General features: G+C 50.0%; 6 protein-coding genes across 6 annotated transcripts; 5 read left to right on the forward strand and 1 right to left on the reverse strand.

Moving 5' to 3' along the window:
* The first annotated feature begins 4,733 nt into the window (after positions 1–4,733).
* On the forward strand, positions 4,734–15,261 carry LOC122363827 (brain-specific homeobox protein homolog). The gene is made up of 5 exons (XM_043333554.1): positions 4,734–4,820; positions 11,926–12,142; positions 13,590–13,771; positions 14,326–14,431; positions 14,658–15,261. The coding sequence occupies exons 1-5, from the start codon at positions 4,734–4,736 to the stop codon at positions 14,795–14,797; spliced, it is 732 nt and encodes a 243-aa protein (XP_043189489.1). The 3' UTR covers positions 14,798–15,261.
* Positions 15,262–21,451: 6,190 nt separating this feature from the next.
* LOC122363828 (translation initiation factor IF-2-like) lies at positions 21,452–22,572 on the forward strand. Its single transcript, XM_043333555.1, has 2 exons — positions 21,452–21,697; positions 21,936–22,572. Exons 1-2 carry the CDS (start codon positions 21,468–21,470, stop codon positions 22,570–22,572), a joined length of 867 nt encoding a protein of 288 aa, XP_043189490.1. The 5' UTR covers positions 21,452–21,467.
* Positions 22,573–22,659: 87 nt separating this feature from the next.
* On the reverse strand, positions 22,660–39,795 carry LOC122363836. Its single transcript, XM_043333562.1, has 2 exons — positions 38,801–39,795; positions 22,660–27,551 (listed from the first exon to the last, which is right to left on the reverse strand). The coding sequence occupies exon 2, from the start codon at positions 27,540–27,542 to the stop codon at positions 25,494–25,496; it is 2,049 nt and encodes a 682-aa protein (XP_043189497.1). The 5' UTR covers positions 27,543–27,551; positions 38,801–39,795; the 3' UTR covers positions 22,660–25,493.
* On the forward strand, positions 37,142–38,263 carry LOC122363829 (translation initiation factor IF-2-like). The gene is made up of 2 exons (XM_043333556.1): positions 37,142–37,387; positions 37,627–38,263. Exons 1-2 carry the CDS (start codon positions 37,158–37,160, stop codon positions 38,261–38,263), a joined length of 867 nt encoding a protein of 288 aa, XP_043189491.1. The 5' UTR covers positions 37,142–37,157.
* Positions 39,796–53,090: 13,295 nt separating the features above from the next.
* LOC122363830 (uncharacterized PE-PGRS family protein PE_PGRS54-like) lies at positions 53,091–59,428 on the forward strand. Its single transcript, XM_043333557.1, has 5 exons — positions 53,091–53,342; positions 53,655–53,981; positions 54,456–54,743; positions 55,062–55,307; positions 58,467–59,428. Exons 1-5 carry the CDS (start codon positions 53,294–53,296, stop codon positions 58,997–58,999), a joined length of 1,443 nt encoding a protein of 480 aa, XP_043189492.1. The 5' UTR covers positions 53,091–53,293; the 3' UTR covers positions 59,000–59,428.
* Positions 59,429–65,941: 6,513 nt separating this feature from the next.
* LOC122363835 lies at positions 65,942–68,955 on the forward strand. The gene is made up of 5 exons (XM_043333561.1): positions 65,942–66,037; positions 66,750–67,019; positions 67,357–67,632; positions 67,948–68,178; positions 68,395–68,955. The coding sequence occupies exons 1-5, from the start codon at positions 65,977–65,979 to the stop codon at positions 68,673–68,675; spliced, it is 1,119 nt and encodes a 372-aa protein (XP_043189496.1). The 5' UTR covers positions 65,942–65,976; the 3' UTR covers positions 68,676–68,955.
* Positions 68,956–69,597: the final 642 nt, after the last annotated feature.

Genomic DNA, 69,597 nt, shown 5'->3' on the forward strand with positions numbered 1-69,597 from the left:
AAACGGTTTTGATGGTTCGACTGGGGCTGGCGAGGGGAAACCCGGCACCGGCACAGGCACGCATGGCTGGAAAGTCTGCTGCCAAAAGAACCTCGTCTGGGAGTGGAACGCCCGTCATTCGTGTCTGTGTCGTAGGCTTACAGGCCCAGACATCCCAACTGATCATATGTCTCCACCATCAGGAGATGACGGATCTGACACTGCAGCTCGACGTCCAGGAAGCAGCTGCCCCCCGGATGGGGGAGAACGTCGCCGGAACCGGAAACGCAAGCGACCGGATGCCGGTCGGCCCCGTGTCCGTTTCCGACACCCACCTGCTGCAAAGCGACGACCTCGCTTGCAGAGCACCGCTCGTCCCCAAGGAGGATGGCGACGGCATCTCCAACCGGGCCAGGGGAGACGTGACTTTGAGTCCGCTCCACGGCAACATCGGCAACGACCTGACGCTCCGTTGGCTGAACGCCAGAGGCCGGGACATCTCCCAGTGCGAGACATTTCCAGAGTGGCTCAGTGTTAGCGGCGTGAGGTTACCCGCGGCGTGCCTCCTAAGCAGGCAACGGTGAACATTGTGAGGCAAAGTGTCAAGTGGCAATTGTGTTTGATTTGTGCCTTTGCGCCTGGAACCTTGCGGTGTCCAGTTGATGCGGGCACGGCCGCCACCTGTATTGCGAGTCGCCCATACGAGTTGTTTTGTCAAGTGCTGTTGATTTTGTTTCGTTTGTTAAAATTTGTTAATTTTAAGGTGGGGAGAATGTGGCGCTGTATCATTCTCACGGGTCCCTCTCTCCCCTCCTCTGCGCTGCCCGCCGCCCACCGCCCGCTGTGCGCCGCCCACCGCGGTGATTCGGGGCGGCTGGGGCGCGGGCGAGCAGCTCCGGGGCGCCGGTGAATGCCGGCCGGGCGGCCGCCTCGGGCGCTCAGCGGAGCCGAGGTCGGGTCACCGGTCGGAGCGGTGGTCAGTCGGTCGCTGCCCCTCACCAACGAAGGCTGGACGCTCTGTCTCCTTTAGGTGTGGGCTGGCACTGACTCAGCGGCGGAATTACCCCAGATCCTTCCCTCCTCTAAGTATGAGCGTTGGCTAGCTGGCCCGCCTTACTCTCCTATAATCCTTTGCCCTCCCCAAAAGTCCCTCAGACTCGGGTTGTGTTCTTAAGGGGAATAAGAGGGCTCGCATTTGCATTTTAAGTCACTGGTTTGATTTGTGGTATATGATCCCCAATACAGCGGAGGAGAGAGGACATTTTTCATTTGCTGGAGTTGAAGCAAGCAATGTGGGTTGGACGCAAGTCCCCCATGTGAAGAATCACTTTTAATTTCGGCGGTTCAAATACAGTCCACTACTAGTTTAGCCAGAAAACGCAACAATACGTTCTGTACTTACATATATATAGTACCTACCAGCAAAGCCCCATGGTGCCCTTTTTTGAATCCGAAAGCCTGGGCAAGTTCTCCTCAGCGGGCCATTCCACTCGGGCCCGGACAGGCCAAGACGTCCCTGTGACTGGGCCCAGAAAAGGATTTTTTATCCGCTTGCCATAACTTCTCCAAGGTCAATCAGCTCAAAAGCGGGAGCTTCGGGCCCGATAAGTGTTTGGGGCTCCAAATCGATAAGGTCTGGGGCCCGGCAGGGCCATAAGAGCCCTTCCTCAAGCCCGAAGGCTCGAGCATATCCTTCTGAACGGATCCTTCTGCTTTTGGGGCCCTTTCGGGCTCCAAATTGCCCTGGCTCTGCCCAAACGTGGGGCCGAAGGGCCCAGTTACATACCCGTTTGTGACCCGGCAGGGCCCCAGCTGCCCATCACTGAACCCGAAGGCTCGAATAAATCCTTCTGAACCAGCTCTTCCACTTTTTGGCCTGCCGGTCCCAAACTGTCCCTGGCTAGGCCCAAAGGGGGCCAGGGATACAATGCAATACAATACAATACAATACAATAGGGATGGGCGACCGCCCCCGTCTCCCCTTTGGATACGTCCCTGCTATGATGTAAGTTATAGGAGGCTAAGTATCGATGACAAATATGCATGCAGCGCTGGATAAAGGATAGTCTAATCACAGTCGATGTCTTTATCACAACAAAGGTGCAGCTGGCCCGCGAGCTCTCCCGAAACGGAGCTACTGCACATCTCCGCCCAAATAAGGAGTGGGCTGTCATCATCCGCCCGTAACTGTCGATCCATATCGGAAGAGCTCGCCGAGTTTAGACCGGACCTGGACATATCGATCCTTATCCCACCAAATTGCCTCAGCCTCGTTAACCGTCAATTAAGAGGATAATAACCAGTAATGCCTCGGTACCGTCAATAACAATCGATTAGCTCGCCCGATGTAATACAGCTAACACGATCCGATGCTCATAATTCATCAGTCAGTGGCTAGAGTATACTCTAGCCACTACGGCCGTATACGGCGGGAGAATCTGATATCCCGAGTAGTGAGTGACCACCTCTCATAGAAAATATGGGTACCGACTTATTGACCGCCGATCGGGATACCATTAAAAGTACGCTAGTGGGTTGATAAAGGTTAGATTTAGGGCCTTGGCTAAAGGCACACGATGCACCAAAAATGAGCATTAACAGCTGGGGCATTCCACGTCAAATCGAACAAAAATCGGCTGTTTTGCACCTTACCATCAGCGATTTCATTATAAATTCGTGAGCGAGTTCCTGTGTGGCCCCGGACATTACATTGATGTTTTTTGCACATTCTGACCACAGGTCTTCTAAATAAAGGGCATCAAATTTTTACAAAATGTTGCATCTTTATATTTTTGAACGACCATAACTTTGGTTGTACTTGTTTGATTTGAATGAAATAACCCTTACTGTTTAGGTAATTTCTTCAGCATTTGTTTATAATTGCACCTACTTAAATGTATGACCTTGAAATTTGCTTAACTCTGTTCTTAAGCACAAATATCGAAATAGCAAAAAACACGTCACCTTCGATTTGGCTCATTTTCATATATTTTATTGCCTACCATATTCTTAACAACCTGTGAAAAAATTAGAGTGGGCCATTCATAAGTTTTGAAGAAAATGGCACATATGCAAACGTATGTTAGCACGCGCAGTGGAGGAGGAAGAGCGAATTTCGCCCACCCCTCCTGTTTTTCGCCAATATCTCATAAGATTAATGCGAAATTAATTATGGCTACCTGTCAAGAATTGAATTGGACATCTCATCGTGCAAGCAATAAGAAAATCGGTTCACAACTGTTCTAGTAATAGCGGTGTAAAGTGAACATCCTGTCGCCGCAGCGACGCGGCGACTCGGCAGCCGGCGCCGACCGCTACGCGCCGCCTGAATTGTAGACTGTGCCGGGACGGAACGGAACGGTTCCGTCTTTACATCGCGCTCCCTACCGCTGATTTCGTTCGATTCGCGTCCAATTTTGTGAGAAGACTAAGAAATGTACAGGCAATCTTATGGTGAAAGAATTTTGAAAATCGGTTGGTAAACAATTGAAATATGAACGTGTAAACAGAAAATTGTGATTGCTGCATTTCCCGCATCGGCCGAGCCCGCCTTGCAGCCGGCGACATGTTACTCTTAGCAGGCCTTTAACTGCCATATTTATTATTGGATTAACTAGAAATTCCCCATACATACTATAAAATGTATGTTCTTTCGTATAGTGAAGATCAAAAGACGTGAAGATATCGTTGCGTGATAATGTTTTCGTTGAATTTACTTCATGATGCATTTCCACACGGCTCAAAATTCACCGCAAAATACCGTTTGCCTGAGACACTTTTACTATGGAACGTGAATGCTTGACTACGATGACTATGCATTTCCATTCTCGCAGAGTTTAGGATATCACTAATCAGCAATCATTCATTTCAGAAAGTGTACACAAGCAAGCATGTCTTGACTCTGTCTTTCAAGGTCACGCGCGGTTGCGTGATGTTGATGCATGAAAACGGCGTTTGCCGCGAAAGTTATGAATGGCCCACTCCAATTTTTTCACAGATGGTTAGGAACATTGTGACGGACATAATATGTAAAAATTAGCCAAATCGAAGGTGACGTGTTTTTTGCTATTTAATTTTTTCTGTTTTAATTCAAGGTCAAAAGCATTTCAAGGTCACTTCAATTTAATTTTATAATTAAAAAACAAAGCCTTATCAATTGCCTATAAGACCCTGTTAATATCATTTTGATACCAGAAAAGGAACCAGAGTTATAGCCATTTAAAAAATTGATGTGTGGCATTTTTCGCTATATTCGATGACCTATATCTCAGCGATACGTTATCAAATTTCGAAAATATTATACGTAACTCAGTTTTGAACCATGCCCAGTCTGCCTACAAATTTTCAGAAAAATCGAAGGGGATGACGGATTTCGGTGTTTGATTTGACGTGGAATGCCCCAGCTGCTTAAAACGTATTATAATTAAGAGGGGTATAAATGTATCGTATCTGTTCTTTTCCTGCCCTACAGCATTCGTCAACGACTGAGCAAAACTGAGAAATTCTTGCGGCATGTTTACAGCTTTTAGTTATAGTTTGTCGATGGGAAACGAAACTTGGTTTACAAGAACCAAACCAATGCCAAATTATACAGCGTTTAGTGCGTATAATAGCGCGGCTTTAACAAAACTTTTTTACATTTAACGGTTATAGAAGTGAGTCATCTTTCCATTACAACTTGCCACTTGGTGAACTTATTTTAAATGTCTTACAACTATATTCATTTCTACTTTGCAGAATATAATACTCCTGTCATGAGCTCTTCCAGAGACGACTTCAAGTACAGCTTCCAGAAGCCGAAGTCATTTCTTATCGAGGACATCTTAGGCAAGGGAGATTCGGTAAGCTTTGCAGGATGTAGATTGTAGGTATGTACTATTAGCTCCATTTCGATGCTAATTTTTAGTAGCTTTGCTGTTTGAACTATTGTACCTCTTGATACATGGCCTTGCTTGATATAAGCATAAAGATAATAACAGTATAACAAGTTCCTTCAAACATTAGGAGCGCATCAGATGAGCCGGTTGGAGTGAATCGTTTCTTCTGTTGCTTTTAGATATAAGTCCAAAGTCTGATATAATATACTGTAGGTAGGCTTTATTCATTCAGCCATCATTTGCTGCCCGATCATTGCTTTGATTAGCTCCCCTATGAACTTTGTCGCAGTAGAGTTTGGGTGACAGACGACGGTCTTCTCTCCTCCACACTGAAAACTTTTTTACCATTTCCGGGGGGGTAAACCCGCCATAGCATGGTAGCTTGACACACAGACGTTTTTTACCACCTTCCAGATGGTAAATTTTACTCTTTCATGGAGAGTTAACTCGTCAGGGAGGGGTAACGTGACACCCAGACGTTTTTACCATCTTCTGTATGGTAAACTCTTTTGATTTACTCTTGTCTAGAGGGTAACATTTTCGGAAGTTACGCTCTGTGGAAGGGTATCTCTTTAATGTGACCCTCCTCTAAAGAGTAGCATGCCATCTACTCTGTGATTTACCCTCTTACAGAGAGTATACCCTTCTGGCTTACCCTCAGTCAAATGGTAATGCTTACTCTTCCCCAAAGAGTTTACCCTCCAGAGGATGGTAGCTTGACACACAGACGTTTTTTACCACCTTCCAGATGGTAAATTTTACTCTCTCATGGAGAGTAAACTCGTCAGGGAGGGGTAACGTGACACACAGACGTTTTTTACCATCTTCTGTATGGTAAACTCTTTTGATTTACTCTCGTCTAGAGGGTAACATTTTTCAAAGTTACACGCTGTGGAAGGGTAACTCTTTAACCCTATTCCTGGCGGGGGGGGGGCCTCAGGAGCCCCCCCCCCTGAGGTTTTTTGGTTATTTCTCCCAAACGCGTTGAGCTAGGAAGCTCAAATTTTCTGACTTTTCCTAAAAGGCTTCTACGCAACATGTCTGAAAATTTTGAGTTGATCTGACCTCAGGTCAGGTCACCAGAGGCGGTTTGGTGACCCTACCTCAGAAAAGTTTGCAATCACGCCACAGCTAGAGTTTTTGACCGATCAATTTCTTCTCTTCAGGGTTTAGTTAGGGTACCAGTATGTGCAATTTGTATATCTCGGAATTTTGATATCGGTGACCTAAGGTCAGGTCAATTTCGCGACCTCCCCATTATAAGTCAATGGGGGAAAAATCAACTCCCTGTTTTTACCACTAAAACGGGTCGGAATGGCCCCATATACCATACATGACTTCATATACGATCAACCTTCACTACCTTGAGGTCTGTTTTGCTGTTGGGCAGCTGTGAGGTCATGTGACGTCATCAAAGGTCACCAAAGGTTTTTGGCCAATAACTCCGTACAGGAACAAGATACAGACGCGTGGATGGTCTCATTGTGTTCAGCTCGTCAAGACGCATCGAATGATATACATGATGACCTCGAGGTCACGTGACCTGAGGTCAACCTTTGACCTTAACCTTTCGAGGTCAACATATATATCATTCGATGCGGATTGACGAGAGGATCACGATGATGCCCTTAGTTTGTTCCTATCTTGACTTTTTCGACCCCTGTGACGTCATCTTTGACCTGACCTGAAAATGACCTTAGTAAAAATTGTAGATCTTGGCCGTGCGTATCCGATGCCGTTTACCGCTTGTCGCTATCTTGCTTCGTTCTCGAGATCTCAGGGGGGGGCCGAATCGGCCCCCCCGCCAGTTTCTTGTCCCGGCGGAGCCCGCCAGGAATAGGGTTAACGTGACCCTCCTCTAAAGAGTAGCATGCCATCTACTCTGTGCTTTACCCTCTTACATAGAGTATATTCTTCTGGCTTACCCTTAGTCACATGGTAGTGTTTACTCTTTCCTTTAGTGTAAATCCCCCCGAGGATGGTAACGGACCCACAGACGCTTTCTTCAGAAGCTTCGCGAAGCTTCTGTTAACCGGAGTTCATCAACTAAAAACATGATTCCAGAGCAACAATATATTTGGCATGCCGTACAAACAATACCAGCCATGAACATTGTGAGACTCTCCACTTAATCATACGGAGTTATAACTCCGTATGAATAAGTGGAGAGTCTCATTCGATGGGCATACGGAGTTATAACTCCGTATGAATAAGTGGAGAGTCTCACAATGTTCATGGCTGGTGAACCCCTCGTATTGTTTGTACGGAATGCCAAATATATAGTGTTGCTCTTGAAGCATGTTGATTAACTCCGGTTATCAGAAGCTTCGCGAAGCTTCTGAAGAAAGCGTCTGTGGGCCCGTTACCATCCTCTGGGGGGTTTACACTAAAGGAAAGAGTAAAATCACCATGTGACTAAGGGTAAGCCAGAAGGATATACTCTATGTAAGAGGGTAAATCACAGAGTAGATGGCATGCTACTCTTTAGAGCAGGGTCACGTTAAATAGTTACCCTTCCACAGCGTGTTACTTCGAAAATGTTACCTTCTAGACGAGAGTAAATCAAAAGAGTTTACCATACAGAAGATGGTAAAAAACGACTGTGTGTCACGTTACCCCTCCCTGACGAGTTAACTCTCCATGAGAGAGTAAAATTTACCATCTGGAAGGTGCTAAAAAACGTCTGTGTGTCAAGCTACCATCCTCTGGGGGGTAAATTCTTTGGGGAAGAGTAAGCATTACCATTTGACTGAGGGTAAGCCAAAAGGGTATACTCTCTGCAAGAGGGTAAATCACAGAGTAGATGGCATGCTACTCTTTAGAGGAGGGTCAGTTAAAGAGTGACCCTTCCACGGCGTGTAACTTCGAAAATGTTACCCTCTAGACGAAAGTAAATCAAAAGAGTTTACCATACAGAAGATGGTAAAAAACGTCTGTGTGTCACGTTACCCCTCACTGACGAGTTTACTCTTCATGAAAGAGTAAAATTAACCATCTGGAGGGTGGTAAAAAACGTCTGTGTGTCAAGCATACCATGCTATGGCGGGTTTACCCTTCAGGAAATGGAAAAAAGTTTTCAGTGAACAAAGCGTTCAGCGATGCACACGCGGTAAATAAACATTACGATACAACTTGAATGCAACTTAAATATGAACACTTTAAATGAATACTTGAATATAAATAATAATAAAGCTCCCTCGAATTGGATAAGGCACAGCGCACAACATTTGAAGTGAACGGCAGCGTTCCTGGATTGTCGCCCGTCTACGTGGGATAATTAAACTGCATCACTACAGTGCATGGCTTTTTCTAAGTTGCCAACAAAATGCATCACAACAAAATGTATATACCTACTTACAACACTCTGCCACGTGGCCGTGCACGGGGTTCTGTTAGCCAGATCAAACAAGCACCACTCAACAGCACGCAATGCTCTATCACATCGGTACTTACAATAAAATGTCCGCAGAGGCTCTATAGGCGATGAACAGCACACAGGCACAATCACCAACGGCCACGTGGCGCCGCACCGACACTGCTCACACCCTCCCTCGGAGACCAACGACGGAAAACTGACAGATGCGCGCGCGCCGCGCGGCCTTCAACCTTCAAACGGCCGATCTCGTTTTTGATTGGCTGATTGATACTCTTTCAAATATTGTCTTCACGCACTGAAAACTTTTTTACCATTTCCTGAAGGGTAAACCCGCCACAGCATGGTAGCTTGACACACAGACGTTTTTTACCACCTTCCAGATGGTAAATTTTACTCTTTCATGAAGAGTAAACTCGCCAGGGAGGGGTAACATGACACACAAACGTTTTTTACCATCTTCTGAATGGTAAACTCTTTTGATTTACTCTTGTCTAGAGTGTAACATTTTTTGGGTTACACTCTTTGTAAGGGTAAATCTTAAACGGAACCCTTTTCTAGGGAGTAACGCAATAACGCATCATCTACTCTGTGCTTTACCCTCCTACAGAGAGTGTATTCTTCTGGCCTACCCTTTGTCACATGGTAATGTTTACTCTTTCCTTTAGTGTAAACCCCCAGAGGATGGTAACAGACTCACAGACGCTTGCTTCAGAAGCTTCACGAAGCTTCTGTTAACCGGAGCTCACCAACTAAAAAACATGCTTCAAGAGCAACAATGTATATTTGGCTTCCGTACAAACAATACGAGGGGCACACCAGCAATGAACATTGTGAGACTCTCCACTTATGCATACGAATTTATACGAAGCGTTCAGCAATGCACAAGCGGTAAATAAACACCACGATACAACTTGAATGCACTTTGAATGTGAATACAAGACATTCAGCGCCCTCATATTGGATAAGGCACAGCGCACAATATTTGAAGAGAGCGACGGCGTTCCTGGGTGGTCGCCCGTATGCGTGAGATAATGAGACTGGATCACTACAGTGCAAGGCTTTTTCAAAGTCACCAACAAAATGCATAAACTTGTAGCATCACAACAAAATTAATGTACGTACTCACAACCTAGGCCACGTGGCCGTGCACGCCGCACGGGGTCCTGTTAACCAGGTCAAATTAATACCACTCAGCGGCATGCAATGCTCTAGCACATCGGTACTTACAATAAAATGTCCACAGAGGCTCTATAGGCGATGAACAACACGCAAGCACAATCACCAACGGCCACGCCGCGCGGCACCGACACTGCTCACATCCGCTCTCGGAGACCAACGGCCGAAAACTGACAGATGCGCGCGGCCTTCAAACCGCAAACGGCCGATCTCGTTTCTGATTGGCTGAGTGATTCCATTTCAAATATCATCTTCAAGAGGGTAAACAAGATCCACGCATGAAACGACTATCTGTACACAAGTCATGATACCCAAAAGGAAAGAGTTTTCGTGATGTTCTGGATCGCGAGAGTAATATTGATATTTACATGGTAATAATACTCTTCGCTGGCGAATAAGTTCATATCAACCACGTACCGTTACTATGCACATAATGGTAGCAAAGAGTTACCCTTTCAATATACTCTTATCTTGCTGGTTTGATGAAAATGAATCCTCCAGGAGGTAGTAAAAAAGTTTTGAGTGCGAGGGTAAACAAGATCCACGCATGAAACGACCACCTGCACACGAGGCACGATACCCAGGAGGAAAGAGTTTTCGTCATGTCTAGGATTGCGAGAGTAATATTGATATTTACATGGTAATAACACTCTTTGCTGGCGAATAACTTCAATTGAACCACGTACCGTTACCATGCACATAATGGTAGCAGCGAGGTACCCTTTCAATATACTCTTATCTTGCGGGTTTGGTGAAAATGAATCCTCCAGGAGGTGGTAAAAAAGTTTTGAGTGGTCCACTGAAAACTTTTTTACCATTTCCTGAAGGGTAAACCCGCCATAGCATGGTAGCTTGACACACAGACGTTTTTTACCACCTTCCAGATGGTAAATTTTACTCTTTCATGAAGAGTAAACTCGCCAGGGAGGGGTAACATGACACACAGACGTTTTCTACCATCTTCTGAATGGTAAACTCTTTTGATTTACTCTTGTCTAGAGTGTAACATTTTTTGGGTTACACTCTTTGAAAGGGTAAATTTTTAACGGAACCCTTTTCTATGGAGTAACGCATCATCTTCTCTGTGCTTTACCCTCCTACAGAGAGTATATTCTTCTGGCCTACCCTTTGTCACATGGTAATGTTTACTCTTTCCTTTAGTGTTAACCCCCTAGAGGATGGTAACAGACTCACAGACACAGACGCTTCCTTCAGAAGCTTCACGAAGCTTCTGTTAACCGGAGCTCACCAACTAAAAAAAACATGCTGAGCAACAATGTATATTTGGCTTCCGTACAAACAATACGAGGGGCACACCAGCCATGAACATTGTGAGACTCTTCACTTATTCATACGAATTTATACAAAGCGTTCAGCAATGCACAAGCGATAAATAAACACCACGATACAACTTGAATGCAATTTGAATATGGATACCTATCAAGACATTCAGCGCCCTCATATTGGATAAGGCACAGCGCAAAATATTTGAAGTGAGCGACGGCGTTACTGGGCGGTCGCCCGTCCATGCGTGAGATAATGAGACTGGATCACTACAGTACAAGTCTTTTTCAAAGTCACCAACAAAATGCATAAACTTGTAGCATCACAACAAAATTAATGTACCTACTCACAACACTAACCCACGTGGCCGTGCACGGGGTCCTGTTAACCAGGTCAAATTAGCACCACTCAACGGCACGCAATGCTCTAGCACATCAGTACTTACAACAAAATGTCCATAGAGGCTCTATAGGCGAGGAACAGCACACAAGCACAATCACCAACGGCCTCGCCGCGCCGCACCGACACTGCTCACATCCTCTCTCGGAGACCAACGGCCGAAAACTGACATGCGCGCGGCCTTCAAACCGCAAACGGCCGATCTCGTTTCTGATTGGCTGATTGGTTCCATTTCAAATATCATCTTCACGAGGGTAAACAAGATCCACGCATGAAACGACTATCTGTGCACGAGTCACGATACCCAGAAGGAAAGAGTTTTCATGATGTTCTGGATCGCGAGAGTAATATTGATATTTACATGGTAATAATACTCTTCGCTGGCGAATAAGTTCATATTAACCACGTACCGTTACTATGCACATAATGGTAGCAGCGAGTTACCCTTTCAATATACTCTTATCTTGCGGGTTTGATGAAAATGAACCCTCCAGGAGGTAGTAAAAAAGTTTTGAGTGTCTTCATAGATATCATTGTCATAAGAAAGTACGCTCGTGGCTCGTGGCTCAATCTGGCTCATATGTTGTCGCTCGTGACTCCCATTCTGACCCTTTCCCGAGGGTGTGAGTAAAACTCTGACCCGTCCCCGGCAGTGTTAGTGGGACTCGAGTGACTTCCACTCTGGCCTGCCCCCCTTCTCCCCCCGTGTGAGTCTGATTCTCCTGACTCCCGCTCGTCCCCCCAGCGTGAGTCGGACTCTAGTGACTCCCTTTCTGACCCGTCCCGTGCAGTGTGAGTCGGAGTCTTGTGACTCTCTCCCGCTCGTCCCCCCAGTGTGAGTCGGACTCGGAGGCGGCCGAGTCACGGTACTCGGAGCGGCGCCCCCCGACCGATGACGCCGCTGCGCCACTGTCGCTCTTCCCGCCGGCGATGAGCGCCGGAATGGCCGCCGCAGCCGCCGCCGCGGCGTATCTGCCGCACTATCTGCACAAACCCGAGTCGACCGGCGCCGCCGGATTCTTGTTCTCCGGACCACCCGGCTTCTCAGCAGGCATGAAGGCTGCAACCGGCATTCACGTAACAGCTTGCATAGACTCGACAGTTGTAGGACTGTTCGACTCTTTATCAGTCATGCAGACATTGCACAGTGATACAAAAGCGTTATACCTTAACCCGCGCCCCGTAGGGGGGGGGCCGAAACGGCCCCCCCCTGTCCTTTTCGGTCGATATCTCCTAAACCGCTTCAGATATCGCCACCAAACTTTCAGGACCCCTCCGGGCATCAATTTTACACATTGTGACCAAAAATTTTTCCAGAAGCTATGATAGGTTGGCCACAAATGACGTCAGAATGACGTCATGTTCTGTCATTTTCGACCGAAAGAAGACCTTCGCGAGAAGACCTGTCAGGCCTACAGCTTTGAAGATACAGAAAAATGATCAAGACATAAAAGGTGTAGAATTGACAGGGCTACAAAACTGCTATCTCGGATTTTTGAAATTTTTGAGTTTTGAACCCCAAAAATCAAAAAAACATTTTTTTGGATATATTAGCCAAAAAATCCAAAAAGTTTTTTGAGTTTCAAAAAAACCGGAATATATGTGATAGTACCTACCGTCTTCTATCTACATACCGAATTTCAGATCGATACCTCGTTTTTTGGCCAAGTTATAGCGAAAAAACTGTTCAAAATTGATGACGTCAAATTTTCAAACTCAATTTTTGGCAGTTCTAGACCTCGTAGAGCAAAACAAAGACCACCATTAGACTCCCCGTGACGAGCTGCATCGAATCGATACCCATTTTATGCAAAAATATCAACTTTGAAATTTGACCTTATTTGACCTGACCTTGACCTGACCTTCACCAAAACGTGACCTAGGCTGGCCCCAAAGGCTGCCTAACCCACATAATCGCATTTGTCATGTAAAATGGACCATAAAACATGTATCACACGACACTTTCATATTGTGACCCCGGTGACCTGACCTCGCTGTGACCTGACCTGGTATCAGTGACCTCAGATAGCAAAGTATGTGTTTGACGAACAATGTACCATCGATGGTTTTCAATAAATTACCAATTAACTCGATTTCACAACACATTTCTTGAAATGCCTGTGAACGGTGAAAATCTGACCTTTGACCTGACCTGTGACGTCATCGGTTTGACCTAGGTCAATGAAATTTGGTCACAAGGTAGTTCCCGGGTGGGGCTATCGAACGCCGTTTGAATTTTGAAAATCGGCCGGTAACTTTCCGAGATCTTAGGGGGGGCCGAAACGGCCCCCCCCCCCCCTACGGGTGGTAGGGTCCGCCGGTAGCCCTACGGGGCGCGGGTTAAGGAGCTCAGCCTAATCTACCCTTTTAACCTAAGCGCAGATTTATTTTTTACAATGATTCAAACGAAAAGCGTATGAGCACAATCGATATGTTATTCATTTTGACTTCTCTTCGGTTTTACATGAATGACAGTGTGTTTTTCTACCGCCCGGCAGGTCTGCCGTTCTCCACCTACTTTTCCACGGACGTGGGCCGCGTCTGCCGCCGCCGGAAGGCCCGCACCGTGTTCTCGGACCAGCAGCTCAGTGGGCTCGAGCTGCGATTCAAGTCGCAGCGCTACCTGAGCACACCCGAACGAGTGGAGCTGGCCTCGGCGCTGAGCCTCACTGAGACGCAGGTGGGTCTCAGTGAGACACAGGTTAGTCTCACTCAGATACAGGTGGGTCTCAGTGAGACACAGGTCAGCCTCACTGAGACACAGGTTAGTCTCAGTGAGACACAGGATAGTCTCACCGAGACGCAGGACAGTCTCAGTGAGAGACAGGTCAGCCTCACTGAGACACAGGTAGTGAGACACAGGTGAGCTCCTCACTGAGACAAAGATTAGTTTCACCGAAACAAAGCTGAGTTTCCTGATACACAGGTCATCCCCACAGACACCCAGGTAAGTCACGCTAAGCTGAGACACAGGTCAGTCTCGCCAAGACACAAGTCAGCCTCAAGGAGACATGGGTCAGCCTCAAGGAGACACAGATGGGTCCCACCGAGACACAGACCAATCTCACTTAAACACAGGTCAGCAGCACAGCAGCCACTAGGAGTTGGGACACAGCATGACAAATGTCAGACTCATTTTGTCGATGCATTTCCAGTCGGTTGGTGGACTTTGTCATAAAAAGCTGCCAGACGTAACGTTATATACGCTTACAATGACGTTTTCTCCCGTTACAGGTGAAGACGTGGTTCCAGAACCGTCGGATGAAGTACAAAAAGCAGCTGAGGCGGTCGGACGACAAACCTTCGTCGATGGACCACGCCGACTCCCAGCTCAACCTTTGTGCGTGGTCGTTTCTCATCAATTACCATTATCCTACCTGGTACACTATGATGAATGACTGAAATTCATCATATGATGAGATGAATTACTGAAATAAATGAATAAGTAAACCTAATAAAGAATTTAATATAAATTGAGATGTTGATTGAAGACGGAGTAACGGTGATGATATGCTTCCTTTTAAGCGTTGTCTTTGTCAGCGTACTGACCCTTTGTCGTGTTGCAGACCTGGGCCGGGAGGGCTCTCCCTCGGAGCTCCTCCCCTCAGCCGGAGGAGGAGGAGGAGAGGAGGAAGAGGAGGACCGAGAAGAGGACAGCGAGGGCGACATCGATGTCACAGAAGACTGTCACCCAGTGTTCCGCTGATGACTCTCCTGAACTATGCGCCGCACACGTGCAATATTGATGGTGAAATTGTGTAAATATGGAATGCTTGGTGCTCAGAGAACGTCACCAAAGAAGTGGTGAGTGATTAGCTTAGCTATTGAAAGCTTTTATTGCATTGTTGTTGTGCTTCACATGAAACAGGCGGTTCTTAGAAAGCAAGAACTCTGCGTGCGATTTTGTGTTCGTTTATTTCTATCGTTGACTCATTGCTGTGTGAAGAACAGCGTTGAATGCTCCGTGTCAAGAGTGTGGACCATCATTCTCGACATTTTCAAATGCTCTCGTGGGCCGGACGGTGCTATACTAGTGCTTGGCAGGCAATGGTTGCTCTCAAGTATTATTTTTCGCATGGCATTTTGTTTATGCCAGCATATAGAAAAAGGTGCACGATTTGAACTGGAGAAAGAACTGGAGAAGCATTTTTGATTGTAAAACGAGTTCAGATAGAGCAAACTACGCATCAAAGTTTAAGTATTGGTTGATGCATCGAATACCGTACGGCGTAGGTAAGGTGATGTCCGTTGTGGAAGGCATCCTTCTAACATAAAAAGCCCCAATATGTTTGATATTGGGTCTAAAGGTAATTATCTGTCGTCAAAAACAAGAATAAAGCCTGTTTTATCCAGGTGTAACGCCATTCTCAATACTCTCTTAATTTTAGTGCTACACTAGCACTTGTGATGCACCCGCTAGTCTCAGATTGATAGTCGATGAGTTAGAAGTGTCAGTTTGATCACACCCGTACAATGTTAGGAGGGAATTATGCGGGACTCGTTTACCCGCTCATTTGTGAATGATTCATGTGGTGTGTATGGTGCCATATGATAATATTGTAATACGTTTTTCTCGAAAGGCCAACAGCCCGCAGTTTATTTAGGCGAAGTTATTCGTGTAATGTAATGTTGGTACTGTGAAATGAATGAAAGCCTATAATAAATCAAACGGATTCAACTGATTTTCTTGCGCAATATCTGTTACGCACAATCCTCAAACGACGGAACCATTAGCGAACACAATAATTAAACCTAACACCTGACAGTGCTCACTCTTGATTATGTAAGGAAGAAAATGGCTATAATCACAGAAAAATGTTTTAAGAGGATCATCAACATCATAGCTAACTATCCCATCATGAAGCACAATAAAACTACATGCTGTGAGTCATCGATGTTTTTTTTTTGCATTTTGCAATTTTCCACTTTCATTTTCACTTTTCAGCCTCCATACATGGGTATGAAAATGGTATCCTGATTATGATAAATACCACCTGTTGGTCTCTACCGGATACATCCGGGTGCCTCCGGTCGGCGCGCTCCGGAACCGTCACCGGCGCGTCACTCTCGTCACGTCTGCGTCACGGCCGCCAGCTGTCACAGCCGTCACAAAGGGCGGCCCTGACAGGCGCACTGTTCCACGGACTATGCAGTCAGCTCGAGCTTCGGAAATGAAGTGCAGCATTATTCAGTGAAACCTGCACCAACGCCGAAATTCAAGCGTTTTATTAAACTGAGAGTGATCCTTACTGCATTCCTGAAAGTTACGTAAAACATTTCGCGAATAATGTTCATAAATTGTAGCTTAGGATCCTTACTATTCTTGTGAAGTCAATTCACTACACATCGATATTATGGCACCCCATCGCTAAGACATTTCACCTTTGCTCCGTTTTACCGCTCCCTCCCTGCCCTCTGCCACACTCCGTCGCCCGCAGCGCCGCCGGGCCTGCCGCCGCCGCAGCGGACGGAGTTCGAGCCGGTCAATTGTCGCCAGCTCGGCACATTTCGTCGCGACAGCCGCTTCTCAGATCTTTATCAGCCCATTGGCCGGCACTTTGCGCCACTCGCCGGCGGCGGCGCGCTTCAATAGGCGCTGATTGGCGATCACAGCTGCCGTTATTGAATTGGTTAGCGCGCCTAACGTCTGGATCAGGTTAAGCAGGCAGCCGGCGGCGGCGACGACGAGGTCCGGGAGGGCAGAGCACAGCCAGGGCAGAGGGTGAGAGGGCACGGCTCGGCACAGCCCGCCGAGGGGAGGGGACCGGCGGGCAGGGAGGGGAGAGAACACCTGACAGCAGCAGAGAGCGGCTCGACCACAATGGCAGCCGGTCGAATTTCACGCGCCCCCCGGCCGTGTCACGTGCCGTGCGCGGCGGGGCGGCCGGCACCGCGCCGACGCCGACCAGTGGCTATTAGCGACGACTTAGAGCTAATAACGCCAGTCGCCGAGCAGATCAGCAGCGACAACGCATCGCAGCAAATGTGATTAGTTGTTGGTGTTGGCGGCCCGGAGACAAAGTAGACGCACCGCCGGCGCGGCGCCGCTCATTCAGCGCCGTTATAGAGATGGAGTGGAGGGGCAGGACGGGATGAAAAGTGCCCGGCTAATAGCAATCAAACGGCTATTTGAAGGATAAAACATATGTCTGGCATAGATGATGAGGTAGGGTGACGATGAAGCAGTTGGGTGATGAAAGACGAAATTAGATTTGTGGCTGTTTCTTTTTACTTATCCTGCTGATGCGCGAGACAAAATATTTAACACGTATGAAGTGCGGATTTTATTACATGACAGTCTTTGAAAGAAGACACAAGTGATGTTTGAAATGATTCGTATCGGCTTGACTGAAAGAGCTGATTTTTATCATACGTAATGAAAGTGTTGCAAAATGTGAACAGCTGAAGTGATTAGGCACACATTTCGACAGCAGAATGCCGTCGAACCAAACTTAATAGTTAGTTGTATGTTAGCTTGCTACATTGCATTAAGTTTGAACAATAAAAGAAAAACTATCATTTCACCTAAAAAAAAATGACTGATTAGGGTGCTACCTTGAATCGCCACCTCCCTTTAAATGACCCGCCATCTCAGCTCCCTTCGAGTGCCCCGCGCATCACGTCAGCTCGGCACTGGGCCTCTCTGGCACCCCGGATCTGTCAGGGCCTCTGCATGCTGAGTGCCAGGAAATGAGGAACGGCCGCACCAAACGCGTGGTACAGCAGCGACGGTGGTGCTGGCTTCACTCCACTAGCACCAGTGGTGTTGGTGACGCCGCTGTTAGTGTTTGTCGGGAGTGCTCGAGTGGTGACAGCGTCGTGCTTCGTAAACTGACAGTTCTGATCCACTCCCGCCTCCCACCCGGCGCAGCCGTCAGTCACGTGACCAGTGGTAGTGTAGCGGGGTTTCCCGGCGTTGCGGGGCTAACCGGGCAGTGTCATTCGTGAGTAGGATGAGCTCCGTCGGCGCGCTCCATGAAGCCCATCTCTCTGTCCGGCCCCTCGCGAACCCGTTCCGACTCTGACTCTATCTTTCTCCGGGGCGATCAATCATCGGAAACACATAGGCCAGGGTTAAGGAATGGGAGGAGGGATAAACAATAACCCATTATCCTTGATCATATTGAAATACGAACCCAACTCTACTAAACAAAGGTCCCACTCTCAAACAACAGCACCCGTCCTAGCTGAGGGTTATCTCCCACCGGATATACATGCCAATCATACGTTCATTTGCCCGTCCCCTCTCATTTCTGTCATACGCCCAGCCATACCTTATAAATTATCAGAGTTAACCATCTCTGATCCCTCCCCCTTTACCTAACTTCCCCCGGTGGTGCTAAGGCGTGCGCAAGTCGTAATTAAGTCATTGACCTTAGATTTTATTAACCGTTATCCCTTCATAACCACAATACTCCGTACATCAAACAAACGCTTCATAATGCTCACGCTACACGAATAGAATATACGAATCACCACAGATTTCGGCACTCCGCCCTTGAATTACGCGACTTATAGCGGGTCCAAGACCATGCTGAACTACCTACACACAAATAAATAACACACACGCACGCAGGTTGTTGAGCGAACAATGGACTTACAGCATGGGCCGGTAAACCTTTGCAACAACGTACGCGGCCCTTGTCTTACTGCCACTCACGTGTGGACCTACCTTCTGCTGCCAGTGGTCAGTCAGCATCTCTAACACACTCCAGCCCACGGTTCCGGAGCCAGAGCTCGCAGGGCACTCAGTAGCCCGGGCTTTCCGCGGCGGACGTATCTAAAATTTGAAAGCCGGGTTGGGTAACTAAAGTCCGTCCGTGATACTAATGACCGCATCTCGCACCAGCCATAGTTCAGGGTTTCCGGGCCAACCCGGCGACCTAAAAAGGGTTAGCTCTCGTCGGCTAACTACAAAGACGACACGCGTCTTCCACGCACGCAGGTCCACTCGGGGACATCCTGCACTCAACACACATCGTCGACTACCAGCACATAGGTGTCCAAAACCCTATCTATCCGTGGCTGGTAGTTAAGCTGTCGTCACAGACCTATTCGAAAGGACCAGAGCATGGCCGGAGCTACTCGACTGACTGCGGGTGGCCAGCACCGTCTGACTGCGATCACCCGACTCGAATGCTCGGTATCTAATGTTCACCCCCGTCTTGCGGCATTATACGTTCCTTCGCGGGGCATTACTCTTCCGGCGGCATACGATTCCCTCGCTAAGACGCCCGGGGTCCTAACCACCTCCGAAACTATCTATGTCGCTCTTCAAATGACGTCCCGCGCCGACCACTTGAGGGACCGATAGCGGGCCTACCTATCTTTTTGAAACCGGGCTGGGTAACTAAGGTCCATCCGTGATACTGATGACCGCATCTCGCTCCAGTCATAGTTCAGGGCTTCCGGGCCAGCCCGGCAGCCTAAAATCTGCCCAGCCTCCGAGGCTGTTAATCCGAGACGGAACACCGTCATCTCGCGGCGGCCCACCCGCCGATACACATCCCAGGCGACGGCCCACGTGACCTTAATTATCACCCAGGCCTACCCTGGGCCGGAACAATCGGGCCACTGGTCCCGTGTCCCGCTAGCCAGAGGTTAGACAGACTACAGCCCGTCGTCCCCTCCGAGCCAGGACCCGAGGCTGACCGGGTAACATTTCTTGAGACCCTCCTCGGCGGTCTGCGCCCGACTCGCCTTCATCCTCACGTTTAATTTCGCGACTTATTGCACGTATCCAGGGCTTACTCAATCGAGGCCTATACTATTTAGTGGGGTCTATTCGAGCTGAGCGTCATTAAGAAAATCCTATTTATCTACGCGTACAGTCTTTTGCCCTTTCACTCGCGTCTCATCTCCCTCCTAACCCGTAGCCGCGTCGGTGGATTCTCCACGCACAGGGGCGTGACGTGCATCATCTATCTCCCCGGTTCCATCCCTTGCAGTGTCCATGTAGAATAAAATTACATATATTTCGTATGCAACAAGGTCTAGTGTGTTGCTTGTGTGCGGACCGTTGGTAGATTGATTAGTGGAGTGCCAGGAAATCCGCTGGCAAGGGCACTTAGGAGTCAACCGGAGAAGCTCCAGTATCGGTTAGGTCAGGGAGGTCCTGTGTGTATTGTGTGTAATCGCTACTGTTTGGACCGTGGGATAATTTGGGGAGGATGGAGTGCCAGGAAATCCGCTGGCAAGGGCACTTAGGAGTCAACCGGAGGAGCTCCAGTATCGGCTAGGCTAGGGTGGTCCGGTGTGTGTTGTGTATAATCGCTATGGTTGGACCGTGGGATAATTTGGGGAGGATGGAGTGCCAGGAAATCCACTGGCAAGGGCACTTAGGAGTCAACCGGAGAAGCTCCAGTATCGGTTAGGCTAGGGAGGTCCTGTGTGTGTTGTGTGTAATCGCTATTGTTTGGACCGTGGGATAATTTGGGGAGGATGGAGTGCCAGGAAATCCACTGGCAAGGGCACTTAGGAGTCAACCGGAGAAGCTCCAGTATCGGTTAGGCTAGGGAGGTCCTGTGTGTGTTGTGTGTAATCGCTATTGTTTGGACCGTGGGATAATTTGGGGAGGATGGAGTGCCAGGAAATCCACTGGCAAGGGCACTTAGGAGTCAACCGGAGAAGCTCCAGTATCGGTTAGGCTAGGGAGGTCCTGTGTGTGTTGTGGGTTATCGCTATTGTTTGGACCGTGGGATAATTGGGGAGGATGGAGTGCCAGGAAATCCACTGGCAAGGGCACTTAGGAGTCAACCGGAGAAGCTCCAGTATCGGTTAGGCTAGGGAGGTCCTGTGTGTGTTGTGTGTAATCGCCATTGTTTGGACCGTGGGATAATTTGGGGAGGATGGAGTGCCAGGAAATCCACTGGCAAGGGCACTTAGGAGTCAACCGGAGAAGCTCCAGTATCGGTTAGGCTGGGGAGGTCCTGTGTGTGTTGTGTGTAATCGCTATTGTTGGACCGTGGGATAATTTGGGGAGGATGGAGTGCCAGGAAATCCACTGGCAAGGGCGCTTAGGAGTCAACCGGAGAAGCTCCAGTATCGGTTAGGCTAGGGAGGTCCTGTGTGTGTTGAATATATCATGTGTGTCGCCTCAGAGCTAGCCCTCCTACCTTACCCGCCGTGATCGCCACATTGGCCCCCTCATCTGGCCTGAGATGGCTACCCAGAGGGACGCCTGGGGCGGCGTCCGACCCCGTCCGCTGTCCATTGGTCGGTACCCCTGAGGGGGGGCCGGCCGCGGCGCCTTCTCGGGACCAATAGCGGGCCCGCCGGGTTACGTCCGCCAATAATTTCGTCCGTCTGAGAATTATTTACGTGGGCGGACGTATTATATGGTCCTCGCGAGTCGGGCCGTGCCATTTCGTCTCGTGATGGCATATTCAGTACCTACTGGTGAAGCTCCGGCCACCCCGCCCGTGCTGGATATCGCCGTCCTTTGTGACGAGCGGGGCCGGCTGCGATGGGTACCGGAGCTCGTCCTAGGGGTCGACCTGAGGTCCCTGGAGGACCCAGAATTCCGGGCCATCTTAGCAAGACGGGTTCGGCGCCTTCAGATCCAGGTGCACCCCGACCGACACTCCGGCGACGGTACTCTATCGAGGTGAGTCATGATAATCACTGCTTGTTTTTTTTTTTTTTTTTTTTTTTTTACTCCTTCCTATTATCTCACTTCACTTACGTACTTGTTGTGTTCGAGTCACTTGGTAATTTATCTAATTTAATGCTTATCTCAATCAACGCACCCCTTTTAATTTAGCGCCATAATTCTGACCCCACATTCGATTCAATTAAAGTGTTCTATTCTAATCCCTCCCGTACCCCGGCCTGTCCGCTTACAGGGTGGTGAACATCTGCGCTACGGTACTCCGGGACCACGGCCCGGAGTACGTCCGCTGGGTTACGAGGCAGAATGGGCGAACCGCAATGGAAGTGGTGCGGGCAGCATTATTGCTGCCGCCGCCCTTCCAAGACCTCCCCAGCGAGGACCGAGCGCGGCTGGCCGGACTGGTCGAGCACCTGGGGGCCCAACTCCGGTCCTCTGAGGCAACCGCCTCGGAGGAGCGGCGACGGGCGAAGAGGGCCGAGGAGCAGGCTGCAGCGGCTCGCCGTGCCGCTGCCGACGCGGAGGCGGCCCGGTGTGCCCAGGAGTCCCGGGCTCGGGCCGAGACCGAGCGGCTCCTGGAGCGCATCGCCTCACTAGAGGCCCGAGTCGATAGCCAAGAAGCGGCGCTATGTCGCCAGATCACGAGTGCGGAGGCTGCTATTAGTTCGGCCGAGACCCAGGCCGAGGAAGCTCGGGCCCAGATTCTGGGCTTCGAGGCCCAGATCGCCCGGTTGACGGCCGAGGTGGCAGCGCGTCCGACACCCCAGCCGCTACTACTCCGCCGGTGTCTGGAGGTGGCGGCCGGCGTGCGCTCAGTAAACCACGACGTGCGTCGCACTGCGCGGAAATTGTTGAATAAATTATCACTCTAGACGATTCCTTGTGTTCAGTGACGAGCGTGAGTGAGTTGCGCTATGCCATCCCATTTAGTCGCGGAGTCTCCAGTATTAAATAGATTGTGCTATTTCTGCGATTTATTTACAAGCTCCCACATTCGAACCCAATTAAATCAGTCGGCACTGATAACTCATTCACGGCAGACATTGGATACTCAACGTCGGGGGGGGTTCAGCTCGTCTAAACCCCCACACGATCGAACCGCTCGGAGCCCGCGAACCTACACCTTGAATCGGCCCGGGGACGTATCCGCGGAGCGGTCAGGAATTCACTACTGACCCTACACACAAACACTTTCCCTTTCACTTGGGTCGGCCGGCCCGCCGTCTGGCACGCGTTCCCTCGCCTCCCCTCCCCACGTATCTACCCCCCCGTCCCAGAGACGCCCGTCGGGAGGCATGGGTCAGCTTACAAGAGAGAGGGAGGGTAGGTCATTACGGGAGAACGAAAGGGGGCGGGCATTATAGCGGGTGGACTGGGAATGGCCGTCTGTGCTCCGAGAATGACTGACCTCCTTGAAGAGAGTAGGCTGCTGCTGCGTCGTCGGCTGCTACAAGTGGCACTCCCACCGCCCAGGTAGATCGTCACCGAGAGAGACCCTTTTTCTTTCTTGCTCTAGTTTAAATACTCCTGGTGACGTCATTTCAGCGGTCCAGTTTGGTGGGCGGAGTAAATTTGGTGAAGGGACATAGGTACCGCCCTCGAACCAATGCGATGTCTTCTTCGGCTTGAAGCACCGCCCCAGTTCCTCGTGATTTGATGGCGGTGGCTGTGCATCCCCTCAGGGTGTAGTATTGACGGTCCTCTCAGCAGCCCTGGGGCGAGCCACTCTCTTTTCCCAGATTCCTGGTTAATTGTATCGGAAATGTGGGTCGTTTCTCCGCTCCCCTTGTTTGGTGCCCCGCTGAAGTCCAGGTCGACAGCTGCGCCCTTTCTCTTGTTTGGCTTCTGTCAGTAATGGTCCGCTTGATAAATGTCCCCATCGGGGTGCCGAGCGTGGGACCAAGTCCTGTTTTCCAAAGGGTCAACTGATAAATGACTCGCCACTGGCAGGTGGTGTGCTCCGGCATGCTATTTGTCGACTTCAGATCCTGGTTCTCACGAATTGGGGGTGGTATTCCACAGCGGAGCTTTGTTGTCAAAGCCGGCTGCACCCCTTGTGTACGCCGGTCTGCGACGCAAATAGGTATCGCCGCCGATTGAGCCGACTGACCGTGTCTGTGCGGTGCGCCAGATGGTTTTGAGGCCGACGGTCAGGGGGTCAAATGACTTTGTTTGCGTGCACAGCCCGGCTCTCCATTCATCGGACGACATGGCTGATCGGCATCCGCGTTCCCGGTCCCAGCCTCTGCCTATTTTCGTCCGAGTCGGGTGCAGCTGCTGTTTTTGGGCCGGCCTGAGTGCGCCGGCGCCCGGCGCCCGGCGCGCGGTCGGCCGTCCTGCGATCTGGTCAATGATTGCACTTTTGCTTGTGGCACGGCTGACTTGTTCAAATTGAAGAAGAAAAAAAAAATGTGGCGCATCTGCGTTACATTTTCAGATCTCTTTTTTATAGTCGCGCCCCGCGACTAGACGGGCGGGAGTCTGCTTCTGCCGTTGCCATTGTCGCTGTAGTCCTGGTGACTGCTGTGGTGAGAGCGAGTGGCCGGGGTCTTAAGGATTGGCGGCTATTTGACATGAGTGCTTGGCTGGGTAGGAAGTATAGGATGAGCATGGGGCGTCCCCGGGACTGACTTTTACATGTTTTACTTATCCCTACTAACCAATTAACCCCACACATTCAAACATCGGTCGCATAAATCACACATCCGCGCGATTCTCGATCTACCCTTGCTGTGTAGCAGGTTTAGGCCCGCTGCGGCCATCCCCAATTCCTACAGCAGTCTTTAAGCATAAACTAGCACATACACATACTATATACACATACTATATACACATACACTGGGCCAAGCTTACTCGTTTAGTATATCGCCCGCTGTCATTCCAGGCTCGCCGTCGGTGTGACAGCGTTACCTGATGAATTGAGTTGGTCTGTCCACCAATAGCGTGAAGTCGTCCACCGGTCGTTGTCCACGGCTGCCGTAGCCGAGTGGTGGTGAGTAGCTTTCTGAGACAGCCGCTCGGTCCACCTCAGCCGCTCGTGATTGATGTCCCTGCTAGTTGTCGTGTAGTCGTCCTGGCCGTTCACCGGGTTTGTAGTCGTCCTCCTTCCTCGTTCCCATCTGGATCAGTCTGACGGTTGTGTAGTCGGTCCACCATAGAGTGTAGTCGTCCACCGGTTGTTGTAGCCGAGTGGTGGTGAGTGGCTTTTTGAGGCAGCCGCTCGGTCCACCTCAGCCGCTCGTGATTGATGTCCCTGCTAGTTGTCGTGTAGTCGTCCTGGCCGTTCACCGGGTTTGGAGTCGTCCTCCTTCCCCGTTCCCATCTGGATCAGTCTGGCGGTTGTGTAGTCGGTCCACCTCAGTAGTCGGTGAGTGTAGTCGTCCACCGGTTGTTGTAGCTGAGTGGTGGTGAGTGGCTTTTGAGACAGCCGCTCGGTCCACCTCAGCCGCTCGTGATTGATGTCCCTGCTAGTTGTCGTGTAGTCGTCCTGGCCGTTCACCGGGTTTGTAGTCGTCCTCCTTCCTCGTTCCCATCTGGATCAGTCCGACGGTTGTGTAGTCGGTCCACCATAGAGTGTAGTCGTCCACCGGTTGTTGTAGCCGAGTGGTGGTGAGTGGCTTTTTGAGACAGCCGCTCGGTCCACCTCAGCCGCTCGTGATTGATATCCCTGCTAGTTGTCGTGTAGTCGTCCTGGCCGTTCATCGAGTTTGTAGTCGTCCTTCCGCGTCCCGTTCTCATCTGGGTCGGCCTGCATCCGTGTCGGTTACCGGCCCGTTCTCTGTCCGGTTTGGACTTAGAGAAGGGCGGTCAGCTCATCGTGTTGTTTTTTCAGCTTAGCGAGGGCGATTTCGAGTTGCGCCGTCTTCTCCATGCGACATTGCAGGTCCGTTGTGATTACTTCCAGGTGGTGGATCCGGGATTGGAGTTGTGATATCTGGCTGGGATCGGGCAGGAGAGGGGCAGATGGGATGGACAGGTCGGGATTTTGGCAGGGTTGGATGATGGTACTCTGTGGTCGTCTGTTTCGGCTGCAGTTGTAGGCAAGCAGGCCGAGCACCCCAAGCAGGGCGACTCCTCCGAGGGTTAGGGAGGTGTGGTTGATTAACTTGAAGGATATCCCTTCTGTGTCCGGGGATTCGTTCCAGTTCTTCATTGTTTCTTTCAGCTCTGTCAGCATTGAATCTTCTCGATCCGTCTCTTTGGCTGCTTCAAGAATTTCATTTAGTTCTGTTTGGTTTATCCTTCCTTTGGTAGAAATGTAGTTTTGGAAAGTACTTGGTTTCAGTTCAATCTTGAAGTGAGTCATGTCAGTCAATTTCATCTCAGCTGGGGTGTCGCCTTGCCTTTTCAGATGAGCTGGGATGATGTAATGGTCTCCCATCGCAGTGCAGCTGGCCGGAAGGGAGAAAATACCTGTTCCTTGTAACCGGAACCCTTTGGTTGGCATTCCTTCTCCGGCACATTGCATAGAGAATAACTCCTCGGTTGGTAGTACATAAAGCCATTTGTTGTCCGCTACGGGGTATATTTGCGGTTTCGGTTTTATCATTTTCCGCACGCATTCTTCCTCAACCTTGCTTTCTTCGTCCCGGAAAGCATGGTATAGACAACCCTCTCTCTTCTCCTTGATGAGAGGTGTAAGCTTGTTGCACATCGTTCGCCCACCGACGTGGCGGCAACGGCTAATTTCTTCTGCCGACAGTTCAATGTGTAGGCGCTGGTCCTTCGATATTGCGAAATATGGGTAGGGGACTTGGGCTTCTAGGGCAATTGAGGAATTAGAGAAGTGTGTAGGGATGGAGTTGACCTTAAAGAGATGGTATTGTCCATATGGCCGGTATTGGAGCGGGATTTGGATATGCACTTCCCAGCCGTCTTCAAGCGCCACCGCGGAAATTTCTAAGAACTTGTAGATGTTTGCCGGTGTTTCTGAGAGCGAGATGGCTGGCACCCACCCATCAGGCAGGTGATTAGTGATGGCCGCCATGGTGGTCTTCAGCGTTGCGGGCGACAAAATGGCCGGCGTTACCACTCCTTGTTGAGTGTGCGCCATCGCCCGGCTGATTTGCCTCACTTCGTGGTGAAAAGTCATCACAGCGGCGCTTGCGGTACGGATGGCAGAGGAGATCGCGTGGCCGAAATCGAGCTCCCGACGAATATTCCGCATGGTAATGTGGTCGGCATCTCTCGTAACTGTAAAGAGTGACTCCAGCTCGATGGCCTTTCTGGCCAGCGTCACTAAGTGTTTGTCGTTGTTCTTCTGACGCTTTGAAATTTCTCCGATTAAGGTGGTCTGTAGTTCAGCAATATGATGAAGTTTTCCCACGCCGGCCGTGATTCCTTCGATTTGTTTATGCAGTTTTTGGACATCAGTTTCCGTGGCGGTGCCAAACAACCATTTTAAACCGTCGCCAAGGGCGTTAATCAGTCCCCTGGCTCGGCGACTGAGTCTCAATTCCGTCCTGAGTTCCTGGATTTCAACTTCACCAGCCCTTAGCTCAGCCTCCATCCAGGTACGCTCTTGATTCCACATGGCTTTCATTTCTCTGATAAATTGTTGGGTTCTCTGTTCTTCGGCCGTCTGGTTCGCTTCAAATTCGCCGCTGTTCTCTAAAGCCCTATCAATTTTGGTGAATTGCTCCCGGATTTGATTTGATTGCCTTTCGACGTCCTCTTGCTGAAATCTCACTATTGCTGTCCAGGTTCCGGTGGCCAACACCAATGGTCCCTTCGGCTGGAATAAGATTCCGCTTCGCAGGCCGGGCGTGACGTCATTTTCTTCCGATCCTTTGGTGCGGCTGGCTGCGACCCAGAGTAGCAGGAGGGCCAGTCGTCCGAACATGACCTCGGTCTGGAACAAGAGGAGACACTCCTGTTGGTTTCTTTTTGTCTCACTGGTCTCGCTGTTCCCGCCTGAGTCGGATTCGATCGGACCGTCTCAGGATGGGTGTCTCAAAATTATTGGCCCTTCTCCTGCCCTGTCCCGTCCCACAAATGCCTGGGGAGGGTTGGGATCTCCTGCTGTAAGGACGGGGCTCGGTGGTGCAGTCTTGAGGCGGTGGGTGTGGTAACTGGTCGGGTATAGGAGCGGCCGGAGTTCCAAAACGTCCTCCCCCGTCTCCTCCGTCACTCTCTCCTTCCTCCGCACTCCCCGAGCTGGTCGATACGGGGCTATGATCGAGTGGGCCGGGTCGGAACTTGCTCTTTTGGAGCCTGAGCCAGTTGTCCACTTGCTGCTCAGCGTTGAGAGGGTTCTTAGTGCCGTCATGTTGTTGGAGGCTCTCGGGCAGCGCTTCCTTTGGCCAGACGTATTCGGGTACCTGTCGTTTTAGGCGGTTGACGTGAACACGGTGGATCTTTCCACGTCTGCTCGGGTGTTCTATGTGGTAGTTTAATGGCCCTACGACTTCGATGACCCGGTATCCTGGCTTCCAGGGTGGGTGGAGCTTTTTGGTCTGTCCTTCAATTACTCTTTCATCCAGGAGGAGGACTTCGTCTCCAACCTGGAAGTGTCGCTCTCGACTTCGCTTGTCGTGGTGGTGTTTTTGCTTCTCTCGAGCGTCCTTCAGATGAGATTGTACGTCAGCGAATGCCTGATGCATGCGCACGACCATGCCGGGTTTGATGTGCTCCACTTCTGTTGCGGGGTCCGGAAAATCCAGCTGTCTGCTCTTCAGCTGGAGGTCGAGTGGCGCCCGGCAGGGTCTCCCGAACATCAAGTAGAACGGTGTTTCACCTGTGCTCTCCTGGGCTGCAGCCCGGTAAGCGTGCAAGAGGTATGGGAGGTACTTATCCCAGTCGCGCTGATGGTACTCCACACATCCCCTCAGCATTGAGGCCAGAGTCCGATTAAATCTCTCACAGAGCCCGTCAAATTGCGGATGGTATGGGGTGGTGAACAGATGCGCGGCTTGAAGGAGTCTGCACATCTCCTTGATGAGATTGGATGTAAAATTTGTTCCGTTGTCGGTAATGATCCGTTCGGGGAGGCCGTATTCCAGAAATTTCTTCATGAGTACTTCTGCCGTAGTTTCAGCCGTTTGGTCTTTGGTGGCTTCTGCGAGGACGTAGCGTGTCAGATAGTCTGTGAGTACTACCACGTACTTCTTGCCGTTTTTTGTCTGGGGCAGAGGTCCGAGCACGTCAACAGCCACCGTGTGCCACGCCCCAAGTGGTTGAGGCATGTCTCCAAGAGGGGCTTGCTGTCTTTGTCCACGGTCTTTGGTCTGACACGTCGGACAGCCCGCGATATATTTGTTGCAGATGGTATACATGTTTCTGAAGAAGAAGCTCCGCTTCAAATTTCCGAGGGTTTTGCCTGCCTTGAGATGTCCGGCGTGGGCGTCCTGTACCGCTGATTGTACCAGGACTTGGGGTAGCACCACCTGCCACCTCTCCTCCCCGTTTTTGGTGGTGCTGACCCGCTCCAAGATATCGTCTGGTGTTATTCGAAATTGATGTTTTCGCGCCCACGAGGGGAGTTCTCTTCCTTGTGCTACGGCTTCTCTCAGCTGATGACAGTCGCGGTCATCCTTCTGGAGGTTAGCGAGGGTCCGTCTTCCCGTTCCCGTTTGGGTGGTTTTGACTGCTTCGTCTCCTTCACAGTGCCCCGGGTTCTGGTCTTCTTCTGCTGCCCCTTGATCCTGCTGGGCCTGTCTTCGCGTGGTTACTGCCATGACACCCAGCATGTCTTCCGGAGCTTCTCCTGTTCCTTCCCCTTCGTTGCAGTTCCTCCCTTGCTCTTGTCCCATTTCTTCTTCCCTTCCTTTGTGTCGCCTCTCTCCTTCGTACATTCGTGATAGGAAGTCCGCATTCCGGTGCTGTTTTCCGGGTTTGTATGTTATTTTGAGGTCGTACTCCAGCAGCGCCATACGCCACCGCTGAAGTCTTGGATTTGGGTTCTTCAAGTCCTGTAGCCATTTCAGGGCCCAGTGGTCAGTAACCACCTCCGTTGGACGTCCCAGGATATACTCTCTGAACTGGCGCGTGGCCCACACAAGAGCGAGACACTCAAGCTCACAGGCCGAGTAGTTCTCCTCCAGACGGGTGGTACGTCTTGAAGCGTAGCTGATGACCCTCTCCTTGGGGTCTCCTTCGTGCTGCTGTCCGAGCACCGCACCCAACCCTGTCGAGCTCCCGTCTGTCATAAGGATGAATGGCTTTGAGAAATCTGGGAGCGCCAGCACCGGTTCGCTAGTGAGAGCGTCCTTCAGGTCTTCAAACGCGTCTTGCTCCTTGGACCCCCATTGGAAGGGTTTGTTCTGCTTGGTTAGCTCTGTGAGAGCCCAGGCCCGCCTGCTGAAGTTTTTCACGAAACTTCGGTAATAGGAAGCCATGCCCAGAAAGCTGCGCACTTCTTTGACGGTGGAGGGGGCGTCCAGGTCGCAGATCTTTTTGATGTTCTCGGGGCCTGGGCGGAGCTGTCCCGGTGAGATGAGGTGACCAAGGTACTGGACCTGCTCCTTTGCGAGTACGCATTTAGATGGTTTTAGTTTGATGCCAGCTTGTTTTAGGCGCTCGAAGACGAGGCGTAGGTGCTCCAGGTGCTCCTCAAAGTTGTTGGAGAAGACGATGATGTCATCGATGAAACAGTGACAAAATTTTCCTGTGTATCCTGAGAGCACGTGAGCCATGAGGCGCTGATAGGTAGCCGGAGCGTTGCGGAGCCCATACGGCACGCGGAGGAAGTGGAAGAGGCCCAGAAAACACCGAAATGCTGTCTTTGGACGGTCCTCTTCTGCCACACTGACTTGCCAATAGCCTTGCTGGCAGTCGAGACAACTGAAAATCTGGGCCCCGCCGAGTGTGTCGAAGATCTCGCTTCTTGCCAACGGGAGAGGGTAATGGTCTGCCTTGGTTACTTCATTGAGGCCTCGGTAGTCGACGCAAAACCGAGTTTCTCCAGACTTCTTTGGCACTAGGACCACTCCCGCGGCGTAGGGTGATATCGATGGTTCAATAACCCCTTTTTCGAGCATGTCTCGTATCTCCTTTTCGATGAATTCTCGTTCTGTATGGGCCACCTTGTAGGCCGGCCGCCTCACTGGTACATCTGTGGTTAGTTCGATTCGATGTTGAATCAGGTCACATGCCCCGAGTTCCCCTTTTTGTGCAAAACATTGATGAAATTCTTCCACTAGCTGTTTGAGTGCCTGTTCCTGGCCTGGAGAAACAGGACCGATGGTTACCGTCCCTTGTTTTCCGTCATCTGCTGCCGCCATGGAAAGCCCGTCTAGTTTGTCTGTAGTATCTTCACCTGGTGCCCTGCTCTGCGGGATGCAATGGGCTGTTTCTCCTGATGGTGTGTCGGGTCGCTCAGATATGTACAGCATATGTACACTCTCGATCTTCAATTCGTCATCTGGGAGGGTGGTCTGGCTGACGTCCTCTTCGTAGCTCGGCTGCCGCTCGGACCACTCTGTCTTGGTAGCATATGTGGCTTGCTCTTCAGAGCTGGTTCCTGTTTGTTGCTCCTGTAGAGCCTCCGTGCGGTCCATGGTTTGTGTAGTGCGGTTTCCTGACGTCATTGTCTGTTTTGGTTTCGTTTCACCTTGTTTCGTTGCCTTTGGCTCTGTACCCGCTTGACATAGTGCTGCTTCAGGTTCCAGTTGCTTTTCCGTGTAATCCTGTTCCGAACTGTTGCAGATCTCAGGTTCCTTGTGGGTTTCAATGGTAGTTTCCAGTGGTCCCGGCGGCTGACTCCCATCACTGGGCAGCCTATCTGTCTTGAGCGGCGTGCCCCGCTTCTCTCCTGGGTGTGGAGTTGTGTTGCTCTCACTGTACACGGGCGGCGACATGTTTCCGGTATCACTGGACGAGTACGCTGTTTCTGGAGCGTGTTTAGGTGGTTGTACCGATTCTGGGGTCGTTCCATAGCCTCGGGTCGTTGACTGGACTGCCGCTTCTGACTGATGGTGGTCTTTCATGCCCGGGCATTCCGAGTCTGCACGTGTGGATGTGTGCGACTCTCCATTCAATGTCTTCGAATCAAGAGACGCTCCCGAGGTCCTGCTGACATCTTCCTCTGATTTCCCAGGACAGCTCATGTCACACTCGGTTTTTTGAACCTGTTGTTCGGGGTCCAAGACCTGTACGCCGGCGCACTCCTCTTCCCATCCTTCCGCTGTCTGTAAGGGTATTGGCCTGGAGTCCTCTAGCTGTACCGTCATAGTGGCCGGGTTGATCGTCAGGTTGTGTTTGCGGATGAAGTCGAATCCAATGATAGCATCTTGGAGGATGTCGGGACAAATGTATGCTGGGTGCTTCCTGGCTGTGCCGGCAAAATCGAATTTCATTGTTGCTTCGTGGAGTATCGGTATCAGGTGTCCTGAGGCTGACTTCAGTCGTACCTCCACCGGTCGTCCTGTCGTGAGGTGTTCGTGCTGTCGGACTAGTGCTGGGTTCACTATGGTTACCATAGAGCCGGTATCAATTAGGACAAAGGCTTCAGTCCCCTCAATTTTGATGCGACAGGTGCATGTTGGTACAACGTTTGCTCCTTTGACCTGGGCTGTACTTGTTTCTCTGATGCCTTGCCGTTTTGGTGACGTTTCCAAAATCGCTGCTAGTTGAGTTGTTGTCGTTTCCGATGTCGAGTGGTTAGGTTCCGGGTGGTGGTTCGGATCTATTTGGGGGACTTCACCTTGCCTTATTGCCGACTGCCCCCCTCTTACAGTCGGCGATACCCGTTTCCCGACTGTGGGTACGTGGCGTGCGGGCAGTGCCTGCGGATATGTCCCCTTTGACCGCACCCGTAGCATATAAAGGGTTCGTTTCCCCTACCGCCGTCAAAATTCCTCCAGGCGGGTCCTGGACCCTGTCTGAATTCCTGGCGGGTCCACTCTTGCGTTCTTCCTGGTCGTCGGTTCGGCTGGGCACCTCGTGGTAGGGGGAGCTGTCTGTCGAAATGGTGGTCGCCGCGTCGCTGCCCACCGCCTCTTCGTGAGTTGTTATTTCTGTATGCCTGGTCTGATGTCCGTTGATGGTGGTGATGTTGGTCGCCTGGGCCATCGTATTCATCCTCGGATTCCGATGAACGCTCGTCGTTTGATTTCCGTTGGGTTGAATTGATGGAGTTGTCGGCTCTCTTGGTTGATTTGTCCTCTTTGGCTTTCTTCTTTTTTGCTTCCTCCCTAATCTCTAAAGCGGCCACGATCTGTTCTACTAGTCCAGGGTTAGTTGCTGCGGTCGGACCCGGGATATCCTGCTTAAAGCAGCTAAGCACGGCTTCCTCTCGGTGGCTGTTCTCTACCGCCTCTTCTTCGGCGGCAGCTTTTACCGCATCGTCGAAAGTGCTGCACTTTTTCCGCCAGACCATTTGACGCAGGCTGCTTCGCAGCCCTCGGATAAAGTTTGATTTACGCATAAAGTCGAGGAGCTTTTTCCTCGCTTCACTCGTTTTTTCCTCGCCGTTCCCTCCGTCAGCCGAATCAGCTTCTTCCTTTTCTGTTTTCAATGCGAGTCCTTCTGAGCCTACGGCGAGAATTGATAGTTTCCTTACGGTTTGGGCCCACTCCTGTACAGTTTTTCCTCCTTGCGTTGCCGTGTTTAGTAGGTACTGATGCCATTGTTCTTTCCCCGCGGTGTCATATCGTTCTTTGAGTGTTCTTTTCAGTTCTTCCCAGTTTGATATTTTACCTTCGTCTCTTAATTGTTCTGCAAATTCACCAGCTTCTCCCCTTAGCCTGAACAGTGCCGCTTTAAAGGTTTGCTCCTGGTTCCAACCGGCGAATTCCGCTGCTCTTTCAATCATTTGGATCCATTCGCTCAAGTCTTGTTGTCCGTCAAAATTGTCCACTGATCCGATTACTCGGTAGCGCTCCATTTCCTGGAAAAAAGATGTCCGAGTTACAACCTTTCACTTCACTTTCATATTTCTTCTGTCGTTACTCTGCTTCTATGGGTTCGGCAATGCACGTTCCTCCACCGACTTCATGTTTCCTTTGATTGATCCTGCCCCACGTTGGGAACGCCAATCTGTAGCGGGGTTTCGCGGCGTTGCGGGGCTAACCGGGCAGTGTCATTCGTGAGTAGGATGAGCTCCGTCGGCGCGCTCCATGAAGCCCATCTCTCTGTCCGGCCCCTCGCGAACCCGTTCCGACTCTGACTCTATCTTTCTCCGGGGCGATCAATCATCGGAAACACATAGGCCAGGGTTAAGGAATGGGAGGAGGGATAAACAATAACCCATTATCCTTGATCATATTGAAATACGAACCCAACTCTACTAAACAAAGGTCCCACTCTCAAACAACAGCACCCGTCCTAGCTGAGGGTTATCTCCCACCGGATATACATGCCAATCATACGTTCATTTGCCCGTCCCCTCTCATTTCTGTCATACGCCCAGCCATACCTTATAAATTATCAGAGTTAACCATCTCTGATCCCTCCCCCTTTACCTAACTTCCCCCGGTGGTGCTAAGGCGTGCGCAAGTCGTAATTAAGTCATTGACCTTAGATTTTATTAACCGTTATCCCTTCATAACCACAATACTCCGTACATCAAACAAACGCTTCATAATGCTCACGCTACACGAATAGAATATACGAATCACCACAGATTTCGGCACTCCGCCCTTGAATTACGCGACTTATAGCGGGTCCAAGACCATGCTGAACTACCTACACACAAATAAATAACACACACGCACGCAGGTTGTTGAGCGAACAATGGACTTACAGCATGGGCCGGTAAACCTTTGCAACAACGTACGCGGCCCTTGTCTTACTGCCACTCACGTGTGGACCTACCTTCTGCTGCCAGTGGTCAGTCAGCATCTCTAACACACTCCAGCCCACGGTTCCGGAGCCAGAGCTCGCAGGGCACTCAGTAGCCCGGGCTTTCCGCGGCGGACGTATCTAAAATTTGAAAGCCGGGTTGGGTAACTAAAGTCCGTCCGTGATACTAATGACCGCATCTCGCACCAGCCATAGTTCAGGGTTTCCGGGCCAACCCGGCGACCTAAAAAGGGTTAGCTCTCGTCGGCTAACTACAAAGACGACACGCGTCTTCCACGCACGCAGGTCCACTCGGGGACATCCTGCACTCAACACACATCGTCGACTACCAGCACATAGGTGTCCAAAACCCTATCTATCCGTGGCTGGTAGTTAAGCTGTCGTCACAGACCTATTCGAAAGGACCAGAGCATGGCCGGAGCTACTCGACTGACTGCGGGTGGCCAGCACCGTCTGACTGCGATCACCCGACTCGAATGCTCGGTATCTAATGTTCACCCCCGTCTTGCGGCATTATACGTTCCTTCGCGGGGCATTACTCTTCCGGCGGCATACGATTCCCTCGCTAAGACGCCCGGGGTCCTAACCACCTCCGAAACTATCTATGTCGCTCTTCAAATGACGTCCCGCGCCGACCACTTGAGGGACCGATAGCGGGCCTACCTATCTTTTTGAAACCGGGCTGGGTAACTAAGGTCCATCCGTGATACTGATGACCGCATCTCGCTCCAGTCATAGTTCAGGGCTTCCGGGCCAGCCCGGCAGCCTAAAATCTGCCCAGCCTCCGAGGCTGTTAATCCGAGACGGAACACCGTCATCTCGCGGCGGCCCACCCGCCGATACACATCCCAGGCGACGGCCCACGTGACCTTAATTATCACCCAGGCCTACCCTGGGCCGGAACAATCGGGCCACTGGTCCCGTGTCCCGCTAGCCAGAGGTTAGACAGACTACAGCCCGTCGTCCCCTCCGAGCCAGGACCCGAGGCTGACCGGGTAACATTTCTTGAGACCCTCCTCGGCGGTCTGCGCCCGACTCGCCTTCATCCTCACGTTTAATTTCGCGACTTATTGCACGTATCCAGGGCTTACTCAATCGAGGCCTATACTATTTAGTGGGGTCTATTCGAGCTGAGCGTCATTAAGAAAATCCTATTTATCTACGCGTACAGTCTTTTGCCCTTTCACTCGCGTCTCATCTCCCTCCTAACCCGTAGCCGCGTCGGTGGATTCTCCACGCACAGGGGCGTGACGTGCATCATCTATCTCCCCGGTTCCATCCCTTGCAGTGTCCATGTAGAATAAAATTACATATATTTCGTATGCAACAAGGTCTAGTGTGTTGCTTGTGTGCGGACCGTTGGTAGATTGATTAGTGGAGTGCCAGGAAATCCGCTGGCAAGGGCACTTAGGAGTCAACCGGAGAAGCTCCAGTATCGGTTAGGTCAGGGAGGTCCTGTGTGTATTGTGTGTAATCGCTACTGTTTGGACCGTGGGATAATTTGGGGAGGATGGAGTGCCAGGAAATCCGCTGGCAAGGGCACTTAGGAGTCAACCGGAGGAGCTCCAGTATCGGCTAGGCTAGGGTGGTCCGGTGTGTGTTGTGTATAATCGCTATGGTTGGACCGTGGGATAATTTGGGGAGGATGGAGTGCCAGGAAATCCACTGGCAAGGGCACTTAGGAGTCAACCGGAGAAGCTCCAGTATCGGTTAGGCTAGGGAGGTCCTGTGTGTGTTGTGTGTAATCGCTATTGTTTGGACCGTGGGATAATTTGGGGAGGATGGAGTGCCAGGAAATCCACTGGCAAGGGCACTTAGGAGTCAACCGGAGAAGCTCCAGTATCGGTTAGGCTAGGGAGGTCCTGTGTGTGTTGTGTGTAATCGCTATTGTTTGGACCGTGGGATAATTTGGGGAGGATGGAGTGCCAGGAAATCCACTGGCAAGGGCACTTAGGAGTCAACCGGAGAAGCTCCAGTATCGGTTAGGCTAGGGAGGTCCTGTGTGTGTTGTGGGTTATCGCTATTGTTTGGACCGTGGGATAATTGGGGAGGATGGAGTGCCAGGAAATCCACTGGCAAGGGCACTTAGGAGTCAACCGGAGAAGCTCCAGTATCGGTTAGGCTAGGGAGGTCCTGTGTGTGTTGTGTGTAATCGCCATTGTTTGGACCGTGGGATAATTTGGGGAGGATGGAGTGCCAGGAAATCCACTGGCAAGGGCACTTAGGAGTCAACCGGAGAAGCTCCAGTATCGGTTAGGCTGGGGAGGTCCTGTGTGTGTTGTGTGTAATCGCTATTGTTGGACCGTGGGATAATTTGGGGAGGATGGAGTGCCAGGAAATCCACTGGCAAGGGCGCTTAGGAGTCAACCGGAGAAGCTCCAGTATCGGTTAGGCTAGGGAGGTCCTGTGTGTGTTGAATATATCATGTGTGTCGCCTCAGAGCTAGCCCTCCTACCTTACCCGCCGTGATCGCCACATTGGCCCCCTCATCTGGCCTGAGATGGCTACCCAGAGGGACGCCTGGGGCGGCGTCCGACCCCGTCCGCTGTCCATTGGTCGGTACCCCTGAGGGGGGGCCGGCCGCGGCGCCTTCTCGGGACCAATAGCGGGCCCGCCGGGTTACGTCCGCCAATAATTTCGTCCGTCTGAGAATTATTTACGTGGGCGGACGTATTATATGGTCCTCGCGAGTCGGGCCGTGCCATTTCGTCTCGTGATGGCATATTCAGTACCTACTGGTGAAGCTCCGGCCACCCCGCCCGTGCTGGATATCGCCGTCCTTTGTGACGAGCGGGGCCGGCTGCGATGGGTACCGGAGCTCGTCCTAGGGGTCGACCTGAGGTCCCTGGAGGACCCAGAATTCCGGGCCATCTTAGCAAGACGGGTTCGGCGCCTTCAGATCCAGGTGCACCCCGACCGACACTCCGGCGACGGTACTCTATCGAGGTGAGTCATGATAATCACTGCTTGTTTTTTTTTTTTTTTTTTTTTTTTTTACTCCTTCCTATTATCTCACTTCACTTACGTACTTGTTGTGTTCGAGTCACTTGGTAATTTATCTAATTTAATGCTTATCTCAATCAACGCACCCCTTTTAATTTAGCGCCATAATTCTGACCCCACATTCGATTCAATTAAAGTGTTCTATTCTAATCCCTCCCGTACCCCGGCCTGTCCGCTTACAGGGTGGTGAACATCTGCGCTACGGTACTCCGGGACCACGGCCCGGAGTACGTCCGCTGGGTTACGAGGCAGAATGGGCGAACCGCAATGGAAGTGGTGCGGGCAGCATTATTGCTGCCGCCGCCCTTCCAAGACCTCCCCAGCGAGGACCGAGCGCGGCTGGCCGGACTGGTCGAGCACCTGGGGGCCCAACTCCGGTCCTCTGAGGCAACCGCCTCGGAGGAGCGGCGACGGGCGAAGAGGGCCGAGGAGCAGGCTGCAGCGGCTCGCCGTGCCGCTGCCGACGCGGAGGCGGCCCGGTGTGCCCAGGAGTCCCGGGCTCGGGCCGAGACCGAGCGGCTCCTGGAGCGCATCGCCTCACTAGAGGCCCGAGTCGATAGCCAAGAAGCGGCGCTATGTCGCCAGATCACGAGTGCGGAGGCTGCTATTAGTTCGGCCGAGACCCAGGCCGAGGAAGCTCGGGCCCAGATTCTGGGCTTCGAGGCCCAGATCGCCCGGTTGACGGCCGAGGTGGCAGCGCGTCCGACACCCCAGCCGCTACTACTCCGCCGGTGTCTGGAGGTGGCGGCCGGCGTGCGCTCAGTAAACCACGACGTGCGTCGCACTGCGCGGAAATTGTTGAATAAATTATCACTCTAGACGATTCCTTGTGTTCAGTGACGAGCGTGAGTGAGTTGCGCTATGCCATCCCATTTAGTCGCGGAGTCTCCAGTATTAAATAGATTGTGCTATTTCTGCGATTTATTTACAAGCTCCCACATTCGAACCCAATTAAATCAGTCGGCACTGATAACTCATTCACGGCAGACATTGGATACTCAACGTCGGGGGGGGGTTCAGCTCGTCTAAACCCCCACACGATCGAACCGCTCGGAGCCCGCGAACCTACACCTTGAATCGGCCCGGGGACGTATCCGCGGAGCGGTCAGGAATTCACTACTGACCCTACACACAAACACTTTCCCTTTCACTTGGGTCGGCCGGCCCGCCGTCTGGCACGCGTTCCCTCGCCTCCCCTCCCCACGTATCTACCCCCCCGTCCCAGAGACGCCCGTCGGGAGGCATGGGTCAGCTTACAAGAGAGAGGGAGGGTAGGTCATTACGGGAGAACGAAAGGGGGCGGGCATTATAGCGGGTGGACTGGGAATGGCCGTCTGTGCTCCGAGAATGACTGACCTCCTTGAAGAGAGTAGGCTGCTGCTGCGTCGTCGGCTGCTACAAGTGGCACTCCCACCGCCCAGGTAGATCGTCACCGAGAGAGACCCTTTTTCTTTCTTGCTCTAGTTTAAATACTCCTGGTGACGTCATTTCAGCGGTCCAGTTTGGTGGGCGGAGTAAATTTGGTGAAGGGACATAGGTACCGCCCTCGAACCAATGCGATGTCTTCTTCGGCTTGAAGCACCGCCCCAGTTCCTCGTGATTTGATGGCGGTGGCTGTGCATCCCCTCAGGGTGTAGTATTGACGGTCCTCTCAGCAGCCCTGGGGCGAGCCACTCTCTTTTCCCAGATTCCTGGTTAATTGTATCGGAAATGTGGGTCGTTTCTCCGCTCCCCTTGTTTGGTGCCCCGCTGAAGTCCAGGTCGACAGCTGCGCCCTTTCTCTTGTTTGGCTTCTGTCAGTAATGGTCCGCTTGATAAATGTCCCCATCGGGGTGCCGAGCGTGGGACCAAGTCCTGTTTTCCAAAGGGTCAACTGATAAATGACTCGCCACTGGCAGGTGGTGTGCTCCGGCATGCTATTTGTCGACTTCAGATCCTGGTTCTCACGAATTGGGGGTGGTATTCCACAGCGGAGCTTTGTTGTCAAAGCCGGCTGCACCCCTTGTGTACGCCGGTCTGCGACGCAAATAGGTATCGCCGCCGATTGAGCCGACTGACCGTGTCTGTGCGGTGCGCCAGATGGTTTTGAGGCCGACGGTCAGGGGGTCAAATGACTTTGTTTGCGTGCACAGCCCGGCTCTCCATTCATCGGACGACATGGCTGATCGGCATCCGCGTTCCCGGTCCCAGCCTCTGCCTATTTTCGTCCGAGTCGGGTGCAGCTGCTGTTTTTGGGCCGGCCTGAGTGCGCCGGCGCCCGGCGCCCGGCGCGCGGTCGGCCGTCCTGCGATCTGGTCAATGATTGCACTTTTGCTTGTGGCACGGCTGACTTGTTCAAATTGAAGAAGAAAAAAAAAATGTGGCGCATCTGCGTTACAGTAGTCACGTGACCTCTGCGGGGACCCGAGTCTCTGAAAGGTCGTCCGCCCCCATCCGCCGCACGGCCCGCGGCAGCAGAGCGGTATGTGGGAGGCAATGTCACCGTGCTCAGACCGGTATAGTAGTCTATCGTAAACTGTGATGATGCGTGACACTCATAGGCGTCGCCAGAGATTTTCGGTTGGGGGGGCAAAATCTACTTTTGTGTTAAATCTTGCCTTTCCCGAGTCGTTACTCACTCGTTTTACATATCATTCGACGCGCAATGGTGCGAGGAATCCGATGGTGACAAAGGTTTTCCTTCTAGCTATGACAAATCATTTTTTACAGAAAAAAAAATCGAAATTTTGAAATTTCTCGACAAAAACGACCGGTAGAATTACAGTGGCTGCGATTGCCGACGCAATGCACAGGGCCCCTGTGCAGACTCGTCGCTCATGATCATTACCCAGAAAAAAGGTGAAAAACGCTCCATTTAATCGCATCACCCTGCTAAAACCTCCATTCACACATGCATGCAGAGGTTTTACGTGAACTGCATAGGGCTTATCACTGCCGCCGATTGTAGCTAAGAATTGGGCATTCGGCGGAGACTGAGAGTGAATGTCGGAAGTGTTAATCGGAAATAATTCATTTTTGCTCCAGTGAGAGGAAGTGTTTTGTTCACTCGAGTGTGAACAAAAAAGTTTCTCGTTATTTGCGTGAAGGGAAGCGCTGCAAACGGGAACAAAAAATGTTTAACCCGCGCCCGGCTGGGGGTCCTGGATTTCCACGCCCTGCTGGGGGGGGGGGGTGTTTGAACACCCCCCCCTTGTAACTCGGCTCCTGGGCCACGTAGCGATACGCGGAAGGCGGCGTTCGAAAGAGCGTCAAAAATAATGACGAAATCACTACGGTCAATTTTTGGTCAGGTCAAAGGTCAGGTCACCAGAGGTCATTAAAGGCAAAATTTCGCCGATTTCCAGGTCGAATGTCGAAAATTTCCAAGAAGCCAACGCATAACTCGGGAACCAATAGAGCTACAGCGCCGCGGAAAAGCGCATTCGATAGCCCTATTAACGCCCTTTCTGAGTAATCCTCTCAGATTTGACCTAACGTCAACGGTTTTGCCTGCAGGGGGCAAAAACTGCAAAAATAGCCGATTTTTTCGGAAACAGTTTTTCTGCAATAACTTTTGACCCAAACCTTGTACGAGCTTACTTTTACCGGCATCGTGTTCCTCTCGTCAAGACGCATCGAATGAACTATAATTTGACCTTGGAAGGTCAACTTGAAAATTTGACCTCAGGTCAAGGTCATGACCTGACCGGAAAGGGTCATGTTGCATATCAGTCGATCCGTATCGTCGAGTTGAACACATCTAAGGCGTTTTCATCGCTCTAGCATGCCTCTATCAAAAGTTATTTGCGAAAAACTGTTAGATACCATTCGTGACCTAAGATGACCTCAGGGCATAAACAAGGGTCACGGACACCATTTTCATGTTCTGTGTGTCTAAACCACTTGTAATTCGGTGTTTGTGAGTGTTTATAATGTCTTTCGTCCAAAAGAGGCGCATTTCAATTTTCTCCCATTGACTTATAATTGGGAGGTCGCAAAATTGACCTGACCTTAGGTCATCGATATCAAAATTCTGAGATAAACATTTTGTACATGCTATTGCTCTTAGCAATCGCTGAAAGTTTCAAAGCGATCGGTCACTCGGTGTAGCTATGACAGACATTGAAGCTTTTTATGAGGTGAGGTCACTTCAAGTGACCTGGTGACCTGACCTTGAATGACCTTGGTGTGAAATTTTCACAACATGTGTAGAATTGATGTATGATAAGGTGTACCAAAAACGGCGGCGCTCCGCGCGCCGTTTTTGAGATATTCGCGAAAAACCACAAGGGGGGTGTTCAAACACCCCCCAGCAGGGCGCGAGTTAACGGAACCAAAAGTTACGCACAGCATAGCGGCAAGGGATCCCTTACAGATAGGCTTGGGACCTCCAGGCCATTTCAGGCCACTCATGGTCAGTGTGGAATGTGGATTCTCAAAAGCCTGCTTAGGATCCCGGAGATCGGCGTGGGTCACCACTCACCCCAAATATTCACGTGTATGTGGTGCTTTAGGGCTTTCCGAGCCCAAGGTGGGCCCTCAGAAGCTATTGTGGGCGCCGGGCGCTAAGAGACGGGGCCAGGGTGAGCCTGGAGCCCTCGGATAACGTAGGCACCATCTGGGTCTGTGTCAAATCCCTAAGGACCCTATTTAGGGACATAATAAACATTTGTTGCGGCCCTCAGAGGGACACGTGAGTTGTGACCCCTCAGATGCCGGCTTGGGGTTAGCAAAGTCTATCTCCTCAAAAGTTCGGCTGAACTATCAGAGGTTAGTTAAGGTTCTCAGAAATTTTCGAAGGCATCCTCAAAGATTCATGTGGCCCTTCAGAGGTCAACGCATGTATAAGGTCCTTAAAAATCCCTGCATTGGCCCTCAGAGAACATGGACACCAGTGGGACTCTCAGAGGCCGGTTTGGGCCCTCTGAATGCCTCTTAGAGCTCAGTGGAGCTCCTTAGAAGCCTGTGTGATAAGCGAGCTCATGAGCCCTGTGGCACTTGAACGGTGCTTGAGCTTGTCGCAGACATTTGACAAGAGTAGAGAAAGGCCCCGAAGATTTCGTGTCACGCTTTGAACGAAAATTGTGCGTCAGCAATCCCAAACTTATTAAAATCAGCTATAACATGTAATAAAGAACCAACTAGGAATATGAAATGAATCACAGCATTGACATTTCCGAGTCTGGAGTCGGAGTCTTGAAGATTTTGGCGACTGCGACTCTGACTCTGGTTTGAACTGCACGCTCCAACCGAGTCTGACCTCACAGGCATTCTCAGAAAGGTACCCCCATTTTTTCCCGACTCCAAAATCTCATCGGATCTGTATCGATCTCAGGGGTTGCCCGGTCCGAGGTTGGGGGGGGCAAGCTGCCCCGCTTGCCCCCCCCCCCCGTGGCGACGTTACTGGCATAGGCGTCGCCAGAGATTTTCGGTTGGGGGGGGCAAAATCTACTTTTATGTTAAATCTTGCCTTTCCCGAGTCGTTACTCACTCGTTTTACATATCATTCGACGCGCAATGGTGCGAGGAATCCGATGGTGACAAAGGTTTTCCTTCTAGCTATGACAAATCATTTTTTACAGAAAAAATCGAAATTTTGAAATTTCTCGACAAAAACGACCGGTAGAATTACAGTGGCTGCGATTGCCGACGCAATGCACAGGGCCCCTGTGCAGACTCGTCGCTCATGATCATTACCCAGAAAAAAGGTGAAAAACGCTCCATTTAATCGCATCACCCTGCTAAAACCTCCATTCACACATGCATGCAGAGGTTTTACGTGAACTGCATAGGGCTTATCACTGCCGCCGATTGTAGCTAAGAATTGGGCATTCGGCGGAGACTGAGAGTGAATGTCGGAAGTGTTAATCGGAAATAATTCATTTTTGCTCCAGTGAGAGGAAGTGTTTTGTTCACTCGAGTGTGAACAAAAAAGTTTCTCGTTATTTGCGTGAAGGGAAGCGCTGCAAACGGGAACAAAAAATGTTTAACCCGCGCCCGGCTGGGGGTCCTGGATTTCCACGCCCTGCTGGGGGGGGGGGGGGGTGTTTGAACACCCCCCCTTGTAACTCGGCTCCTGGGCCACGTAGCGATACGCGGAAGGCGGCGTTCGAAAGAGCGTCAAAAATAATGACGAAATCACTACGGTCAATTTTTGGTCAGGTCAAAGGTCAGGTCACCAGAGGTCATTGAAGGCAAAATTTCGCCGATTTCCAGGTCGAATGTCGAAAATTTCCAAGAAGCCAACGCATAACTCGGGAACCAATAGAGCTACAGCGCCGCGGAAAAGCGCATTCGATAGCCCTATTAACGCCCTTTCTGAGTAATCCTCTCAGATTTGACCTAACGTCAACGGTTTTGCCTGCAGGGGGCAAAAACTGCAAAAATAGCCGATTTTTTCGGAAACAGTTTTTCTGCAATAACTTTTGACCCAAACCTTGTACGAGCTTACTTTTACCGGCATCGTATTCCTCTCGTCAAGACGCATCGAATGAATTATAACTTGACCTTGGAAGGTCAACTTGAAAATTTGACCTCAGGTCAAGGTCATGACCTGACCGGAAAGGGTCATGTTGCATATCAGTCGATCCGTATCGTCGAGTTGAACACATCTAAGGCGTTTTCATCGCTCTAGCATGCCTCTATCAAAAGTTATTTGCGAAAAACTGTTAGATACCATTCGTGACCTAAGATGACCTCAGGGCATAAACAAGGGTCACGGACACCATTTTCATGTTCTGTGTGTCTAAACCACTTGTAATTCGGTGTTTGTGAGTGTTTATAATGTCTTTCGTCCAAAAGAGGCGCATTTCAATTTTCTCCCATTGACTTATAATGGGGAGGTCGCAAAATTGACCTGACCTTAGGTCATCGATATCAAAATTCTGAGATATACATTTTGTACATGCTATTGCTCTTAGCAATCGCTGAAAGTTTCAAAGCGATCGGTCACTCGGTGTAGCTATGACAGACATTGAAGCTTTTTATGAGGTGAGGTCACTTCAAGTGACCTGGTGACCTGACCTTGAATGACCTTGGTGTGAAATTTTCACAACATGTGTAGAATTGATGTATAATAAGGTGTACCAAAAACGGCGGCGCTCCGCGCCGCCGTTTTTGAGATATTCGCGAAAAACCACAAGGGGGGTGTTCAAACACCCCCCAGCAGGGCGCGGGTTAACGGAACCAAAAGTTACGCACGGCATAGCGGCAAGGGATCCCTTACAGATAGGCTTGGGACCTCCAGGCCATTTCAGGCCACTCATGGTCAGTGTGGAATGTGGATACTCAAAAGCCTGCTTAGGATCCCGGAGATCGGCGTGGGTCACCACTCACCCCAAATATTCACGTGTATGTGGTGCTTTAGGGCTTTCCGAGCCCAAGGTGGGCCCTCAGAAGCTATTGTGGGCGCCGGGCGCTAAGAGACGGGGCCCAGGGTGAGCCTGGAGCCCTCGGATAACGTAGGCACCATCTGGGTCTGTGTCAAATCCCTAAGGACCCTATTTAGGGACATAAGAAACATTTGTTGCGGCCCTCAGAGGGACACGTGAGTTGTGACCCCTCAGATGCCGGCTTGGGGTTAGCAAAGTCTATCTCCTCAAAAGTTCGGCTGAACTATCAGAGGTTAGTTAAGGTTCTCAGAAATTTTCGAAGGCATCCTCAAAGATTCATGTGGCCCTTCAGAGGTCAACGCATGTATAAGGTCCTTAAAAATCCCTGCATTGGCCCTCAGAGAACACAGGGGCGGATCCAAGGGGGGGGGGGGGGTCACATGGGTCATGGCCCCCCCCCCCTTGAGGCCCGGGGGCCCAAAGACCTTCCAGGGGCACCACCGGCCTATCAGGGGTATCACAGTCCTGACAGGGGCACCACAGGACCGCCAGGGGCACCACAGGCCTAGCAGGGACACCACGGGCCTGGTGCCCCTGGGCCCTGACAGGACTGTAACGCCCCTGACAAGCCTGAAGTGTCCCCGGCAGGCACGTGGTGCCCCTGACAGGCCTGAGGCGCCCCTGTAAGGCCGGTGGTGCCCCTGGCAGGCCTGTGGTGTCCATGGCAGGCCTGTGGTGCCCTTGCTAGGCCTCTGGTGCCCCTGACAGGCTTGTAATGCCCCTGGAAGGACTGTGGTGCCCCTGGGCCCTGACAAGCCTGAGGTGCCCCTGACAGGCCAGAGGTGCCCTTGCTAGGCCTGTGGTGCCCCTGGCAGGCCTCTGGTGCCCCTGACAGGCTTGCGGTGCCCTTGGAAGGACTGTGGTGTCCCTGGGCCCTGACAAGCCTGAGGTGCCCCTGACAGGCCCGTGGTGCCCTTGTTAGGCCTGTGGTGCCCCTGGCAGGCCTCTGGTGCCCTTGCTAGGCCGCTGGTGCCCCTGGCAGGCCTCTGGTGCCCTTGCTAGGCCGCTGGTGCCCCTGGCAGGCCTCTGGTGCCCCTGCGCCCGGAGAGGACTGGTGCCCCTGAAAAGTCTGAAGTGCCCCTCGGCAGGCCCGTCGTGCCCCTGACAGGCCCAAGGTGCCCCTGCGAGGCCGGTGGTGCCCCTGGCAGGCCTCTGGTGCCCCTGGCAGGTCTGTGGTGCCCCTGGCAGGTCTGTGGCGCCCCTGGCAGACCTGTGTTGACTGGTGCCCCTGCTAGGTCGCTGGTGCCCCTCACAGACCTGTGGTGCCGCTGGGTCTTGACAAGCCTGAGATGCCTGGCTATGACAGGCTCGTGGTGCCCCTGATAGACCAGTGGTGCCCTTGCTAGGCCTGTAGTGCCCCTGGCAGGCCTCTGGTGCCCCTGCTACCCCTGCGCCCTGAGAGGACTACGGTGCCCCTGAAAAGCCTGAAGTGCCTCTCGACAGGCCCGTGGTGCCCCTGGGCCCTGACAGGCCCAAGTTACCCCTGCGAGGTCGGTGGTGCTCCTGGCAGGCCTCTGGTGCCCCTGGCAGGTCTGTGGTGCCCCTGGCAGGCCTGTGTTGACTGGTGCCCCTGCTAGGCCGCTGGTGCCCCTCACAGGCCTGCGGTGCCCCTGGAAGGACTGTGGTGCCCCTGCCCCTAGGGGTGCTCATGGGCCCAACAGGCCCGTTGTGCCCCTGACAGGCCTGTCGTGTATACTTGCTAGACCTGTGGTGCCCCTGCTTCCTGGCAGGCCTGTGGTGCCCCTGGCGGGCCTGTGGCGCCCCTACAAGGCCGTAGGTGCCCCTGACAGGTTTGTGGTGTCCCTGGAAGGACTTTGGTGCCCCTGACAAGCCTGAAGTGTCAAGGACAGACCCTTTAGACGCCAGGGTCAAGTTCGTCGGACTGACAACGATTTGCTTACCTGATAACGTTCCTGGTAAGTACTCATTACTCAGCGTCCACAACATATATACACATAGCACATTCATATATACTTGCTTACAATTGGTAAATGTGGTTGTGGCTAAGAGGTAAGATACTGACTAAAAATAAAAAATAAAAATAAAAAACTGAAAATGGGGGCACCACCAAAATGAAGTGGACGAAATCCGTTGAGTTTTTAATTTTGGGTATAGGTAGGGGCACCACTTCGATTCATGACCCTCCCCTTGGAGTTTTCCTGGATCCGCCCCTGAGAGAACATGGACACCAGTGGGACTCTCAGAGGCCGGTTTGGGCCCTCTGAATGCCTCTTAGAGCTCAGTGGAGCTCCTTAGAAGCCTGTGTGATAAGCGAGCTCATGAGCCCTGTGGCACTTGAACGGTGCTTGAGCTTGTCGCAGACATTTGACAAGAGTAGAGAAAGGCCCCGAAGATTTCGTGTCACGCTTTGAACGAAAATTGTGCGTCAGCAATCCCAAACTTATTAAAATCAGCTATAACATGTAATAAAGAACCAACTAGGAATATGAAATGAATCACAGCATTGACATTTCCGAGTCTGGAGTCGGAGTCTTGAAGATTTTGGCGACTGCGACTCTGACTCTGGTTTGAACTGCACGCTCCAACCGAGTCTGACCTCACAGGCATTCTCAGAAAGGTACCCCCATTTTTTCCCGACTCCAAAATCTCATCGGATCTGTATCGATCTCAGGGGGTGCCCGGTCCGAGGTTGGGGGGGCAAGCTACCCCGCTTGCCCCCCGTGGCGACGCTACTGCCCCCCTGTCTACCTTCCGAACCGATGGTCGTAGAAAGACGGGGAAAACGGCAATCGAAAGCTCTCAACAAGGCGGATCTTAAGAGCCCAAATTTTTTTGCTTAAGTAGGTCAGAGGTCAGGTCAAGGTCAGGTCAAGGGTACAAAATGCAAGTTTCTACAGTATCGGCCTTGCACCGTAGTTGCCGAAGAATGGACTGAGACTGATTGCCCAAAACGTGTTCTTAGACTACCAAGACAATATTCGTTGCACACAATGTCATTCAAAGGTCAAGGTCAAGGTCAGGTCAGGTCAGGTCAGGTCACCAAAAACAAAATATAGAAAAGGGCATGTGCGACACATGTTTTATGGGTCATTTTACTCATGGAATTCAATAGGCACACTCACTAAGTGATATGGACCACCTCTGGATGAATTTCAGGTCGAGGTCAGGTCAAGGTCAGGTCAAGTAAAATCAAATTTTGAAGTTGGTTGTTAAGGCCTAAAAAGGTGTCTATCCGATGCAATTTTTCACGGCAAATCGAATGGTGCTATTTTTGTTTCCGTACGAGGTCTAGAACTTCCAAAAAAATCATTTTTCAAAATTTTTGTGTGTCGTGACGTCATAAAATTTTGAATAACTCCCACATTTTTGAACCGATTCTTCTAAAAATTGGTATGTAGGTGCACATAGACCACTTCTTTGACATATATTCCGGTTTTTTCGATGAACTCAAAATTTTGGATTTTATAAATATTTTCCCAAAAAAGTCAGTTTTTTGGAAAAAAAATTTGGCCAAAATCCAAAATTTTCAAAAAACCGAGATAGCCATTTGATAGACAAAGTAGAATCACGTATAACCTTTTTTGTTACGTCTTGATTCCTTTAAAAATGAAGATGTTAGCGGCGTTTGAAATTTTGCCGTTTTTGAGGCGAAAATGGCGAACATGACGTCACTAAAACGTCAATTTCTCAAAAAAAATCCGACGGATTTCGCTCAAATTTTCAGGGAACGTGTCAAATTGATGTATGATAAGGTACCTACTGAAAGTTTGACGTTGCTGGCGTAACGCGTTTAGAAGTTATTGGCGAAAAACGGGAGGGGGGCAGATTCTGCCCCCCCCCAGCGGGGCGCGGGTTAACCCACGAGCCGCTGGGGGGGGGCATAAAGTTGCCCCCCCTTTACGTTTTGTGAAATATCTCCGAAACCTGATGAGCTACGAACGTGAAACTTGGCATAGCTTCAAATGAATACCTAGGCAATGTTTGAGGAAAGTTTGGTGGTTGTAGCACCTAAGATGACGTCACAGTGACGTCATAAAGTTTTGTCGTTTTCCGATATGGACCGTTTCTGATGACGCTGAGCATGAAACTCGACTGTAAATGAACTAGACAGCACCTGCTGTCATCCTAAAACATCTTACTACACTTCCATCTAGTTTCTGACCAATAATCGGCCCTTTATATTCGGTCCCATATATGTGATGTATCGTGAGGAATATGAGAGTCGCAAATCTATAATTTCACTTATGACGTCACTGTGACGTCATTTCAAATGGGATAGACACCAAACTTGGACACAACCTCGGCTAGGTATTCAGGAAGATGTGTGCAAAGTTTCGCTTCTCTATGTCTTCGCGTTGCGACGATATCGTTGCAGAAGTAAAGGGGGGGCAACTTTATGCCCCCCCCCCCAGCGGCCGGCGGGTGGCGCGGAGGCCCAGCGGCCGCCGGGTTAACACATGCAGATGAATTATCTGTTGGAGACCTGTGTACCGAGTTTCAATTCAATCGGCCCAACCGTTGTGCCGTTATTGAGGTTGCCATTTTGGGGTTCTTAAAAAATGTCCAAGTTTACCACGCGCCACGTGCGGTGGTTGGCAAGAACGCATGGTGGCCATCACACCACAGAACTTTTACGTCCAAGTGACATTCAGTAAAGAAGACCGCTTGTCAATCGGATGTCCCGTTCCTAAGATATTAGCTTTTGAAGAGCGTCTCCACGGCCGGCCAGCCGCTCATACTCAGGATTTTCCCGTATTTCAGTTAACAGGGGCGGATCCAGAAAATCTCCAAGGGAGGGGCCATTAGAAACCAGGAGGCCCCCCCATAATCCCACCTGTTGGAGGCCCCATCTTCCCACTTGTTGGCCCCCCCCCAAAAAAACTGCGTCTATTGAGCTTATCTAGCTGTTCAGGCAACATCTCAACATCTGTGCAGGCTTGGAGGCCCTCTGTGCAGGTTAGGAGGCCCTGTAAAAGTGGTCATCTCTGTGAGTATAAGAGACCTCCAAGTTATGAAAAGCTTTACCAATCTTCTAACAGAGAAGTCTTCTCAGCTAGTCTTCTAAGAAATAACTAAGTGGGTAGGTTAAAAAAACTCATCGGATTTCGGCCACTTTATTTTCAGGAGGCCCCCTTTTCAGCTTTTTAACTTTTTAACTTTTTATCTTATTTTTGAAAAAAATCGGCCAAGGGGGGGGGCCATGGCCCCCATGGCCCCCCCTTGTATCCGCGCCTGTTTCAGCATGAACTCGCTCGCTCGCTGCCCTCGCTCGCTCGTTATTATTTCAATGCATATAGGTATGAACTGCCTTTAACCGAAAACGAGGTACAGCAAACATCAACCTACAAGATGAGATATGCATGCATAGTTTTGGGAAAAGTGGATCACGCCTTGCTTATCCCTCGCCCCGTTGAGGGGGGGGGGGGGCAATATGGCCCCCGTGTGCTTTTTCTGAATAGCAAAAATCGGCACGCAACGCCGCCATATTTTTGGTAGGTATATTCCCGGAAATCAATTTGACAACTTCACACAAAATTTCAAGTCTTAGCTTATCTTAGGTCAGGAGTTATTGATATCAAACTGAGGTCATGTTCGAGCAAAAATGAGCAAAAAACATGAAATCTTGAAACGCTCACGGAAGCTACAGTTAACAAACAATTTCAAAGTTCTTTACGTGGTCGTGTAGAGAAAAGACGGCGCTACAAAATTGCTATCTCGGATTTTCAACAGTTTGTGATTTTGAACCCCCAAAATACAAAATAGATTTGTTTAAAAAAAGTAAAAAATCCCAAACGTTTTTCGAATTTTGAGAAAAAAAATATATATGATAGTTCCTGCGGCCTGCGCTCTTTTATCTCCAAACTAAATTTTAGATCGATACATTCAAGGCCCGAAATACAGATACTTCCTTTTTTGACCAAGCTATAACGGGGAACAACTGTTCAAAATTGATGACGTCAAATTTTTGAATTTGATTTTTAGAAATTCTACACCACGTAACGCAAAACAAAGACCACCATTAGATTCCCCCTGACGAGCTGCATCTAATCCACATCCATTTTATGCAAAAATATCAAGTTTGAAATTTGACCATATTTGACCTGACCTTGACCTGACCTTCACCAGAACATAACCTAGACTGGCCCCAAAGGCTGCCTGACCCACATAATCACATTTGTCATGTAAAATGGACCGTAAAATATGCATCACATGATATTTTCATATTGTAACCCTCAGTGACCTGACCTCTGTGACCTGACCTAGGGTATCAGTGATGTGAAATAGCAAAATATGTGTTTTACGAAGAAGTCCCTATCGATGATTTTCAATGACATGCCTTTAACTCGATTTTACAACACTTTCCTTGAAATGCCTGTAAACGGTGAAAATTCAACCTTTGACCTGACCTATGACGTCATCGGTTTGACCAAGGTTTATAAAATTGGGCCAAAAGGTAGTTCCCCATTGAGGCTAGCTGACATCGTTTGCTGCTTGTCGCTATGTTGCGTGGTTTTCGAGATCTTAGGGGGGGCAAAATGGCCCCCCAACGGGGCTCGTTGCTCGGAAGACCCCAACGGGGCGCGGGTTACAAGAAGTAATCTTGGTATTTTTTCTTTTTAACCCTCGCCCGCACATGCCATTTTCCCATCCTAGAACGCACATGGGGGGGGTTGCCACCCCCCGCGCCATTTCGTTCCTGTTGGAGATGAGCTTAGCGGTAAAGACCAAAAAGATTCTTTGGGAAGAGACGAATCCAATTTGATACCCAGTTTTACCTTCTCAGGTCAGTCATTGACCTTCCAGGTCAGGTCAAACTAAAAAATGTTGCTGTTTTGGGTCACCGTTGGATATCAAGTACGCTGCTTATCATATACCGATGACGATGCTGTTTTCTGGTGCCAAGCCAGCTAGAACCTCTTTGTCACACTACCCGACCAGATTTTTGCTGCTGAGGTCATTTCAGGTTAAGTTAGGTCAAGGTCAATTATATATGTTTGTATGTCTGTGTGTGTGTCTGTGTGTATACCGATGTGTGCACCAATTGTTTTTGTGTCCATATTACATGAAATCATGATCTGAGAAGCTTTTATCAAAAATGCAGTAAAAAAAAACTTCACAAAAAGTAAATTCAGCTTGCCTAAAACGCAATTATCTTAGATGACCTAGGTTGACCTTGACCCTGACCTTGACACCTGTACATCGTCGAACAACATGTTCCATGATAGGTGGGAGGTAAGACTGGCAAAAAAAGGGCGAAATCAAGGTGCCAAAAGCTCACAAGGCCCATGGCAAACGCAAGATGTTGAGAATTGACCATTTGAGTCATGACATGACCTGAAAAACAAGGTCATATCTCCGAAACCAAAAATCACAGAAACTTGAAATTTTCAGTGGACATCAAAAAAGGATAGAGAAATAGCTATACGAAAAAATCAGCCTTCTAGCTCTAAAACTGTTGAGTGCAGAGCAGAAAGACTACCTGGGGGGTGGCAACCCCCCCCCCCCCATGTGCGGGCGAGGGTTAATGGGATGCAAAGTGAGAAGTTGTGAAAATGTCCTTCATCATTCTTTGACCGATGCGAGAAAGTTTGAAATGTTGAGTCAGTGAGGAAATGCTTTTTTGTTGTTTAGTTCATAAAACTGCTTTCCAACTGACACGAATTGGATGTTATTAAAAATCATGTAACTCACTTTTGTGTGCCCTTTTGGCTGTGTTTGCAAATATACGGATTTTGAAATGCAAATTTGACATGAAAATCGACCGGTTGACGCATTCTGTGACGTCAAACCAGCACTCTTCTTAGGAACAGAATGTCCCGACACACCACATGAACGTCATCGGAACCAGCCCACGCTGACAGCTCTCCTTTTTATGCGGCGCTCTGCCTGCCGACACTCGCCATCAGTCTCCCTGTTTGGCTCGTCTCGGCAAGCGGTGTCCTCTGTGCGAGCCTGTGGGCTTCATAAACTGTCGCGCAAGACACAGGTTTGGAAGACCAGACAGTTTCGAGTGAGCAGACTCAAGTAGATTGCATTTCGGTAGCTGGCAGGCGGTCTTATAAACCTAACAGGTAAGTACTTCAGAAGAAATACGACGCATGTCTCGTCTTATCGTCAAAGTAATTCAAACCTACGCATATCTGGTCGAAATATCCGATATTTGACCTTTCTCTGGGAGCTGGTTGACGTTGAATACCGACATATCGCTGTCAGTGTCTCACATCAGAATCGATCGCTTGCATCATCTGTAATATTGCCGATGACGTAACCACTGTCCTGTCGCTCCAGTTGTACGTCAGTGGAGACTGAGTTCGGCGTCAGCCGGGCGCTTCTGTGTCCTGCCGTCAGCGGTGGTCAGCGGTAGTCAGCGGTGCGTTTCACATTGGGAGGCCCTCAGCGGCAGTGGCAGCAGCGGACAGAGCCTGACAGCCAGTGGGTGGGCGTCCGTCGACACCGCCCGCGCCTATATAAGGTCGCCAGTGCTCGGGGCCGCGAGTTGACCACAGCTGCGGGACCCATGCTGTCTCTCCACCTTCTGACCGTGTGCGCCGCCGTCGCCGCCGCGGGTGAGCCAGTGGGAGGGCAGGGAAGGTCAGGTCAGGTGAGGTCACCGTGTAGCGATGAAAAGTTCACAGGGAGACAATGATTGCTGGCAGACGCCTTGATTTGTAAAGAACATCAATATAATCAATGTTTGATGCTGTTCAGCATTCGCAATAGATTGCATAAATCATCTAAGAAATAAATTGCATGTGAAGTGAAAGAGAACATCTTTAAACCTAACAACATATATTGTAATTATATGGCATGAGAAGTATCAACCATACAGCAATCATACCCTGAGCAATGAGCATCCGTTTACTGACACCCCCTTCCAGCGGCGCTACCGGTGGACCCCAAGACCGTCGAGCAGCCTCCTCCTCCGCCGCCGCCCACCACTCCTGCACCCTCCAAAGAGGGCTCGGGTCAGCTGAAGCCCGACTTTGGGTTCGAGATCAAGTCGCGCCAGTCTCAGTCGGGCACCACCAGCGGCGGTGCGTCGGTATCGTCGACGGGCTCGTCGCAGGGCGCGGTGACGGGCGCGCTGAACCTGGCCACAGAGGGGTACAAGCTGGACCTCAGCGCCGTGGGTAACAGCGGCGTGTCGGGGAGCGGCGTGTCCATCGGCGACAGTGGCTTCCGGCAGAAGACGCAGACCAACTCCGGTGAGCAGGGAGTGGGGAGGAGGGTAGGAGCGGCAAATATTAGGGGAGTATTGTAGATGAAGTGCGGAAGGGAGTAGAGGTAGGTAGGCTGTAAGACAGGTTGAAGTTGGAAGGAAGAAAAAGGAGGGATGGGAAACGGCGCAGGACAAGTGGAAAAATGTAAAGGTATCTGCAGCAAAATGGAAGAGTAAGGGAGAATGAAAGGGCGGGATCCCATGGGAAAGACTCAGAAGAGTATACCTAAAAGGGAAAAAAGCAGGAAGGGCTGGGCATTAATAGGCACATTTCAGCGCTACCGTGGATCGTTTCAGCCGTAGAGTAAGTTGAAGTGCTTGAAGGCTGTTAGGAAGGGTCTTACAATTTATGGACAAATGACTTCTTCTCTAGCACAGCTACCTACATCCCTGTTTTATCGGCTCGTCTAATCCACCGATGAAAGGGCCGTTAACCCTCTAACTGTGCGGACCTCCCCAGAGGCCGGCTCGAAGGGCACGAAGCGCGCCCAGGTGGTGACCGGTACCAAGGGCCAGTCCATCTCCAAGGGTAACGCCGGTACCGTGCAGAAGGCGGGCGCCAACGTTGGCTTCCAGGGCGCCCAGGCAGTCCGGTTCACCCAGCCGGGCCAGGGCCACGAGATCGCCGTCAGCGTCGACAAGAAGGCCGGCGCCTCCTCCTCCAGCGGTCACCAGAGCGCCACCAGGGGCTCCGGGTCGATCGGCGTCGAGAACGTCGGCGGCACCGAGCTGCGACGCGTCAACCCAGGTGAGATCCTGCGTCCAGCCCCGGTGAGAAGTTGGTAAGGAATTGCGTTAGTCTGATGTCAATGCCACGTCAGCGCTACTTGGGTTATACAGCAGGTGCTGCGTGGGGAGTCCATTCCTTTGTCATGTGCTTGACACGTTAAATGGACTAGCAGGAAGTTCATTTCTATTTCATAAGAAAGGCCTCTTGTTGCAATATATGTCTTCTAATTGAAAAGCTTGTGTTGCCCAGGGTCAAGTTAACAGAAGCTGATATCGCCATGTATCGTTTTATCACTAACCATTAGCGGCTGACCGTCTCTCCTCCCGTCCCCGGCAGCACGCGATCCCACAGACCCGGACGACAGCCTCTCGAGCGACTCGCAGCTGCGGCAGACCGGCAAGACGACCGGCACCTCCTCGCTCACGGCCAGCGGCTCCACGCAGGGCGGTGGCGGCGCCAGGTTCAACCTCTGGTCACCAACCTTCAACAACTCGAGGGACTTCGCCGGCAACACCAACGTGGCAGGCAACGGCATCGCCAGCGGCAACGGCTTCTTCGTGCAGGGCGTGCAGGCCAACACAGGTAAACGGCGGGCAACACAGGCTACCACAGATAAACTGTGGGCAGGCCGACAAAGGTAAACGGCGGGCGGCAGGACGATACAGATAAACGGCGGTCAGCTCGAAAACGGGGAAATGTAGTGGAAGTCAGGCCAACAGGTAAACGACGGGCAACTCGAAAACGAGGAAACGAAGGGGAAGGCAGGGTAACTTAGGCGAACGGTGGAGCTTGAGGTCGGGAAACGACGAAAACATAGCATTGGGGAAACGGAGGGAGAAGTCGAGGCTGCATAACCAAGGGGTCAGTGAAAGATGGTGGTCAAGAACGCCGTGTGTATCTAAATTGTTTGTTGGGAACGCATAAAAGCACAGATAGTCCGGCCGAAATGTGGATAAAAGCGGGGGAAAGCTTGACTTTTTCGTAGTAAAGTTCACTGACATCGAAGCTCGGTACAGTTCATGCTCAAAGTAAAGAAGGTAGGTAAAGTTTTTTATGACAGCTCAAGATAGCTCGAGACTATAGGAAGATGCTGTTGTGCTTAAAGGGGCAGTATCACCATTTTGATGAAATTTGACATTGCATAGGCCCCACCTTTCTGGTCCGGGAACTGAAGACCGATCCTCGAAGCTCCACACCGTTATCCCGCTATCGCCGCTCAAAGTACGAAAGGTGTACCACACTTTGAATCGTGCTTCACTATCTTCACTGTTGAAATGTTTGCGCCGTTTTGAATTGACCGCCAGTAATAAAACTTTTACCCTGGTCATTTCATCAAATTTTATAAAGCCAAAACGTTTTTCGCACTTATTCATCACCGTTAAATTCATTAAATAGTCGTAGGCAATTTCCGCTGTTTCCTTCGGATTCTAGCGGCTCAACAAAGGAATTCCTCCAGCTTGAATCACAATCTCCCTCCAATGTATGACGTTTATCACGTGATTGTCACGTGATATTTCCTCCCATTGTCAATTGTCACGTCCAATAGTCACTCCCTCCAATTGTCACGTTATATTTTTATAGGCAATACCTAAGGCTACCTCTCCCTAAGGACAACTCAATCAGAAGAACGACCGCGTAAGCGTAGCGTCAATAATGTATTAGCTGCGCCAGTTCTGTAGTAATTTTGCATGCTTCCAAACTGGCGGCCATGCTTGTATAGTGGTGGATCGCTCATGAAAATGAATCATGAAAATGAAATGTGGTTGCAATATTTTTCACCGAGTTCGGTCCTCAAACGATGTTTTTCTGATTCAGAAAAATAAGAAATGCTAGTAAAAAAAAAATCAGCTCGATACATGGATTTTTTTTTCGATGATACTGAGTTACAATAACACTGCTTACGTATTCTGCCCTGTTACAAAGAGAGAACTGGAATCGATTGTCAGGCTTTAACTGAGCTCAGTTCGCCTGTAATGAAATGTAAAATAGTTCACTCCTCTCATGCACGATTACCCTGCTTCAATAAGCAAGTGACCTTGACCTACTTTTTGTGCCGGTCTCGCCCTTGGCGGCATATAACGCAAATAATATCCAGTTTTCAAGTATCTTTTTGCTGTATTGTTTGTGGAAGAATAGAGTAGAATTTTTTATTGGATGGTTCAGTACGCTGAGTATTTTTGTTTCAAAAGCTTGTAGCATGGTGTTATAAGCTCAATACTTCTAACGTATGCAATGGCCCTCTCAGCCTGTTAACCCGCGAGTTGCTGGGGGGGGGGGCGTTAAACGCCCCCACTTTTTCGCCGGGCCATAGCATTAAAACGGCGCGCCGCAGGCGCGCTAAATTTTGGGTACCTGTAGGGAATTGATTGAAGTTTATTGTGACAAAGTTTCAAAAAAATCGGTTGGAAAATTTTTGAGATATCGAGGTTTTAGTGACGTCATGATTTCTGAGTTTTCGACCAAAAACGGCACATGTTCAAAAAATCATATAAAATCACCAAATAGACATACAGACATGCCGTAAATGCCATTAGACTGCCAATACCATGAACAATCAAATGGCTATCTTCGATTATTGATTATCGTTCCGCATTTTCCAAAATCTTGAACTGAATCTTGGCAATTTCTCGTGACTACTTCACGACCATGATACATGCATTTCTTAAATTGAACTTTTTAGCCAAACACGTACACATATGATAAAATGAATGTCACCATCGTGTTGTACGCCCAAAATTACCCATAAAACATGTGTCACAGGCTGCGAATATCAGTTTTAATTTTCGGGGATATGTGCCTACCCGGTTGACCTGACCTTGACCCTGACCTATGCTTGACTGACCCCTACATGGAGCGGACACTCTTGTAGGCTTTATATGATGGATTGTGCACCGGCTTGACAGAGTTTGTGACGAGAGGCGCCCATTGCGAAGTCCTGAAGTCCATGCTACTGAAAGCCCGATTTCAGGTGTTTGACCTGACCTTGACCCGACCTGTGACCTCAAAATTCAACTTTAAAGTACTCATCTGAAGCGTCTCGTCGCGCTCTTTCGTTTGCCGCCTCGTGCGTTTCGCTGGTTCTCGAGTTATCGGCTGGGGGCGTTTAACGCCCCCCCCCCCCCCCAGCAAACGGTGGGTGGCGAAATACCCCAGCAACTGCCGGGTTAATAACATGGATTTGAACTTGAAGTTCGACGTGTCGCCGATAGGTGGCAGAGGACGGTCCTCTCCCACTTAGCCCGGTTTTTCTAAATTGGTCGAACTCGAACTACACTTGCTAGTGCCCTTCATGAGTCTCCATATAAGGCAATAACACAAGCGAAGACACTTCAGACAACGCGTGAGAAAGCCAGCAAAAATTGCATTCCACAACTCACTTTTGTGGGAAACACAGAACAGATCAGCCAGGTCAAAGCATTTAGAATGTTATGCTGATATCCTCACGACGAAACCTCTCAAACGCTTTTAACGGAAATGGGGCTTAAGTACCTAACTACTCGGATAGACCGATCTCTGTCGGATCCACCAGTTCCCTGAGAGGATATCTGTCTGACATACTGTTTCCCTCTCGGCTGTATGTAGAGGATATTTCTCTGGCCCACTGTTTCCCTCTCGGCTGTAGAGGATATTTCTCTGGCCCACTGTTTCCCTCTCGGCTGTAGAGGATGTCTCTCTGGCCCACTGTTTCCCTCTCCGCTGCTCTCTGTCCGTGTGACCCACCACTTGCTGTCCCTGTTCCAGAGCTGGTGTCCACGAAGGACGGTCTGAAGGTGAAGACGGGTACCCGCGGCGCCGGAACCACCGGAGGTAACGCAGGTCTCATCGAGAAGGCCGGCGCCAATGGCAAGGCCACAGATGTGGCGATCATCACGCTGGCCGACGGCTCCAAGCAGGTACAGCTGGTCAACAGCCAGAAGACGACGGCGTCCACCAGCAGCGGCCTGGCCGCCTCCTCCAAGGGCGACGGCAGGTTCAGGGTCGACGACAAGCGCGAGACCGAGGTCCGCGTCAAGCCCGTCGACCTCAACTCGGAGGCGCTGAAGGTGCCGTCGGCGCCGCAGCCCGAGGAGGGCTCCAAATACATCGACCAGTACATCCCCAGCGACCCGAAGTCGGGGCCCAGCCCCCAGCCGAAACCTGACCCCCAGCCAAAACCTGAACCTGAACCCGAACCCAAGCCAGAGCCGGAGCCGGAACCTGAACCCGAGCCCGAGCCGGAGCCGGAGCCTAAACCAGATCCTTCGCCTAAGGGTGGGTACGATAAGAAGGCGTGATGGTAGTCAAAAGCTGCTTGTCCGATTCAAGACTTGCCAGGCGCCATGTTGGACAACCTGCCGGGCGTGTCAGGGAGGGTGACCTGTGCTGAGACATTGGGTCACGTGACTGAGTGCCATTTCGCAACAGGGTGTAGGCGTATCTCGCGTCCTTTGAAAACAAATATGCTGAGGAGGGTGCTGGTGGGAGTGACACTCCAAGCCTGGTCATAGCTAGCATATTTGCTCTGCTGTTCGCCGCTAATGAATGATGTGCAAATACATTATATTTTGTAAGGTCATGCGTCAAAAAGAGGCAACGATGTGATTGTGAACGAACAAATTCAGGACAGGTGTAAGCGAAATACATATGTTATAATATATCGTTGTTGTACACTAGTGCAACAGCAACATGCATGACAATATTTTAGTACAAGATTTTTCGGAAAAGTTGTTTTGAAAGAGTTGGCTTTGTCCTGACTGTTTTGCTGAGTCAGCGAATCAAAGGCGTTGACGATGATGGCCAACAATAACTTTGCAAAAAAAAAAAATTGTCGCGACTCACGGAATAAGGATATTGATACCAATACTTTTGTTGTAAATAATTTTCCGCGTCCAATGATAGACCTATTGTTCGACTGCAAAGGTCAAAGTGTATGTCTGGCAATAAGCTTTGATGACCTCTGGTAACCTGGATTTATTGCGTGTAACGTACGATGTAAACAAATGTAAATAAGGTGGATGTTTGGAAAATAACATAAATTTTGTACCGAACAAGGATCCAGAATAAGAACATATTGATACCGGTAGAGAAGGCTCTATTAATCATGCAAGTACATGAGTATGTCATGGCATTAACCCTCGCCCGCACATGCCATTTTCCCATCCTAGAACGCACATGGGGGGGGGGGGGTTGCCACCCCCCCGCGCCATTTCGTTCCTGTTGGAGATAGAGCTTAGCGGTAAAGACCAAAAAGATTCTTTGGGAAGAGACGAATCCAATGATACCCAGTTTTACCTTCTCAGGTCAGTCATTGACCTTCCAGGTCAGGTCAAACTAAAAAATGTTGCTGTTTTGGGTCACCGTTGGATATCAAGTGCGCTGCTTATAAAATACCGATGACGATGCTGTTTTCTGGTGCCAAGCCAGCTAGAACCTCTTTGTCACACTACCCGACCAGATTTTTGCTGCTGAGGTCATTTCAGGTCAAGTTAGGTCAAGGTCAATTATATGTGTTTGTATGTCTGTGTGTGCCTGTGTGTATACTGATGTGTGCACCGATTGTTTTTGGGTCCATATTACATGAAATCATGATCTGAGAAGCTTTTACCAAAAATGCAGTCAAAAAACTTCACAAAAAGTAAATTCAGCTTGCCTAAAACGCAATTATCTTACATGACCTAGGTTGACCTTGACCCTGACCTTGACCCCTGTACATCGTCGAACAACATGTTCCATGATAGGTGGGAGGTAAGACTGGCAAAAAAGGCCGAAATCAGGGTGTCAAAAGCTCACAAGGCCCATGGCAAACGCAAGATGTTGAGAATTGGCCATTTGGGTCATGACATGACCTGAAAAACAAGGTCATATCTCCGAAACCAAAAATCACAGAAACTTGAAATTTTCAGTGGACATCCAGAAAGGATAGAGGAGCAGCTATACGAAAAATCAGCCTTCTAGCTCCAAAAATGTTGAGTGCAGAGCAGAAAGACTACCTGGGGGGGGGTGGCAACCACCCCCCCCCATGTGCGGGCGAGGGTTAACCTCGAGAGAGAATAACGCATAAGGTGACGCACTGAGGTTTTTTTGTTGTATGCCTAAAACACTATTCGTTAGAATGGTATTTTCGCATTTGAAAAGCAAACCTAAGCTGTCGGACAGTTTTGCAAATGCTGTCTAAGATCAGAAGAAAAATGCAAAATATTTCATTTGCAGAAACATTTGCCTGAGAAAAGAAAATGTCCGATCAACAAACGGCCACTTCCGGCTAAAAAATGACCTGGACTGTGACCTGACCCGACCTGGCTTAAATCCATAAACACAGATGATGTCTTTATGCATTTAGGCCAGGTCGGGTCAGGTAAGGTCAGGTCAACCTGTAGGGTCCTGCCGGGTATTCGTAGTAAGTGTCAACCGCCTCTGACAGCTTCATAACATGTAACGAAGGCACCAAAACTACTTCGTAAATGTTCAAATGATTGCTTAATTCGAATTCAGCTAAAAAAAAAACTAGGCTAGAAATACGTAAGACTCGAAAAACTTAACCGAGGTCATCATAGGTCAATGCCCTGACCTGACCTCCTGGTGGCCTTGACATCCACCCTAATGCATGGGAGCAACATCAACTCACATATTTGAACGCTTGAAACCACGAAAAGACTGCAAGCAAACGCGCGGCTAATGCGAGCCGACATACGCCGAATCGCGATTCCGGCCAAACATGGTCTCGGAAAATAGGTTACAGGTCAAAGGTCATTTGGGGCAGGGTCATGAAGCTTTCAGGGTGGGTGTAAAATTGATCAATGCGATGGTACTAAAAAATTCGTTGCGATCGGCCACTTTTTGCCCATTGTGCCGGCGAGAGTTAACCCGCGCGGGGCTGGGGGGGGGGGTAAATTTTACCCCCCCTCGCGAATTTTTGCGATATCTCAAAAACGGCGGCGCGCAGCGCCGCTAAACTTTCAGTACCTTTTCTTACATCAATTTGACACATTCCCTGAAAATTTGAGCGAAATCCGTCGGAAATTTTTTGAGAAATTGACGTTTTAGTGACGTCATGTTCGCCATTTTCGCCTCAAAAACGGCAAAAGTTCAAACGCCGCTAACATCTTCATTTTTAAAGGAATCAAGACGTAACAAAAAAGGTTATACGTAATTTTACTTTGTCTATCAAATGGCTATCTCGGTTTTTTGAAAATTTTGGATTTTGGCCTAAATTTTTTTCAAAAAACTGACTTTTTTGGGAAAATCATTATAAAATCCAAAATTTTGAGTCTATCGAAAAAACCGGAATATATGTCAGAGAAGCGTTCTATGTGCACCTACATACCAAATTTCAGAAGAATCGGTTCAAAAATGTGGGAGTTATTCAAAATTTTATGACGTCACGACACACAAAATTTTTGAAAAATGACTTTTTTGGAAGTTCTAGACCTCGTACGGAAACAAAAATAGCACCATTCGATTCGCCGTGAAAAACTGCATCAGATAGACACCTTTTTAAGCCTTAACAACCAACTTCAAAATTTGACCTCACTTGACCTGACCTTGACCTGACCTCGACCTGAAATTCATCCAGAGGTGGTCCATATCACTTATTGAGTGTGCCTATTGAATTCTATGAGTAAAAAGACCCATAAAACATGTGTCGCACATGCCCTTTTCTATATTTTGTTTTTTGGTGACCTGACCTGACCTGACCTGACCTTGACCTTGACCTCTGAATGATATTGTATGCAACGAATATTGTCTTGGTAACCTAAGAACACGTTTTGGGCGATCAGTCTCAGTCCATGACTCCATTCTTCGGCAACTACGGTGCAAGGCCGATACTGTAGAAATTTGCAATTTGTACCCTTGACCTGACCTTGACCTTGACCTCAAACTTTAAATTAAGTACATGTTGTTAGTAGTTCGTGATGAGAGCTTTCGATTGGCGTTTGAATTTTCCAAATCGGACCATTAGTTCGGGAGATAACAGGGGGGGGGTAAAATTTACCCCCCCCCCCAGCCCCGCGCGTTCGGCTGGAGACCCCAGCCCCGCGCGGGTTAAGCTTTCAAAACATGTCAGCATGATATTGATCAGCAGACCTTATATCTTTCAGTCTGAGCCCTACTGCCTCCAAATTCCCGCAATGTGGCCAAAATATGCACGATAACCCGCATCGTGCTATTGGTCTGCATTTCCCATCAGTGCTGGGGGAGCGTTTTCAGGCCCCCCCCCCCCCCTCCACCCGTCTAACTCGGCTCCAATTGGCTACGTAGCGACACGCGGCATGCGACATTCGAAAGAGCTTCAACGATAGTGAAGGAAGTATTGCAGTCATTGTTAGGTTCGGTCATAGGTCAGGTCACCAGAGTTTATCAAATCTAAACGTCAAATTTCGCTGAATTCGACGAATTTCGACAAGCTGGCACATAACGCGGGAATGAATATAGACACAGCGCCGCAGAAGAGCACATTCGATAGCTCTTTTCACGCTCTCGTTCTGGAGCAATCTCTCAGATAGATATGACCTAAGATCAGCCTGCAGAGAAAAACTCTTGAAATAGCCGTTTTTACGAAAAAATGTTTCCTGTAATACATTTTAACTCAAGGAAGGCAAGACAATGCTTTTATCAGGATCGTGTTTCTCTTGTCGAGACGCTTCGAATGAAGTTTTATTTGACCATGAAAGGTCATTTTGAAAATTCAACCTAAGTTCAAGGTCATGACTACACCGGAAAAGGTCATGCTGCATAGAAGTCGATCTGTATCGTCGAGCTGAACACGTGCAAGGCGCTTGCATCGCTCTAGTATGCCTCTAGCAAAAGTTATTGTCAAAAACTGCTGGAGACCTTTCATGACCTGAAATGACCTTAACCCGCGACCGCCTGGGGGGGTCGGATCCGACCCCCCCCTCCGTTTTTCTTAAATAACTCATGAACCGCTTGCGCTATCAACTTGAAACTTGGCATACCTTCTCCCCCATCAATTTGACGTCTCCTGTGAAAGTTTTAAGAAAAATTTTCCAAAATTTTTGAGATATATCGATTTTAGTGATGTAACTACATGGCGTTTTCAGTCAAAAAATGGTAAATGTTTAAAAAATCGCCAAAAATCGAGGTTTTAAGCAAATTGCAAATTAAGGACATGAAAAGACGCAACTCAACGAGTTCTTTAAAATGGCTATCTCGGATTTTCCATAAAATGCGTTTTGCACCCCTAAAAATTCAAAAAACTAAATTTTTTGGAAAACAGCTAATAAAATCCAATATTTTGAGAATTTCCAAAAAACCGGAATATATGTTATAGAGCTCTATTAGAACATTAGATGTCCCAAATTTCAACTTTCTATCTTGATTTTTGACCCCCAAATTGTAAAAAATAGCTCCAACATGCATAGGGCATGGTGACGTCATAAGCATTGTCGCGAATTAGAGGCACTTCTGAACATCGCATGTGAAAACAAATGGCACCACTAGATTCCTGGGACAAAGCTCGTCTAGAAAAGTGCATTTTATGTCAAAAATAAAAAGTTGAAAAATTGACCTTTTTTTCTCAGCCCTCGTTTAGTTATGTATGGTATAAACGATTTTTTATGCTTTCAATGCACACTTATCACTAGCACAGTGACTTGGGGTCACATATAACCATTATCATCGGATTTGGCGTGAAAAATAAGCCATAAAACATGTGTCGCACGCCCATGTAGCAAAAAGTGAAAACCGTGACCTTTCGTGACCTGACCTGACCTTGACCCGCACTTAGTATGACCCCTATACGCACATGGTACCTTCACTAGGTCTTCGAGGTCATTTGTGGTGAGTTTCGAGCAGCAGCTATCGATTCTGCTGTCCGTAAGCCTAATCATGCAAAACCCCTGAATTTGACCTTTGACCTGACCTTGACCCGAAAGTTGACCTCAATCTTAAAATCTTAAGAGTGCTTTGGGAAGGTCTCGTAGAGACCTTTCGAACGCCGCCTCGCGGGGCTCGATACGACCATTGGTTCTCGAGATACCAGGGGGGAGGGTCGGATCCGACCCCCCCCCCCCCAGGCTGTCGTGGGTACGGAAATAGCCCAGGCGGTGCCGGGTTAATAGTGTAAAGATGGGGTGGAATTTTGCAATTAAGTGCGTCATTTTTACCTTCTATCTGATGTTTCAGTGTGGTTAGTTTGACATTCGTCCAAAACAGGCGCCTGCCAATTTTCTCCCACTAACTTATATTGGAGATGTAGCAAAATTGAGCTGGCATTAGGTCACCGATTTCAAAATTATGAGGTATAAGTTTCATGCATAGTGCATACTGCATATAACTCTTATCAATCACTGAACGTTTTAAAGCGATCGTTCAGTCGGTAAAGCGGGCATTGGAACCTTTTCTGAGGTTTGGTCACTTGACGCAACCTGTGACCTGACCTTGAACGACCTGGGTCTGGAATTTTGGCAACATTTGCAGAAAATATGCATGATAAGGTGCACCAAAAAAAGGTGACGCGGATCACCGTCATTTTAACATATTCGCGAAAAACTTAAGATAGGCGTAAAAACGCCCCACTTCCAAACGGCGCAGGATATAAGGACTTGCATGAAGGGATAAACGTTTTCTTTTGCTGCATTTTTGGGATTCGCTACCATAAAACAATGCGCAAAAGTGAACCTAAGCCTTATCATATAATGAGCGTCGTGGAATGGATGCGGCAGCACTGGCTGAACTTCAGTTGCAGAAAACAGTTATTAATTGCGAAATGGTTTTTCACTAATTTCAGTCCATCCTCTAGTGAGGGTCACAGGAATCGTTTCGTTGACTCCGATACGCATTCGCAAACACGGTATCATTTTACATGCTACCAATTGCCTTGAATAAAACAGCAGCCCTTTATAACATTGGGCCCTGGTGGAATAGCATTGTGCGAAGAGCATCAACCATCAATGTCAAACATCACGACTCGTCTATACGAGACACCACATGATGGACATGTAGCAGACTCACTGAATCGTCAGGATGACATATAGGCATGTAGCTTTAGAGCGAAAAACCGACATTTGCTCGGATACGAATAACCACTCATGTTCCCCAACCCACACACAACACACATATCGTCAATTGTAGTAATTATGGTAGTCGGTGGTGACTGACAGAGCTGCCTGGCCGAGTAGGTGTAGGATAGGGCCCACATTACAGAGCGTCTGACGTGGTGGGTGGGTGGGTGGCTCAGCGAGGCATATATATAGACTCCCGCCATCGATACCGACACCACACTCGACATCTCGGCACGGGCCGACGCTCCGCCATGATCGGCGCGGTTCACCTTCTGCTGGTCTGCCTCAGCGCCTCCTTCGCAGCCGAAAATGGTGAGCTCTTTCTAAGTTTTGCACGACATGCTTAGCCCGTTACTTGATATAAGATAATTGTAGAAACCCTCGCCACGCTCAAGTCATAATAAGGACAAATTTTGAAATCAAATGATAGGCCGTGACCAGTTTTGATTAAGGACGCGGAAAGAACAGCTTAAATTAGCTAGACGTTTCAAAATCTACCAATCAACGTATCTTGTCAAAACCAAAAGGTAGACGTCAAACCGTAGGTAACCCTAACCGGGACACGGTGGCGGGCAAATACACGTTCATTGCAATTCAAACTTTTCGAGCAAGTTCACATTCAACCATATGTTGCAAGCTGCAAATGGCTTCAAAATGTGCGTAGCACGCAACGTGTTCACTGCTTATAGAAATGTATTATAAGAGCTGCCGTCAAATCCTGCTGCTGAATATCCACGACCGAGTGATCTTTGGCCTCAAAATGTCGGAGTTCTGCACAGGCTCGCTGATGGCTGTCAGCGAGCTACCGAATAGTTCCTAAAATGAAGGACTTGCTGAAGAATTAACTTGACCCTATTATACCTATGTCTATTTAACCATGCGACCAGCCCGTTAAATTCCAGCATTGCCTTCCCTTACCCAAACTGATGCCGAAAGATGGGATGGAGGATGCATGCATTTGATGATGCCTGATGGCCGAATGCCGCCTGAAATGACCCGATTTCCGCGCTTGGGCGCCTCTAAGTCACAGCACCATCAGCAGCGGCGCCCAGCCCGGCACCCCTGCCGGACGTGCGACTCAGGGTGGAGTCAAAACAGAGTCACAGAGGCTCCACCAGGGGAGGCGCCTCGGTGTCATCGCGGTCTGAGGCTCGGGGCGGAGCCAGCGAGAGACTCCGACTGACTGACCTTGACCTCAGCCTCGAGAAGGTCGCTCGCGCAGAGACCAGAGCGGTTACCCGCAGCACCTCATCCGGAGCCGGAGCCTACGATCAGTTCGCCGACACCAGAGGAGGTGAGTGAGGTCTTCTGCCGCCGGCTGAAGATGCATAGTCCTGGAATGTTTGGCAATGTTTATCCGTAATTCAGAATACCTCTTGGTATCCAGTTATCATGAAACCTGTGGGTTTCATGGTAATTCGGTGTCATTTTCATGATCTGTCCATCTGTTTTTTTTTTGTTTTTTTACTTTTGACTTCGCCGGTTAGTGGGGCTTGGCCCTGTCGGCGAATTTCGTCATGGATCTTGCGTCGGCCCTTGCATACGGAGTTAGAACAATTCCATAAAAGTGTCTTCCTGCAAAACATAAGGATGAAAGCATTAACTACGTATAACTCGCACATCTCCGGCAGACGCCAACTCTATCGGCGCCCGAAAGGCGACCTCGTCCACCCACTCAATCAGCTTCGGCAACACGACCGGAGGCGCCTACACCGGCGTGGTCACCGGCGCCAACGCCCGCTTCTCCGGAGAGCTCAACGCCACCACCTCACAGGAGGGAGGCGCCATCCGGCGCAGCAAGCGAACAGACGAGGCGGCCAACATCGTCCAGTCTGGCGCCAGCAAAAACAAGGGTTTCTTTACGTTCAGGAACTTGGCTGATAGTGAAGTGAAGCGCTCCGCCGAAGGTGAGTGAAGTGGTGATAGTTTTGAAGATCTGTCTAGAATGCTGATCTAGGAGGCTGACTTGCATTGCCGGACACTTATCGAGTGATCGCTCGGACACGAATGGTACCTCCTAAACTCAAATAACCTGACCAAACTTCTCTTTGAGGACTGGAAGGTGAGCACTGGCCATGGACTACTGGAGACGCTGAATAACTATATGGACGGTGTGTGGTAGCTTTGGCCGTTAAGTGATCTCGATGGACTACATCTTACCTTACCCTTATTTGATCGGCTTTGAATTTGACCTGACTCTGACCGGAACTTTCTCCGTTCAGCCGGCCCAGCGCCGAGCCGGGAGCGTGAGACTGTGGCCTCACGGGCCGTTCAGACGGGTCACAGCGAGGGATCTGCGGTCGTCTTCACTAATGGCACCGCCGCCAACTTGGCCTCATCGACCGAAGATTCGCCAGGATCCAGGAGAGACCTGGTGGGGAGGTCGAATGTTGCCGGCAACGCCTCTTCCATCGGCCACGGCTTCTTCCGGCATAGTGTTGAGTCCGATTCAGGTAAGGGTTCCGTGTTCTCATTGTGCGATGTGGTTCTTTACGCTAATGTAGTCTGCAACAAGTGATAAATTTGAAGAGAATTTGAAGGTAATTTGAAGAACATATCAGCACTCTAAATTATTATGCAAATGGTTTCGCAAGAATCTGTCATTAGTATTAAAAAGACTGTTTGTTGGTATTCATTGGTTTTTTGAACGACGCTGATTCCACCCGCAGAGTTGGCGGCGAACCGGACTGCCCTGAGGGCGCTGGCCGTTACCTCCGGCGATGGTGAGACGCGTCGGCGAGCGATCCTCCACCAGAGCGCCGATTCCGGCGGCGCCGGCAGGCACGCCGGGCGAACATCATCTACCCCCGGCGCAGACAGCACCATCAGCGAGCGCATGAGCGTCGCCGAGGCCCGCCAGAGTCACCTGGCCAGCAGCAGGGGCCAGGGCAACTTCAGCGTCAGCAGTGAAGCTCAGATGGTGACCGAGGTGCAGAAGCCGAATGCGTAGACGGTGTCGGCGTCTGATGTCATATCGGCACTGCCGCCGTCGTTGTATGCGAGAAGAAAGGCACCGATGGGCGAGAACCCCGCCGTGGGGCCAGGCTGGCAGCATTGTATAACAAAAATGTGACTGCTCGATGGCCGGTGATAAATGATCGCTGTCTGCCATTAGAGCAACTTGCGAGTAATAAGCCTTGAGTGCCAACTACCATGGCAATACATTCTTCAGAATATATTATGATAAAGTTTGGAAATGCTTCATAAATAAATAAATGTCTCCGTTTTTCCTTTTTCTTTTATTTTTACATTATCTTTTTTATGTTTTCTACAAGTGAAGCGGCAAAAAAAGTACTTACGTAATGTTTTATAAGCACCTTTCTCTAACGCTGATTCACTATGGCTTTGAGCCTCTCTGTAACGGACACTAATGAGTAATTTTCAATATTTAGGCAGTCCCAAAACCCGGTATTTTAGTTCGGGAAGAATCCATCGAACCTCATTCACAAGCGCTCATCACTGGAAGTGCGCATGCGTTTATAGACCCTGCGTTACAGGTGACCTTTACTCCGTCCGAATCGGCGCGATGTTCCGTGTCTCCTGCCTGACATCGCCCCGGATACAGCCGCTGGGTCACAGGGACGTGAGCCTGACGCTGAGCTGGTGACGGTGATGACCCTGACCTTTACAGGGTCGGCGGGCGGCGAGGGGTGGACGGGCGACAACTGCTTTTACCGGTCGGGGGTGAGGGTGGGGGGCACTAATCTCAGACGGGGTCGAAGTCTCTAACAAAGGGAGCAGAAAAATACCATCGTGTGATGTCTGACAGCAGGTGCACCGTGACTCATGCAAAGTTAAGATGCACCAAACATTTCGAGCAATAAAAGCATGGCGTCTATCATGTCGTGTGACACCCAAAATCAGTCTGCTAT

Source organism: Amphibalanus amphitrite, unplaced genomic scaffold, assembly GCF_019059575.1.
Source record: "Amphibalanus amphitrite isolate SeventyFive unplaced genomic scaffold, NRLGWU_Aamphi_draft 000641F_arrow, whole genome shotgun sequence".
Taxonomy (NCBI): domain Eukaryota; kingdom Metazoa; phylum Arthropoda; class Thecostraca; order Balanomorpha; family Balanidae; genus Amphibalanus; species Amphibalanus amphitrite.

Excerpts from the sequence above, each read along its gene's own strand:
- LOC122363828 (XM_043333555.1), top strand. The coding sequence starts at position 21,468 with ATGGCATATTCAGTACCTACTGGTGAAGCTCCGGCCACCCCGCCCGTG. Across the intron at positions 21,698-21,935 it reads GGCGACGGTACTCTATCGAG|GGTGGTGAACATCTGCGCTA; the intron begins GTGAGTCATGAT and ends GTCCGCTTACAG.
- LOC122363829 (XM_043333556.1), top strand. The coding sequence starts at position 37,158 with ATGGCATATTCAGTACCTACTGGTGAAGCTCCGGCCACCCCGCCCGTG. Across the intron at positions 37,388-37,626 it reads GGCGACGGTACTCTATCGAG|GGTGGTGAACATCTGCGCTA; the intron begins GTGAGTCATGAT and ends GTCCGCTTACAG.
- LOC122363836 (XM_043333562.1), bottom strand. The coding sequence starts at position 27,542 with ATGTTCGGACGACTGGCCCTCCTGCTACTCTGGGTCGCAGCCAGCCGC.
- LOC122363827 (XM_043333554.1), top strand. The coding sequence starts at position 4,734 with ATGAGCTCTTCCAGAGACGACTTCAAGTACAGCTTCCAGAAGCCGAAG. Across the intron at positions 4,821-11,925 it reads TCTTAGGCAAGGGAGATTCG|TGTGAGTCGGACTCGGAGGC; the intron begins GTAAGCTTTGCA and ends TCGTCCCCCCAG. Across the intron at positions 13,772-14,325 it reads TGAGCCTCACTGAGACGCAG|GTGAAGACGTGGTTCCAGAA; the intron begins GTGGGTCTCAGT and ends CTCCCGTTACAG.
- LOC122363830 (XM_043333557.1), top strand. The coding sequence starts at position 53,294 with ATGCTGTCTCTCCACCTTCTGACCGTGTGCGCCGCCGTCGCCGCCGCG. Across the intron at positions 53,982-54,455 it reads GAAGACGCAGACCAACTCCG|AGGCCGGCTCGAAGGGCACG; the intron begins GTGAGCAGGGAG and ends GGACCTCCCCAG. Across the intron at positions 55,308-58,466 it reads GGGCGTGCAGGCCAACACAG|AGCTGGTGTCCACGAAGGAC; the intron begins GTAAACGGCGGG and ends TCCCTGTTCCAG.
- LOC122363835 (XM_043333561.1), top strand. The coding sequence starts at position 65,977 with ATGATCGGCGCGGTTCACCTTCTGCTGGTCTGCCTCAGCGCCTCCTTC. Across the intron at positions 66,038-66,749 it reads CTCCTTCGCAGCCGAAAATG|TCACAGCACCATCAGCAGCG; the intron begins GTGAGCTCTTTC and ends GGCGCCTCTAAG. Across the intron at positions 67,020-67,356 it reads GTTCGCCGACACCAGAGGAG|ACGCCAACTCTATCGGCGCC; the intron begins GTGAGTGAGGTC and ends CATCTCCGGCAG.